This window comes from Pygocentrus nattereri, chromosome 17 (genome assembly GCF_015220715.1).
Source record: "Pygocentrus nattereri isolate fPygNat1 chromosome 17, fPygNat1.pri, whole genome shotgun sequence".
NCBI lineage: Eukaryota > Metazoa > Chordata > Actinopteri > Characiformes > Serrasalmidae > Pygocentrus > Pygocentrus nattereri.
In genome coordinates, this window is record NC_051227.1 from 33,263,429 (window position 1) to 33,319,872 (window position 56,444).

A 56,444-nucleotide genomic window follows, 5' to 3' on the forward strand; every position below is an offset into this window, starting at 1 on the left:
AAACATTCGATTTTGTACTGGCATTTCTGTCTAAACAAGGAGAGCATGTACCACAGCAATTTACCAAATCATATATCCAAACATGTTGGCCAATCTTTCCATGTTTTGTGTCTATAGAGTTTAAATAACAATAAGTGGTACACTGAAAAATATGGTTCTTCAAAGGTTCTATAGTATGTAGTATATAGAACCATGAACACACTTTCATGCTAGAAAAGTTCCTTACATGGTGAAATGGTTCTTCAGATTGATGAAGACTGCATTGTATAAGGTTTATAGAGCACCAAAAAGTGTTCTGCAGTTGTTACGATGTCTTTTTGGTGCTATATAGAGCCACCAAGAGTCTGAAGAACCATTTCACCAGGCAAAGAACCATTTTAACATGCAATGGATCTTTGATTGTGTTTCTACATAGAAAGAACCCTTGGAGAACTGTCTTTTTTAAAGTTTTTTTAGAGTTTTTCAGTCCATTAAAAAACCAAGAGACTCAGCTTTTGTCAGTGTTGGCAGAGAAGAAGCAAATCCTCAAACACAGACAGGCAGATAACAGCTTAATGTGGTTAGCGCAGAACGAGCCATGTATACCATGATGTCATGTAATGTTTTGCAATTGTGGTCAATGTAAACACGTATAAATGAAACTGAGGTTGACACTGAAGGTGACCGAAACCAGCCTGTCTCTTCCTCTCACTTCTGTTTGTGGAAAGAAAGTTTTGTAAGAAAAAAATAAAACACCCAAACAAACAGTGGATATTTGGGCAGTGTTTATATTATTTAGCGTACGTTATTGACAAAGGAGGCAGCCTATGTGATTCAAAATTGCAGATTCTCTAAGAATATCTAAGAATGGTTTGGTGGAAAATCTCATTTTCATAGTTTTCCTCCTTACCTAAAATGTAATGTGATACTCCATTAATTAGCATGGTATAAACTATCTACCTAAATCACAACTCACTCGCCTTGAGCCACACTGAGGTATCAAGTAAAACAAACTTATTTATGTTATTTATGTGCTTTCACCAAACACGTCTTGCACTTAATTTGGCCTGTCAGAAGATTAGCCCATCACTCAATAAGAGAACAGAAATGTTTTTATACTATATACAAATTATTATGTTCTTAAAATTGCATTTTAAAGTATTTTAGCCACAGAATAAAGTGTAATTTTCTAAAATAAACAGAATGCATTTGAAACCTACCTACTTTCTTTATTTGTTTACTCTGTTGTCTTTTTTGGCTGTCTGCCTGCTACAAACATTGCACTTTGGCACCCCACGACAAATAGTTTGGATGCTCCAGTCTTAGTTAAACAACTATGTTTACATTGAGTGGAAAACTGTGTAAATACGTTTTTGTGCTTTGTTTGTTTTTGCTGTGCATTATGCTCTTTGAATGGAGCATTCATTTTTATTATATCCTTCCTTGTTCAATGTTTTTATCATCTTTATTTTGTTTCTATTATGTAGTTCTTTCATGCTTGTCGTGGTTTTATTGGTTTCCTTCTTTGTAAAGCACATTGAGCCGCATAGTAAAGGGCCCACAATCTTACAGTATTCTATTTATAGTCCACTTTTGACTCTGATGACAGTCATGATGCATTTTTACATGATTGCTTTTTACAACCTCCCTTTATCTCTTTTATATGTATCTCTAATTAAACAGCCTTTTTTATTACTGTGCCTTCAGGGCTTCTATATGTAAATTACCTCTATTCTAATTGGCTGCCCTTTTGCTGTGTCTCATTGAAAACCAGTCTGGGCTGGAGCACAACTTATAACTTCATAATAAAAGGGTGGAGCTAAACTGCCATAGGCTGAATAGGCGGATATAAAAATAAATGCCCTGGTTTTCATGACATCACAAGAGCAGTGAGTTCATTGTGGGCTGTATTTACACTTTAGTTTCTATATATAGACTATATACACTGGGGAGCGAACATGAACCTTGAACCTGTGTTTACAGTGTATACGCACTGCGTACTCCATGATATGGGCCATTCAGTGTATGAAAGCTGCTGCTGAAATAAAGCTTATATCATTATTATTATTATTATTATTATCATTGTCATTAATTATTATTATTATTATTATTATTATTGAAACAGTTGTAAATGGAGATAAAGCCATCTACTGCTTTGTGTGCTGGAGCTCTGTGTTTTGCATGTAAATCATTTTCTCGGGCCTGTCTCTCACCACTACCCCATTACATTATGAGAAGAGGCAGCTGCTGCCGTAGGCCACTTCAGCCACCTCTGACAGGCACTGTTTAGCAGGCAATTACAGTGGCAGCAATGAAAACTAATTTGTGAAAGTAGAGTGAAGGAGGGGTAGTGCTGGAGATGGAGTTCTACTTTAGCAGATACAAGGCTGGGGGGGTGGGGGGGTGTTGTAAGATAATGGATGATGTCATTGTGTCAAACTAAACTTGAGCTTCACTCTCTCCGCACACACAGCCATGTGGACTCCTTCTGTTATGGTTACGAGTCTAGCCATCACACACACAAACCCTCAACCAGACAAACACACGCTGCCGGACCCATTCTCAGACCTCCTGAAAGTCTTTAGCTAATAAATGACTGAAAGTAAATTCATGTGATAGAGTGTCAGGATCAGATATTTGATCTGGATATTGGGCTTAAACAAATGCACAGCTAAGGATAATCACCTTTCACGGCCTGAATGACTCATAGCGAAGTCGTATTAAATACAATACGGCTTAGGCGACCGAATGCCGACACACTTAGATCATCACATTTGTGTACATGCATGTGTTTATCTTAGTAAAGCCTATTACTCAGCACTGGCCTCATTATCCTTCATCTCAAAGGCCACATAATATCTGTGCAAAGGTGAGCATACACCACAGTAGGGAAAGATAACATGTACCATAAAATTGCTTAAAGATTGCTAAAGGGTAATTCCACTGATTTTTCAACTTTTATACATAATTCAATGGCTGAGACGTAAACAAAGACACAGAGAAACTTCAATACAAATATAACTATTTCTTTACTATTTATTTATTATGCATTTATTAGCCTACCTGTCCAGGGTAATTCCTGCTTACTGCTCAGTGACTGCTGGGATAGGCTCCAGCTCCCCCCACGACCCAGATGGATAAGCGGCTTAGAAGAAGTGTGTGTGTGTGTGTGTGTGTGTGTGTGTATTCTAAACCTACAACTACGCAGTTTTTATATATAATGTTGATGGTATAAATAGTGGTAAATCTGAAAAAACATCTTTTGTTTGCCATACAGCACCCTGCTCTGACCTCCAGATCATAAAAAATACAAAAATCTAGATATTTTTTTTTTTTGTGTATATGTTTTGTGTATAGGTTAATAATATTCCTTATTTTTATTCCATATTTCACATACTACACTGCTCTAAATCCAATTAAACAAGACTATGTTCACTTCACAACCAAACTAAGTAATTAAATATGCACTTTATTCACAAATATGCACTATTTTCCATTTCTGCATAATTGTGACATTACAATGTAAACAAAGTCATTCAGAGTGTTAAGATGTGAAGTGCTCCACTCTAGACGAACTTACCCAGTCAGAATTATTCACAGTGATGGTGACAGGAATTAGATGTCTGAAGAGTTTAATGCCTCTATAAGCAAAGAAAGTCATTACATCAGAGAGTTATGAATAAACTAATGCCTGAGATATTGTCTTGATTTGATAGGTTTTGGCATAAAACATATTTTTTTCAAAATACACTCTTTGCAGAAAGGTGTTATGAGGCAAACTAATCCCCAAGGAAAACTTTTTTCCCCCAGATTTACCACTATTTTAATGTTATCAACTTTATATAAATAAACACAGAAGATGTGTAGTTTTAATGACCATTCTGGATATTAAATAAAATGATTATATTTATGTAGACCTGGTTCCTATTATCACCACTAGTAAGAAATCTGAATTGATAGGCTTTTCTACAATTTGCCATTTCACATCAAAACACCCTGAATGACTTTGTTTTCAACTTACTCAGAATTATGCAGGAATTGTGAAAAAGACAGGTAGAGCTCCTCTTTAACTGAACACAACACATTCTAGTTTGACTCTCTGCACTGCTGTGTTTAATCTTCACATCTGAGAATTTCTGTGTGTGCATTCTGCCTGTCCAATTGTCCCATTTACAGAGTTTCTGGCCTTGTTATTTATTTTTGTCAGATTTACTTTTTCTTCAAAAGTGACTATTTTTAGCCTCATTCCATGGAAAGTAGATGTAAGTAAATGTTGCTGTCATGCACTTCTATGTATTTCTATTCCTAAGACACAAAATTCAACATTAATCTAAACTATGACGTTCAATCCTTCCTAACACTTTTTAATTATTTATATGTAATATTAAGTCCATAAATCATAAGAGTCAGATCATTGTTAATCCACTGCAGCCAAGCAACCCTGCTGCATGTGCACATGAGGTTGCTGGCCCGGACATGTACCTGTTTTGGGGATTCCCCCTGCAGAAGTGCTTCCTCCGTCCCACACAGGGTCTGCAAAGCAGCTGTTGTTTCCGACCGACCAATTCAATTTAAATGCAACACACAACACCCACAATACAACACCCCCCAAAACACCCCCCCACCCCCGACAGACAAAGGCTTAAAGGGCAAAGGAGCATTAATTGGGGATTTCCACTTGCTCAATTAACAAAATTAATGTAAGAGATATTATTATCATATAATTATTAAGATTAAAGAGCTTTTTCAGCATTTTAGTAACTTAGCATAGCCCATGCAGTTGCCATCTTAGGCCAAATGCAAACTGATGGGATTTTATTTCACGTGCAAAGAATAAAAAGAGAAGTGAAAGATTAAATTAAAATTACTAGCAAGGAGTTCAAAAAAATTTTTTTTTCACATTTAACTCGACACATATATAGGCCTTCTGTAAAACCCAGTCACAGTCTGTTAGTCTAAAACCACCACAGAATAGATTCTCCTTACTCATTTGCCAGTTTTCAGGAATCTCAGCTCCAACAGGCCTGCATGTAAACCTAAAATGCTTCTGCTATTAAAGTTCGGTTAGCCTGCTGAAAGCTAAGTATTTGTTTCCACGGACCGCAAAGAAACCAGAAGTCTAAAATATAAATATATATAAAAATTGTGTGAGTGTTCCAACTATAACTGTACCCATTAATTAGACTGAAGAAACAATTAGATTTAGATTGATTCATGATTCTTGCTCCAAACTGCAAATTAACGCTTAAAGTGTTTGTGGCTCCACTGCTGTCGTTATTTTTTTCATCATCTAGTGATTCAGCCACAAATGCTGTTTTTTCTCAGAATATAAATGTGGTAACATTGGTCCTGAGTGTAATAACTGACTCTGTAGGCTGTTGGCATTTCAGCCATTTCAGACTGCTCAGACATTAAGTTCATTTAGCAACTTCGATTAATGTGTCAGAGTTTGTTTGCTCTGGAAGTACCGAGCCCCTAAAGTGCCTTTGCGAGAAAGAAATATTGTGTTCCCTTACAAAATGTTTGCATTCTTCCACAAAAGTCTTGCATTACCATTCAAAATTCACTGCATTTGCAAGGGAACACAAAATTATTACAATCGAATGTCATTGCTATGTTTATTAACCACAGCCCCTTGGAGGTTGTGTACTGTTCAAGATTTTCCTGGACTGCACAGATTTGGTCCAAAATTCAATTACTGGACACAAAGTGACCTGAAATATAAGAATTCTCATAGATCAGCATTTCCTATGAAGTTTAACCTGTGTCTGTTTTGTCTTTTCAAACAATGTCTATACAAAGAATTGGTTTATGTACTGTTGGTGATGGGTTCAGGCACTAGGCAGCACTGTGGTACAAGCACAGAGAAGATGAGGTTCTGTAGATGAACACCTGTCCACCACAGAGTGAGTCATGAAGATATCTATCCACTGAAGTTAGTAATGTGGGGAAAGGGGAGTCCCACAGCATAGAGCATGAAATTGGGCACCGAAATGCCCCCACCCCCTAAAGATGGTTCTTCAAGAGTTTTGTAAATGCAGTTGGTTTATTTAGAACCATAAATTCTATACAGAACAAATTGTATGCTTATATGATTCTTTGCATAGTGATATGGTTCTGGGGATTGAAGGTGAATGTCTTATATATAGTTCTATATAATAGAACCTTTTTGAAAAAACGCTTCTACATAGCACCAAAAGGGTTATGCTGCACTCTTAAAAAGGCGGCTCTTTAAGTGTTCTTTAAGAAATAAAATACTTCCATATAAAAACATAAACATTCAAAGAGCCATTTTCTTGATTACAGGGTTATTTGCATCATAAAAGGGTTCTTTGGATTGAGGGAGAGCGTGCTGTAGATGGTTCTATATAGACATACCTAGAAAACGGTTCTATACAGCACTGAAAAAAAATCTATTATGACAACACTCTCAAAAAAGCTGGTGCTCCAAGGGTTCTTTAATACAGAAGATGAACCGTGAATACGCAAAGAACCATTTGCATGATGGTTCTTTTCATTATGAAAGGGTTCCTCAGACTGAGAATGTGCTGTAGATATATAGAACCTTTTTGAAAATGTTATGATGCCAAGCTTGTAATAATAGAAGAACCCTTTTGGGTGTTACATAGAACTGTCTTTAGCACATTCATGCACATTTTCCATCCATCTGAGGAACCCTTTCATGATGCGAGGAACCCTTTAATGGGCTCTTTGAGTGTTCATGGTTCTATACAGAACCCTTTTCTTTATTAACAAACCCTTGAAGCTTACCATCACAACGATAGAAGAACCCTTTTTGGTGCCATATAGGACCCATTTCACAACAGTTCTATACAGAACCATCTACAGCTCCATCAATGTACAGCAGCCTTTCACCACATAATCATGCAATGGGTGTTTTTTGGTTCTTTTGAGTGTTCATGGTTCTATACAGAACCATTTCTTTACTAAAGAACGCTGGGAAAAATACCTTTAAAGGGTGTAAAACTCATGAGTCTAAGTACAACTCTTGCCTTTATTAAAGTGAAGAAGCCCTGAAGAACCATCCTTTTTTAGAGTGTATATGCGAGCACGGCTCTTAATCAGGTCGAAGAATCGAGCTGTGGGCTACTGGCCTGGAATAAACTGAAGCACAGCTTTGCAGAGCTGAAGCTCAAAAGAAGCGCCAAAAACGTGTGACTGTAAAGCGGCGACGCTCAAAGCGTTATGACATTTCAAGAAGAGGAAACATTTGTAGCAAGCAAACAAAAAAGAGGGAGGAAGACAAAGTAGTAGTAGTAGTAGTGGTAGTAGTAGTTGGTGATAATGAGCATGTCAGGACTTGTTGTGGGACTGATGGAGAGGGGCGTGGCCTCGCGGGCAGTGACGGTGGAGTGAAAGGTGCTCGTGTCATTACTGCTCCCACACCGACAACAACAACAAGAGAAGCCGCCAGTCCGCTCTTCTTTTTGGGCACAGCTCGGATTTTAACGACACTGACGTTAAACGCACGACATGCGCGGACTAACTCGGCAACAGATCCCGTGAAAGAAGCTGGAATAACATTGTTGTTCGTGTGGATCAAAACATGCGCGCTGAGTAAGCGGCACTACTTTCCGCAGAGAGTGTCCCGCTAGCAAGAACCGCGTCGGTAAAAGCTGAGCACCGGACTGATAACCGCCGAGTCCTAAACAGCTGTCTTTAACAGGTAAGAGCGAGGATGTTTTGTGAGCGGAAACACTGCCAGGCTTATTTTGGCGCTCAGGAACGGCGAATCGTTCTCGAGTTGGTCGACAACTTCAGGCTTGCTAACGGCGGGTTAGTGTGTCACCTCCTCGCTCCAGACTGCTAACGGTTAACGGTAAACCGCTGTCAGACCACCGGTTTCTATCTGTTGTGTGCTGTGTTAGCCACAGTTCTCCTTTCTTCTGATCTTGAAATTAAGCAGCTATTATATAGATGATGTACCGTTGGCATTTGTTGCGCTGACTGACTGTGTAGGCTGTTTATTTGGCTCGATTTTAGTCATTCTGCAACTTCTGTTAATGTCTCAGGATTAGTTTGAATGCTGCACCGAGGGAGGCCAGTTTGTTTAGTACAGCGCAGTGTAAGTCAGCCCGTCAGTTTCCAGCGAAGCTGAAGTCGGCTTCCTATTCCCCAGCTTTTTGTTCGAATTCCCGTTCCACCTTAAAGTGTGCAGCACTTACATTCTGGCGCCTGAGCGATATAGAGTGTAACTAGTGAGCTCCTGCGCCGTTTAAGGTGGAACGGGATAATTCGAACAAGAAGCTGACTTCAGCTTCGTCAGTTTCCAGCACGTTTCTCCACTCTTTCCTTTATGAACCCGGCGCTTGTGCGCTTGTCTCCGTTTAAAGTCTTCTCAGGCGCTACCTTTCCAGTGCTTCATAATTTCCATTTTAGGCAGTGCCGTTGAAGCCAAACGAGCCTGTTGATAAGATCTCAACAGCGATGTTGCAACGTGGAAATGTCATCCTCGCGCCTCCTCCAAATGTCGCTTCGCGACACTTATTACTATTTCTGCATGTTTCTTATTACAAGAGTCGAGTGGAATTGGTCATTTTGTCGACGTTGTGGGTGTGATTATCGCGACTATGTCGTTCAAATCTGTTGTTATTCCGTGTTTCTAACCGCCGCCGCCTGCACGGATTTGTTTACAAACAAGCCGCACGCGCCACAGTTCTGCCGCCTAGCGGCGGAGCAGCGAAGTGTGGGCTAATGGGTTTACTCAGAAAGAGGGAAGAACACGATTTTTACAAAAAAATAATCAATTCTTTTGTCTTTGTCAGTTAACACTTAATGCCGTGTGCATTTGCTTCACTTGTCTGTCTGTCTTTTTTTCACGAGAAAGGGTAGTTTTTACACTTTTTCTTTACTAGTATTCACAGCGCTGCTTCCTCAGATGGAAACCTGATTCTGTTTTGTTTTGATTTCTTAGACCTCTATCTATCATAGATCTTTTATCATAGCAAGTTTGAGTTAAATGTATATTTATACATGTGACATAAGCTGCACAGTGCTGGCTGCTACATACATTTTAAAATGTTCCACTCACTGCAGGTGGTGTTTGTTATGGCTCGGCCGCAGATGGACAGCAGGGTGGACAGTCAGAGTCCCACGGCACCGCAGAGCTGCAGGATGGAGGTGCTGCGTCGGGACGCCTGGCCCAGTGGAGGCACACATTCAGCCTCTCAGGCCCGCCACCGGCATCGGACCATGGCCACTCAGACCAGCCCTGTACTCCTGTCCCATGCCCGCACACAAGATGCTGCAAGCTTGCCCAACACCAACCAGCAAGACGGCCCACTTAGAGACAACACAGGTACGACAGTTTACTGAGCATGTGCTGGTTGCAGTGTTTCAACACAGTTTGGTTGTCAGGTGTGGGTAAAATCCAAAGAGTATGCTTTAGTTATTTTTATCTCATATGTGTCACAACAACAAGGAAACATATAGGAATATAAAGTAAAAAATTAATTAAATCATTTTTCCTTGTTACTCCAATCTAACAAATTGATGGTAACCCCTTAGCAAGCTCGAGTCCATTGTTAATATGTGTGCAAATTCATTCTGAATCCAGTGTCCAGGCCTGGATTTTGCAGTCACTGGTAGGTAAAGCCCTAGGCGGCCAATCAACTCCATCAGCAGTTCAATTAATTACCAGTGTTTACAAAATACAGGGCTGGAAACTGGATTCAAGGTCCAGATTTGAAGACCTCTGGACTATAGCATGTACACACTCAAACAACTCTGGAGATGGACTTTAGTGAGTTAAAATTTCTGGGCAACAATTTACGTATGACTGGTTAACAGTTGCAGAATTGGTTTGTGGAGTGTTTGTTGGGTTTGTTTCAAGGTCGAGGCTCCAGGAAATGCTCCCCCCTCTCGCTCTGTGGCCAAGTGTTAGAATACAGAATCAGAGGCATGTTGAGACTTGCCCTTAGCAAGTGGCTTCCCACTGAAATCGACCAGCTACATGGCCTCAGCCTGTCCCACTGCACCGAGCAGTGTCCTTACTGTTTTGGACCTGCAGTAACTGTCATCCGTATTTTTGCACCATTTCCCACATTGTTCCGTTTTTCGGTAGCCTTACTTGAACCCTCCTAGCGCTTCTCTGTTGGCATCTCCTTTTTAAAGGCTTCAGGCTCCAGGTCCCTCCCCAACCCCCTGCTGTCCACCCTATCCCCGCCCGCCCCTCATTCCTGTCTACCAATGGCTGGGACCCATCTCAGGCTGCACAGGCTTACAGTTACCCTGGCAACAAGCCAGAACACCACAGCTCTCTCTAGCTCTGTTAAGTCACCTGCTCTACGTATCAGCACATTCTCCTGGGCAGCAGAGCAATGCGTTTCCTGTGCCTGTGGAGCTATTTGTGAACTACGTTGAAGTCGTCTCATAAAACAAACTCAAGCTTTGTTTGTTTTATGTGGGCTGAGCACGGCAGCCATCACAGGCTTTTTCTTGGTTGGCACATCCAGTTTGTTGGCTGCTTTAAATTAGGCCAAGTATCTTTCTGCATAGTCACTGTATTATAATGTAATACTCGTAATTGTGGTGCATCTTTGGGTTTTTTTTTCTGTGTGATTCTTTTTCACCTTATTTTATTTTGCATTATTTGCTTAAGTTTGAAAACATTGATTAAAAGCATTAATACAATATTTAAGTTTTTTTTTAATTAAAGTTTTCTAACCAGTCAAACAGCCTGTGTTAAGCTATTGTTTTTAAAAGACACACTTTCCAATACAGGATCTTGCAAGCTACCAAAACAGCAACCAAACAACATCAGATGTTATTTACAGTAGGGCAGGCAGGAGATGCGTCCACGCAACAGATACCACCAGCCCACATATTCTAGACTTATTAAGAAGATTAAGAGATTACAGTCAAACTTTGAAGGAGAAAATACAAGGTTGATGGCTATGAGCCATGAGGTGCTCTTTAATTCTTAGAGACAGGGGCAGGGATTGGAGCAGGTTTGAGGGTTTACTTTCAGGCAGGAGCATGTGACTTTGTGGGTGGGGGATGGGCTGGTTTTCGAGTTGGCACGCAGCTGCTATTAGACAGTCAGCCTGTTCATCCCTATGAATTGGTCATTCACTTGGGTCAGTGGGTTGCCAAGCAGGGCCACAACCTTTCCATAGGTGATGTGATGTGGTAATAAGTTAATATTGAGAATTTAAAGGAATATACACATAATTCTAAAAATAGGCCAAAAAATGGGCTATTTGGAGTAATGCCATAAAATAGTTTTTAAACATAGGTTTAATTTAAGAACCAGTATGAACAACATTTTTGTAGTTTAAGGTTGTATAAAAGGTTTAAACATTCTGTTTCAATTAAAGATTGTATTCCCACCCTGTCCTAATGGCAAGGTGCTTCCGCTCTGTAAACTTGTAAGTTTGCCTAACCTTAATAAATCTCAACAAAGATGCCAGTATTCAGCCTTGGAATCAATATCATCTGATTGCATTTGTCAGGAATTCGATTGCCGCTAGACAGTCATGTCATGTCTTCTGTCTCAGGAACCGAACCGGAGCGGTCCTCATCTGCTGAGACACAGCAGCCTCTGCATGATCTCACAGCTGAAAGCCACAGTTCCTCAGCAGACTCCAGCCGCAGAGAATCCCCTGCCGAGGAGGAGCCCACGCCGGAGGAGCAAGCCATCCATAGAGTGGCCATCCAGCTGAGGACCATAGGGGATGACATGAATGCAGTTTACCTTCAGAGAAGGGTGAGGAGCCTATATGTGTGCTTAACAGTAGATGACCTGCACAGTATATGGTGATGGGTGTGACCAGGCGTGCGTGTCAGTGGCAGAGTGTGAAAACGTATGTGTGTGTGTAGCCTCCAGTGGTTTTTCTAGTAAATGGATCAATTCACCACGACTGGTGTTGTGACTGGAGTCAAGTTTCCAGTTGTGAACCCAATGGCCTTCTCTTTCAATCTTTCTCTGTCTGCCTCGATCTCGCTCTCTCTATATCTACCCCTTTTACTTCCTCTATTTCTGTCTCTCTCTCTCTGTCTTTCTCTTTCTTCCCTGTTTCTCTCCCGCTCTCTCTTCCCTTCCTTCCTCTTTCTGTCTCTGTCTCTATCACTTTTCCCCCCTTCCCTTCCTTCCTCTCTCGATCTCCCTGCTGTATCGCGTGAGGAGTCAGTCATTGGAGTAAACAGAGGCTAATCTCTCCTCCCCCACACACACACCCATCTCCCCCTCCTCTCGTCTCCTCAGACAAACACACATGATGTCATCACATTACTCCACCACTCACTTGGTGCACCAGCCTTCATGAGAAACACACATACGACTGCTACACAGTTACATTTTTGCGTTGTTTGCACAGGATAACACAAGCAAATACAGTACATCAAGAAAGTGATGCAATTTACTTTCTTATATTTATTCAATTTAAACATGTATGTAGTTTTCTCATGAATAAACATGTTAACATAATTTTTAGCAAAAATAAGTAAACTGAAAGGCAGGATTGTGTTGACATTTTATTCATGAGGGAAAGATGTACAGTACTGTGAAAAAGTCAAAACATTTTCTTTGGTTTATTTAATTTCCAGTCAAAATGGCCATCTAGGCCAAGTTATTCATTTTTAGCAGATATTTCCGAGTACATTACATTTAACCAGCCCACGTACATAAGGAAATGGATAGTCAAAGGACACTGGAGTTCAAAAACGTATTAAAAGATCTAAAGAGAATTAAAACTCCTATCAATGTGCAGGACCAAGTAGACCACCAAACTCACACCATCAAATAAACAGTACAGCTTTCATCTTTGATAGAGGGGAGAGAATCAGATCTTCAGATCTGAAGAAATCAGCAGTTCTTTCAGTCCATCCTTCCACTTTGAGAAGACAACTCAGCGCTATGGGTCTGAAAGGATTTGTAGCGGTCAAGAAACTGTTACTGAGTGAAGAAAATGGACCAAAAAAGAAAGCTTGAAAATTTTTCAGAACAATGGACTGACCACCTCAGAGTCCAGATCCCAAATCACTGAACATGTTTGGAATTCCTTGCATCATGAGAAGATAAAATGCAACCGACTAAACTTTAGAAGAATAGCAATATGTCCCTGCAGATTGGAAGATATAATAAAGGCAAAGGATGGTTGGGGGTCTCTGACTGTTGCATTGACTTTTGACTTCTCTACTGACTGAGGTACAGTTAACAAAGTGTCATAATCGCATAATTTCACAGCACAACGTTGTTTACCAGTTTCACTGAGACCCTTGCCCTCGTGCAAACACATACAGCCACCTGCACAAACACACACAATCTCACTCAGACACACACGTAAAGTCGTAAAATCAACTGTGTTGTGGGGCTTAGCCAGCTGTTTGTGGAGTCACCTGGAACAGGCACCGTGACATGTTTTGTAGCCCCACTGAACTCTGATACCGGTGCACTTTTACTGAGCAAGGGCGTTGTTTACTATGGAACCAGCAGAGAAATTACGGGGACTTCCTCAAGCAGTGTACATCAACAAAAGCTGTGTGCGTGCGTGCGCGTGTCTGTGTCTATAGGGGAGAGCGCTTCCACCACAGGCACATGAGATCAGCAGAGCACAGCTCACCACCCCCTCCCCTTTTCACTACTCAGTAACTTCTCTCTTGCTCTCTCGTTCAGAACAGTCTGTACTGTCTTCTCACTGATACTCTCTGGAGTCAAGGGTTATTTGCCTTATATAAAAAGGAAGTGTGAAAAGATAAAGAAATTGTTACATTAGCAACAACAAGTGATATTAACAGTATAGACCATAATATACACTGTAATCAAACTGCATTCTTATTTGTAATTATGCAGACATCATTGTACACGGACAGTACTAGATAAGGCTGTATATTACAGAACAGACAAGAACTATTATTTTGTAAATGTGCTAAAAAAGACAATAACAATTGTATATCAGACAATAAACAGTAGTGTGGCAGCAGGTAAAAGGTAGTTTAACATATTGGGGGAAAAAAATCAGCATAAAATTAAAATGTGTTGTAACTTTCTACACTTTATGTTTCACTTATTTTTATATTAAATTCAGCAAATAAACAGAAATTTTGTTGAAAATGTGGCTTCTAAACATTTGTGTCCATGGGTAGAAGAGATCTCTTATTATGATTTAAATTTGATTAGAGGTTATTATTGTATGAACACTCGTTTATGGGAAGACAGACGTGCATAACCTGTCTACACAAAATGTAAATTGAATGTAAATGTAACTGATTATGTAAATGCATTTAAATGTAATAGCAGAACAGCAATAAAAACTGAACACATCTGTGGTTAATGAGAACTAGTACCGTTCACTGATATGAAGTATTGTACTTTGAAAAAAGTAGTGCATTAAATTTATTTAATTAAAATGCGGTCATTTCAGTCTCATATTAGAAAATATGCGACATCAATACAATTTTGTCTTTTGGTTTAAATAATGTATAAAAGTAACTTCAATGCCCCTTTTAGTGTCCCATCTAGGTTACAAGATGAGTATGTGTTATTAATTGGTAATTAACAGTCAGCAGCCAGAGTGGACTCTGTAGTGACAACTTCAGCAGAGAGCTGATGTGCATCAGTTCACAGCCAGTGATGTGTTGTGCTGTGTTCACAGTTGTCTAAAACTTCTGCGTTCTCACATGACCCGTGCCGGCCAGTGCACTTTTCAGTCACAGTTTCGCCGCCTACACACTGACTGCAGACATGCTCTGCTTATTCAGTGTTAAGTGTTTTACGTCCCACTTTTGTTACTGTAGAAGTTATTCATCAGCTTTCTATTGCCCCCTTTCCACTTAGTCCAAACCCTGGTCTCTCTATCTGAGCCCCCTCATTGTTGAGTGGAGTTATATTTAGAGGATGACTCACAGCAGCTGTTTAATAGCACCTCACCAGACTGTCGTGCAGATGTTGTCTGTCTGGTTCTGCCTTACAAATGCATGCACATACTCTTCATTGCTTTCTGTCTTTTTTACTTTCTCCCTCTTTCTCATAACCCAGGGAAGATGCATCTTTAATTAGCAATGATCTTTTTGGCAGCCAGGTTTAAATTCTCATCAAGAACATGTTTTGTGTCTCGTTGTTTGTGATATTGTTTAAGGACTGCATTGGAATAGTTTTGAAGCTCTGTTTTAGCTACATAGCTGAATTAGTCAAATGAGATTTATTAGAAGTTGCTTTACTGATAATTAGATGTTCCTTGATCGAGTGATAAAGATCACTCTCGAGGCTTACAACCGCTCAGCAATCACACCGAGAACAGAGGATCACTCTGAGCTGCCAGCTGATGTTGTACTCTCAGTGGTCACGTTTTGAATATCACTAATAATGGCTGAGGTGTTTGAAACGCTGTGGTTAGGATGCAATATAAACTGTATTTTAATCGTGATCATAATCTCTGACTTACTCAATTATACAGAATTGTGGTATTATTGAACTTAGCTGTTAGCTAGTTGGCTAACATTAGATCATTTTATTGTCTCTTGGGCACTAAATTGTGTAGTGATGTTTTTTATTGACCTTAGCTAAAGTTGGCTAGTTGCTAAAGGTAGTAGTTAGAGATCATTGTTTATTGCTTCTGGTGCATTAAATCACATTATTTTGCATTTCATTCAGCTTAGCTAAAGTGAGCTAATTGGCTAACATTAGATCTTTTTATTGACTCTGGTTCTTGAAATCACATCACAGTAAAAAGCTTATGTTTCTGGCAAAATAAAGATGTTTTGGTTGTAAACTGTGATGGGATATAATTATCATTTAAAAGACGCTCTCATATTGTGACTAAAGACCAGTTAGATTCAGCGATTCTATACGTATGAAACAGTACAGGCTTCTAATGTACACTGTGAAGAAAATGCTATTTTAATGTGCGATTTAAAAACGAGAAAGTAATTTTGACAAAATAGTTATGATTATCTTTTTAGCCATTATCACACAGCCCTTCTCACTCTTCTATTCTTTCTGTGTGTTTCAGAACGAGGCTCCTCAGTGGCAGAACTGGAGAGGCCTGTATCGTGGTTTGGTGGCCTTCCTTGCTGACACCATCAGCACCCTCTACCAGCATGGAGTCAGATAAACGGGTATATTGGCCACTTTGGGGGCGCTGGCGCTCCCCAACACTTCCACTAATGAACTGCACTGGCTCGGGGACATTTCTGCAGGACCAGAATGCATTTTTTTTTTGTTTGTGTTGTTCTTCTTGTTGTACATTGATTTTTTTTTCCTGTCTCTTTTTTGGGAGTAGTTTCATGTAGCATGTGACTGAAGTGTGGGGGAAAGAAAAGACTGTGTGCCTCTCTGGATCTCTAAACTGTGAAGCACAATCACTTGGACTTTTTGGTGTTCGTACATTTGCTGACGTCAGCCTAAAGGCCTGGATACTCTGAGGAGTCGTGTCAGGTCAATCTGTTTTAGGTGTCTTTCAATGATGTGTCAAACGGAGAGTGTCTGATAGTCACCAGATCAGTTAAATAGCTCATGTCATTTGCAAGAATTCATTCTAGTTCTTATATATAAGGAAAACCTCATATCTAAAAAAAAAGCATTCCACGTTATTTTGGACTATTTCAATTGGTCTGTTCATCATGTGACAGTCACAAAGTGTAAAGGGCAGCTGCTACTTCCAAATGGTCTTTAATATAAAATGGAAAAAAGTTGAGTTAAAGAAAGTTACAAGGCTTTACTATGATGTGACAATATATTCCATATATAGAATCATATCTTTCTCATTGACAGACTCCCTACCAGTTGACCAGCATTAACTAATCTTGGCACATCCTTTTGTATATAAGACACCAGTTTTGTCTCATAGCCAAACCCAAAAAATCAGAGTATCCAGGTCTCTAGACAGCACTAATTGGATGGTTGGGTTGTGCTGTAGCTCCTCAGGCACTGAAATGCTGTATCTGTCATAGGACATGCTCTTAGCTGCCTTACAGAGCAATACTGCTGCACAATCAAGTCACCAATGGCACAGGAAGGCATACCCACACACCGCATAAGGGAAAAAAAGGGTTGTACTAAACGTGACTATCAAGAAGGGACAGGCATTTCAACCACGTCCCTGACACTGAACGCAGTGTGGCCAACGTGCCTTACATCACCCTTAAAAATGCTAGTTTCACAACAAGGGTGATGAGTAAACGGTGTGTGGGGGGTCTAGGGTCAGTGCCTTGGTGCTCCCACCTGTATCTACACTTTGGAACACAAAATTCTCCCCTCATTTCAAAGACTGGTCACCTCCAATGGAGGCACCCAGATTGAGGCCGGAAGCCTTGTGGTGAGGCCAGACCACAGGTTCTCCAAAAGGCTAGGTAGCAGTGTTAATATTTGTAACAATACACATGTAAATATTGTGGGAGGAAAAAAGAATTGGCTAAAGGCAAGAGATGGAAGGAACTGGCCATTCTCTTTCTGATGCATTGTATATTTTGACGATGAAACCTTAAAGTACTTAACAGTTCCTTGTTTTTGTTTGAACGCAGTACAAGTTTAATTGTTTTTCCTGAGCCTTTTGGACCAGTGCTGGGAAGTAAAGAACGTACTTAAGTCCAGTAGATATTTAACCATTCAAAAAAAAAACGTACCTAGATTTTGATACGTCCTTTTCTTGAGAATTTAAAACGTTTTGTTAGTGAACATTCCCCTTACAAATATATGATATATCTGTGCCTGAGAAACGAAGGTGAGAGGTGTAAGCTATTTATTTTGTATGTCCTATACTTGGTCCTTAGTGATATATAGGGGGTGATCTGAAATATTTGGTTTATAAAGCGATGTTAATGTTTAAAGTTATTTTCATGAATGGTGTTTTTTTTGTCTTTAAAACAAGGCTTGGGGGTTTTCAAATGATCAAGCAGATCGAATGAGCATGGAGATATAGTTTTCTTATCTGGGAACCCATACTGTATATTTCCGTATTATCACTGTTTCTATGTAATACAATCTGTAACCATCACCCTGAACAAAACCACAGAAGAGCAAACCATGTTGAATTGTTCTGCTGTAATTCAATTGATGGTCATTACTTTGCTGCGGAGAAGTTTATACTAATTAAAGAAACTGAGCCAGAGTTTTTGTACTTGAAAACAGACGTTTCAGACTTCAATATGCGGACATGCAACATTGTTTTGGGATGGTAATGTCTCTGGGGCCTTCTACTACATGACTTGTTGCCATAGCTCTTACATAGACATCAGGTGCATATCTAACATAGGTTTTGTTCAAAGAGCTTCCCTTACAAACCACTTTTTTACTGTCTGTGGGTAAACCATGTGAAAACCTTATTAGCACTCATCTTTTTTGTTGTCCTTTTTATCTGGGTACTGTATCTCCGAGCATACTCAGTACTAGAGGTCTCCTCGTGACTGCCTGTCTCATGACTTCCTGAATAAAAGCAGTGGAGGCCACTCTATGGCCATCCTGTGGCTTTTTGTGGATAAGTGTGTTCTCTGATGCACTCTCACTCTGAGGGAAAGGCCTTAAGTGTACTGTGAACATCACACTACGCTCAAGCTCACGTCAATCTTTTGTAGCCTTGTACATTTGCCGTTTGGACTTTTTTCTATGTGAATTTTCTATATGAATTTTGGTATGTTTTTCTTTGCCTTTTTAAAAATAAATACAAGAAATCTAACCAAAATTGAGTCATTTGCTTCATTTAACATGCATACTTTTCATGTTTTCTTGTTGAATTATATGTTGGTTTTGTTTTTTTTAAATGTAGGTTGCTTTTTAGTCAAGGGCAAGGTTTCATTTGCAAGAGGAGGAACACTGTCCTGTAGAAATTAGGCAATAGGAATATATGCCTTTTAGCCAAAACTCTCCATATATTCATAGTGCAAAATCCCACTGAGGCATGAACACTTTCTTTAAAATGTGATGAGTCTTTCTGGAATGTTCACGTGGAAAACATTACCTAATGTAGGCCTTTATACGTCAAACAAGCAAGACTGGCTGTACAATATAATCTTGAGGGGTTTTATGCACCCATTTCCTCATTCATGACCTGACTTCCAGTCTATCAGCTGCCAACCTGTTTTTGTTTATGCACCACAAAAGGTATCAAATGTAAACACATTGTCTTATGACAAAACCAGCATAGGCCATGTTGTCCTTACCTGGTTTTGACTAGAAAAGAACCAATCAGAGGATCCTTTTCCTTGAATTATGTCTGGTGAGTGTTATGATTGGTCATTGCTAAAGTTCCATTACTGACAGCTAGGGGAAATGCAGTAGAATGCTTGGCCAGGGGAGCATGGCTGTCTCATGGTGGGGGGTCCTTCAGGATTGCAAGATGAAGGTTTCTCCTTAATTAAAAAGGGGGTTTATCACTGTGTCTGTAATTAATCCTGCATTTTCTTAATCTGGGGAAAAGAGCAGTGGTCTTAATCAGTCATGGTCTCTTTGCAGGTCCTTGACTGTTGTTTTCCTTTTCACACATCCCTTCACTTTGTTCATTTGACCATTGTCACTGGCAATTGAGTAAAGCATGTCATATGCAGAGGTGGGCAGTAACTAATTACATTTAATCAGTCACATACACTGAGGTAACACCAAGTGATCTGTTCTTCACCACTTTCAGATAATACTTTTACTATAGATATAATCCTTTTATTTCTTGTACAAGTATTGGTCAGGAAGGAATCTTCTCTTTAACTCAGTTGCATTTTAGTCATTAACGTTTAATTACTTTTGTCATGTCGATGACCACATCAGTACTGGTTGTGAAGGACTGGTTCTGATTGGTCACATCTCATCTCTTACATTTGAGGTTTAGCATTTTATTTTAGACAAACAGTACATCGGAGAGAGAAAGAGAGAGCAATAGTTTAATTGCAGTTCATCTGGCAAGAACCGAGAAGGACTTTCTTTGGAAGGATTTCTTTGATCTGACATTATTGTAATATACTCAAGTTGTTTTTAGAAAGGTACTTTTACTTTCACTATAATTTTACATAAACAATACTTTTACTTGAGTATGGGTTTTGGCTACTCTACCCACCTCAGATCATGATAGTTTAAAAATATGTTTGTTCTTTCACAGAATGGGGGTTGGGGTTAGGGTAGCTTTCTGGCAGGCCAAATTAAAAGTCCTCATGGGCCTGCTTTCAGCAGCCCTGCTCCAGCCAAAATATCTCTAGGTGGAGTAAAACAGTTGACCCTGCAACATTAAACAGTTTGTTTTCCGCTGTCTGTGCTACCTCTGCCAGCATTTCCCTCAAGTGTCTCGACCTGAGAGAAACAGTTGTGTCTAGGGTCACACCCCCTTGGCACCTGTCTAGCCGGTCTAACAAGATTTCTAAAGCTGGGAAGAGTAAACGCTAGTCTGGTTGATAGTCTAACATCCTTACAGGCACTCAAAAACTAATTTCCGTCTACTAACGTACTCACTTTGCATATCTCTGACAGATTCTAGCAATTCAGATATCATAATGTCTTAAGCTTATTATTCAAAACAACGTAATAAAAGATGTACTCGTCTCATGTACACCAGCACATAACTTGCAGCGTTTGGAATTCCTGCAAGTCTGACTGGACAGGCGGGATCCACCAGCTGAACAAAAGCTTCCCAATCAAGACATTAATATTTTTCTTGGTTCCCTTATGAGTCACCATGCATGCTGGGCCAATCTACGTCATTGCATATACCTCAGGCAAGGTCATGAACGAGTTACCAACCAAGTCTTCTTCATACAAACAACCTGATGAAAATCCCTTAGGCTTTACGTTTTTTTCTCCCCATTGGCTTCCGTGACATGCCATCCACAATTCCCCCCCATGGAATAAACTATTTACGTACTAGTATGCAGGAGAGATAGCAGCTTCCTAAACTTTGCCCTAAACTTTGCCCTCTTCATTTCACATTTATTGCCAAAACAATTGTTTTTTTTTTTATCTTTTAATTACAAAATGTAAAAGCAAAAATGTTTCCATGCAACTTATTGACCATCTAGTCACAACTGTAGACAGAAACAAAGTGAGTGTCTGACGTGTACATGAACAAAAAACTGACAAGTTGCCCAAGCTTCCTTCTGGCAGCAAAGGATTGCTAACTGCTTCAAAAGTCCAAAAAAGCCAACATTTTTTGCTCCTTGTAGCAGTAAAAAGGACTCCGTTTCCCATGGTGCTTTGGAGGGGCTGAGTGCCTGCATCTCAAAAACCTGTCTCTTGGTCTTTATGGTTATTTGGCTCCAAAGTAATCCACCACCCCACTGCCCTTCAGACCATCAAAGAAGAAGAAGTTCCTGTGTGGGGCATCTCTCTGGGACAGCGCCTGTTTTTATTTAAATACACAACCAGACAAAGAGACGAGAACTCATTAGAATCAATGCGACACAGCTGTTATTTTTCAATAATCACTTGGCCCTTCAAACATTAGCCTATGTAATTGAACTCATTGGTGGTTTTCTTTGTTGTGGTGTTTTTCGGCTGATGGCTGAGGGACAGTGAGGAGCAGAGGGCCATGTGCGAGTTGCAGCATGTTTCATCATGCAATGAGATGGCGAGACAGCCTGGCTTCACTCCACCACCATGTGGGTCTAAGGCCTGCGCAGCCACCAGTGGAGCCACCACATACCCTCCACCAGCCTTCTGCACGTCCCAGTCTTTACGATGAGGTCACCCTTTATCAGGTGCCTAGACCTATGGTCAACGTCGCTGAGCTTACTCAATATTTCTACAGCCTTCTATGTAAACATGACCTACATCTATAGCTGCCACAGCCTCAAACATGACCAATGTACCCAAATACCTGGCCATGGTTTACTTACTAGGTGTGGTTCCACAGGCTATTTCGATACAAATGTACTTTGTGCCAAGATTTCTGAGAGTCGACACTGAATTTCATCAGTGACCGGAATTTTACCTCTTCAAGTCTGGCATTTAAAAAGTGTCGGCAGCTAAAACGCTTGGATATGCCCCAGATTCCAAGGAGGAAGGCAGCTGCCATATGGTTCAGACAGACCCTTATCAGAAAAGCCACTTCCACGGTTCATCAAAGTTCCACTGTATAGAGGAGAAGGATTTCATGGAAAATTGCAGCATGAAAGATGGGTTTGCTAATGGGGCATGCTGTTTGTTTTAATAAATATAGGCAATAAAAAGTGTTAACTCACAATGGTCCTTCTGCTTTCCAAACCTTTTTCAAATCAGTGTCTTGTTCATTCTACTGATATCCAAATGCCAAATCCCCATGTAAATGTTGCCATTAATGCATTCCAATTTAAAATATGAGGTTACCAATACATGTAAGACAGCAATCTGGAAAAAGAACATTAAAAACTTTATCATATAGTTAAAACATGAAAAACAAACCTTTCAAAGGGGAATTTCACTACTTATTACACAAAAAGTCAGAACTACAGTGGTGGAGGTTCAACTAGATGTCAGAAGCATTTAATGCATCTAAAAGCTATCTCACAGAAAACTACTACATGAAAAGGTTACTAATGCATTGCCTATTGCCCGAGACACTGTTACAAAAATAGTTTTGAGATAAAGTTTTGGATTAAAACAAAACAAATACATTTATGGCAGATCAGTTTGATTTACCACAATTTTACCATCATCATCTCAGACATGTGCAAGTTCACTGTTTGTTTTAAATAGTAAATTGAATGTCTACATTTGCACTGTAGACATTGTAGACTTGTAAATATAGGAGTCCTTCTGCTTGATTTCTCAACATTTAGCAATCAGTTGAATGTTAAGACACTTCTTATGTAGCAGAAAGGTATAGATTTAGCCTGAATACTGTGAGTGCTCGAATATTTCTAGAGCACTCAATTAACGTTTGTCCTTTACAACATGAAATTTCTGCCATCCCAAAGTGTTATAATGGAAATGGCTGTTGAATGTTTTTTTTTTTTTTGTAGTTGCTAAACAAGAAATCAATGGGGGAAAAAACGGTCTAATCAAATCTATAAAAAAATCAAAGCGATAAAAAAATATTGTGTTATACTAGTTAGTTTATAACTTTGTGTTTGAAAGCAACCTCCAAAAAGAGGCAGACACGAGCAGTAGTCTAAAACAAACATTAATAAATTACTAATTCAAAATGCCGCTGCATGTGGTCTCCAAAAACAGAGCCCATATTACGCCCATCCTAAAAGTCCCTTCATTGTAATCTTTTAATCTTATTTCAGTATAATTTTAATTTTTTTTGTTAATATGTTTTGTATTACATGCTTATTAATTCCTCTAATATTGTACTGTGGAATTTTTCATCTCATATTAGTATTATTTGCATTAGTATTTGTATTAATTGCATTATATGCTTATGAATTGCTTTACTATTGTTTTCCTTTTTTTTTTTGTTAGAATGTTAGACAGTTCGATAGCAAACCTAGAGCAACTGCTGGTGCATCACCTGTGTTTATTGCCACAACCCAGAAAACTCCCAGAGTTTGGGAAACACCAAGTTCAGTCGACAAGTCAGTGGACTAGTCCATTCCAGTCTATTACAATAATACAAAGTTCAACTGCTTAGGGCTCCCCTTGTTTTTTCCCCTATTAGCAATTTGGTATGGTGTATATAGATTTTTTTCTGTCATTTTTAATTTGATAGTGTTTGTACCTTTCTCTTGTTAAAACTAATTATTGGTTCTAGGACCCACCAAAAATAGGAAAACAGTCCCAGAAGGGCATTTCTGTTTAATAAACAATTAACAATGCATAAATACATTAATAAAATTATTGAATACATAAATTGAAGAACAATTAACAGATTGAATGTGAAAACTGTTGAAGAAAGCTACTGGGACTGTACCTTGACTATCTCCTGACCAAGTACTCCTCCCACCACAGCACACACTGGAGCCATCTCTGAAAAGCAGTAGCTGTAAAGACAAAACCTGCAGTGAGATTATGTTGGTGACATAGACACCCATGAGATGCTGCAGGACAGAGACTGTGTTAGGACCTGACAAAGCTGTCCGGCAGCAGCTCTGGATTTACTCCCATAGCCTCCAGAACATCATCACGGATCTGTAGGAGCAGGAGCGAGTCCTCAGCAAAGCTGCATGGGTCAGGATTGCGACCTTTATCTGTACGGAATTTAAGCAGCACTGTTGGAGGAGAAAGAGAAAAAGGAGCACATGTATAAGTACTGAGAGAACTGAAGTACAATGATTCACTTGATATTTGACAGATACTAAGTGAAGCTACATTGGGCAACATTACCAAGCACTGAAACTAACTTTCTGACCGCCCACTCAACCACACATACCATGAACTAGGGCACTCTTGAGTTTCCACCAGTCATAAAGACAGCCACAAACACCACGATACATTAAGGAAAAGTTATTTTGTGTTCTTACTTCACTATTTCTTCTAGGAAAACACTACTCTTTCCATATCACCAAGAGCAGTCTCAATGCAGAGTAACGGTACAGCTTTACACTGACATTTTGAGATAGCACTACCTCTCTGATCGTTTTATTCCCACCAGTCAATCAAAACGGATTGTTCCCATATATTACTAAAACAGAACTTCACTAATTGCAGTTTTATAGTTACAGACCCATCAACCAAACTAACTTAAGCCACATTATGTTAAAGTTAATATTCTTTTCCCCCTTGTGATGGGGTCAGTAAATACACCAAATTAGGTACAGAAATTAATGTTAAGGTCAAGCATAAGGCAGAACTGACATTTATACTCATTTCTTTACCTATAGTCACATTTTATTTAATCTCTGCTCATTACTACTTTAAATTTCAAGCTACAGCCACTACACATGGCAAGTGACTAATGACTACACCAAAATAAACACATGAAGTCATTACTGTTTTGAGGATACTGATCAGTTCTCAATTCCACCTTCCCCTTTATAAAGAGCATTTTTACAACATATACTGCGCCTTAATCTTTAAAAGCTACAACCTCCAAAGCTGACATGAAACTTCTAACTAGAGATCATGGCACCAATACTAATGTTGAAACCTTGAGTATCAGCCCATAATACATTTTTTTTTTTTTTTAAAACAAAGAAGCTGCTGGGGCCCTCAGAACAATGGACAGACCACACCAGAGCCCAGACCCCAACATCACTGAATGTGTTTGGGATTACTTGGGATTGTAAGCAACCAACTTCTAAGACTAAACTGTGGAAAAATAACCCGTCTTGCAGATTTCGTTGAAAAATTGGAAGCTAGCCTCCTGAAAAGAATTGGAAGTTGTAATAAAGTGTGTACACACTAAATACAAAGAAATATTGTATATTTAGCTGTTGAGGCATCTGTGTTATTTTTCTGCTTTTTCCCTTGCATATATAATTAAATGTATATATAAAATTAAAATGCCAGATATAGCAGTTTGAAAATCACACTCTTTCAAACTGCGATTTCGGTATAAAAACTATTAATCTTTCAGCCATACTTAATGGCTGTTTTGACTGGAAATTAAGCACAGTACTGTGCACAGACCTCTTCCATCCCACCCTTTTTCTCATTACTCAAGCCTAAAAGGGTTCCATTAAAAAGTATTATTAGCTACATTTCCTTCAGCTTTGAAAGTGTCACAATAAAAATTAAACCTAGGCAAATTAAGGGTCATATATTTAGAAACTCGGAACTTTCAGGCTCAACTGAAACATGATGAAAAAAATAAAATACTGTGTCGGCTTGAGGTTGAGGAAAGATTCAAATCAGTGACACAATATCTGTCTAGCTAAACCCATCAGTGGGGTGACATAACCTCAGAAAAATCAGTGAGGCGAGACAGAGGAAACAGCCCTTCCTCAAAAGCACCTCAGCCGTCACATGCCATTTATAAGTACTCTAATGTACCCGCTAACCTTTAAATGCTTCAACACACAAATAGGACGTGTTTTTGTTTCCATTGGTTCACTACTATATATGAAGGAGGGGCCGCTGGAGCATTTGAAACTGTTTTTATGGAGGCGGAGGCAGCGTGTTTTCGGTTTGAAAGTCACTGCACATGACTGGCCATGGACAGCCTGTGATGGAAAATGAGCTGTCCTCTATGAGGATGGCAGGTGAGCTCATGTAAAAAGACTTTAGAGCAGTCGCAGCTTGGCAGTGGAACAGAACTATAGACTAAGCAGTACTGCAACGATTTCTATAATTAGACAAGGAACTAATTTCACATGCAAAATACTGCATTTTAAAAAGGCTATTCTCAATCTGTTAGCAGGATCATCTGAACTACACACAACCAAAAAAAAGAGATGGCATATCAATATCGATCTCTATCAGCACTGGACCAACATGAGCAGACGATGCTGGATTTTATATTGGAGAGAGAGTGAATTTGGTTCAATCCTGAATTAGTACAAGCTCGCTGTGTGATATGACGTTAGCTGAGAATTCTAGATGCTCATATTTTGTGAAGGGTTTCAACTAAAAATATCTCATTTTAGAGCTAAGTAGTAATCAAGTGTTCAATACCAGATTGCATCAGCTGATAATTAAGGTCTCAATACTGGTACTGGGAAAAGTGTTGCACCATCTCTACACAAAAACGTGCAAATTGTGAAGGATGTTTCAGGATTCTGACTTGTGGACATATGGATTTTGGGTACCTTGCAGTAAAAAGTACTCTGGAGGGGTGCGTTTCAGACGGGCTTTGGAATCATCACTTGTCCAGTCTATCTCCAAAGCCTCTTTGAGAGAGCAGAAACTGGCCGTCTTCTCATAAAAGAGAACAGGGTTTAGCAGAGAATGATACAATTACAACCCATGTTAAACAATCAGAGATCATGAAAGACAAAAACTACACACACACACACCTTTTTCACCATGGTGGTCTCATTAAGATCAATTTTGGGCTTCTTCACTTCAGGACCATCATTAGCCTGCTCTGATGGTTTTACCACCTTTGCTTTCTCTCTGAGGAAAAGAAAAGGACATCAGTACCACCTCATATGATATTACTAATTAGAGAACAGCAAAAAGTCCCTTACTCCACATAATGATGCTCCTGGCCCAGGTCAGAGAACATGTATCCATGGTAACCAAAGATGTCCCCACAGAAGACTTTAATGTTTTTGGAGGCACAGAGCTGATCCACACGCACCATGAGGTCTCTAGAGCACCCTGTCAGACAAACCTAGGAATGATGAGAAAATACAGCAGGTTATAACAAGACCATAGCCTGCAAAACTTAACTTTCCAGCAGGTTACACTGAAATGTGAAACTAGCCTCCTCAGGAAATTTGGTACATTTAGAGATCTCTAAACCTCTTCATCCTTCATCAGCTTCAGCAATTGATGCTCGAGTTCACTCTTTTTCTGGATACATACAGCGGAGGAAATAATTATTTGATCCATCGCTAATTTTGTAAGTTTGCTCACTGACAAAGAAATGAACAGTCTACAACTTTTAATGGTAGGTTTATATTAACAGGGAGAGACAGAATATCGAAAAGAAAATCCAGAAAATCACTTTATAGGAAATATATAAATTGATTTGCATTACATTGAGTGAAATAAGTATTTGATCCCCTACCAGCCATTAAGAGTTATGGCTCCCACAGACCGGTTAGACACTCCTAATTTCAACTCGTCACCCGCATTAAAGACACCTATCTCAACTTGTCACCTGTATAAAACTCACCTGTCCACAGAATCAATCAATCAATCAATCAGACTCCAACCTCACCACCATGGGCAAGACCAAAGAGCTGTCTAAGGATGTCAGGGATAAGACTGTAGACCTGCACAAGGCTGGAATGGCCTACAAAACCATAAGCAAGAAGCTGGGTAAGAAGGAGACAATTGTTGGTGCAATTGTTCGAAAATGGAAGAAACACAAAATGACCACCAATTGACCTCGGTCTGGAGCTCCATGCAAGATCTCACCTGGTGGGGTCTCAATGATCATGAGGAAGGTGAGAAATCAGCCTACAACTATACGGGAGGAGCTTGTTAATGATCTCAAGGCAGCTGGGTCCACAGTCACCAAGGAAACCATTGGTAACACACTACGCCGTAATGGATTAAAATCCTGAAGTGCCCGCAAGGTCCACCTGCTCAATGTGTAGCATGTGCAGGCCCGTCTGACGTTTGCCAGTGAACACCTGAATGATTCAGAGAGTGCTTGGGAGAAGGTGCTGTGGTCAGATGAGACCAAAAATCGAGCTGTTTGGCATCAACTCAACTCGCCGTGTCTGGAGGAAGAGAAATGCTGACTATGACCCCAAGAACACCATCCCCACCGTCAAGCATGGAGGTTGAAACATTATGCTTTGGGGGTGTTTCTCTGCTAAGGGCACAGGACAACTCCACCGCATCAACGGGAGGATGGACGGGGCCATGTACCGTAAAATACTAAGTGAAAACCTCCTTCCCTCCGCCAGGACACTGAAAATGGGTCGTGGATGGGTCTTCCAGCATAACAATGACCCAAAACATACAGCCAAGGCAACAAAGGAGTGGCTCAAGAAGAAGCACATTAAGGTCATGGAGTGGCCTAGCCAGTCTCTAGACCTTAATCCCATAGAAAACCTGTGGAGTGATCTGAAGGTTCGAGTTGCCAAGGGACAGCCTCGAAACCTTAAGGATTTAGAGATGATCTGCAAAGATACGTGCGCAAACCTGGTCATCAACTACAAAAATGTCTGATCTCTGTGCAGCCAACAAGGGTTTTGCCAGCACGTACCAAGTCTTGTTTTGCTAGGGGATCAAATACTTATTCCACTCAATATAATGCAAATAAAATTAGATATTTTCTATAATGTGATTTTCTGGATTTCCTTTCGATATTCTATCTCTAACTGTTAAAATAAACCTACCATTAAAAGTCACAGACTGTTCATTTCTTTGTCAGTGAGCAAATTTACAATATCAGCGAGGGATCAAATAATTATTTCCTCCACTGTACTAGATAACATGTTTCAGATAGTCAAAAACAACTCTCCTTTTGATGCAGTACCCATATTTATAGCCTCTAGTAAAGCTAGTAGACCTCAGTGTCCTTCACAGTGCATCAATATTTTACTGAAAAGGGGCTTTTGCAATTATGCATATCTGACCACAGGGCTTGGTCCATCTTATCTAAGACACCACCCCTTACAGGCTCACATTCTGGATCAGTGATAAGACCGTCTTGGCACAGTGCGACCACTACTTTACTTACTTTTTGGATATTTACACATAAAGTGCCATGTTGAGGCACTGGGTGGCTACTGTGAGAGCACACTGCATCATCATTTATCTGCTCTGAGTGGAGGTTGTTTACAGCCAAACTATTGTTGTTTACTTCTCCAGCTAGAACATCAGCACAGGAGTCATTAACTGATAAGTGAAGTGCACTAAGGACACTGAAATTGCACGGATTCCAAAACATGGTTGGTTGTGTAATCAAAAACTCAGTATTGATAACCCTTTCTGAGGAGTAAATGAGCGAGGGTCTTTAAGGACCGACTGCCTCATCACTATCTGCCTCTGTAGACTAAACTCTGGACATATTTTCTCTATTAATGTTTTCTACCTTTTCTTACTGTATATGGCAAATAAAACAGCTATCAAGAAAAATCAAATTAAGCCATGCTAAAACAACCTTATTAACACAACCAGCATCTTTGGAAGACTTAAAAGGCCCCTGTCTATCTTTTGTTATCCCCCTAGGTTCCCCTAGGTGTGGTTTTACATCTTAAAACAGCCCTAATTAATTTCTACATGACAATTTTCCAAGCCCTCCGTATCTCTTAAATCTCAAAAATAAACTGTTCCTGTGCCTTTAAGACTGACAGATGTAAATGTTCAGAATGGCTGCCCTTTACTGTCCCTCGTTCAAAAAGTAGCTCAGGCTGAAACACTCAATTTGTTATGAATGGGTGAGGTAGATACATGTAAATGTGTTGTTTTTTTGTGACATCACAAAAACCGTGAATTCAAAATGGGCTGTTTTAGCAGCCTAATTTCTTAGTTTTCCAAGGCATATGTTTTGAAACGTTAACAAAGTATACAGATCACCTTCAAACTCTTAAGTCAAAAGAAATTAGGAGCTCTATGATATGAGCTCTTTAACAGTGCAAATAAGACAATTTCATGGATTAAAATGCCTTTGACATGTACTTGTCACTCACCACAACAAGGATTAGATAGGATTTTCCACAAACTGCCCACCCTAAAATGAAGAGCAAGAAGTGCCATTCTTTTTCTTTTCTAGTCAAAAAGCTAAGCTATTTAATATGCTGCATTCATAATGGACAAATTGCCCCTCGAGTAATAGCTGTCACTCACAGCCAGCGTAGTGGGGTATTGTGCTAACCACTCACTGAATGTGTGTGGAGGCATGCCAGCCTCTTTTCTTACCTACATATATTTCTGAAACATCATTAAAGGGAGATAAAAGAGCGAAACTGTCTCGGTTAGACCCCCTCCTAGCACTCCATCTCATCCCCGCCTTCTCAACTCTCACTGGTACTCCCACTGGGAGCTTTCTGACTGCTCGCAAATATAGATAGGCTGGGAGGCAGCTCGTCTGTGTTTTGAACATTCAGTGAGTGCTGACAGATTTGCTCATAAACAAAAACTGGCTCTATTCCAATTTCTGAGCAAAACAATGACAATACTCTTAGGGATCCTAAAAAGGGAGCTGTTTATTGTTCCCACTGATCAGTTTAACACTGATATTAAGAAATATTCGCTTTCCTCTATTAATTATTAAAGGCGCTGCACTTTCCTCTTATCATATATTACCATGTCAAACAACACACCATTAACTTTCCCATTTGTTTGAATTTCCAGTCAACTGCACATCTTGCAAATTGGAAATAATGGTGGGTGAAAGAACTGCCATTAGCAAAGGCTCGTTTAATGAGGACAACAATAACATGGCATGAATATGCCATCTAGTGGTCATGAAGAGAACAGTGACACACATTGCACCTAAAAGTGAAAACAAATATATTAATTGAGAATTTTTACTTTGCGCTATATCCAAAAAGAGCCCTGCACTTGTGTTACTACCAGGGGAAAAATAAGCTTCCTGAATGAGTCATTCTACTTTCCATTTTTAGTTAAAACTTTCTTCATTTTAAACAACTAAACGTCTTGTCAGAATCTATTTTGGTAACTTCACAGGTAAACCTCTGCCTACGGTCATTTTGCAGCTTATCATGACAAAGAACAGACTGTCATGCAAACTAATGAACCAGTGAGCACTGTTCTGGTGTGGTGTGGAGGGTAAGGCAATTTTTCAAAACAGCGTTGCAGCAAAAACAAACCTGTGGGAAACGAATGTGTTGGCAGACGTGCAAGGATGTTTTGTTTTAAGGCAGCTAAGTGCTTCAACTAAAGCTCCCAAATCATTTTTAAAGACATAATGACATGAAGACTACATTTTTTTTTAATTTAGTGACTAACTGGCTCCAAAAGGTACAGTCACTGGACACAGAGCATAAACAGATTGCAATCATGTGTTTCTCATAGGACCCTGCTGTGCAGACAGTTATTTGGATACACAACTGGCAAAATCCCGATCGTTGTGGGCATCTTAACACTCATTAAGAAACATTATTAGGGTGTCTGTGGTTAAAATTACATTACTGGAGATTTTAACAGCTCAAAACATCAACTATTTTATTTTGCCCACTTCCTAAACTTCCATTACAGAGCCTTAAAGTCTCAACCTTCATGCATAAGCCTCTTACCAAAGTGCAACTATACCACAAAACATGAAGACTCACAAAGACAGAAAGAACGACAGTGACTTTACAGAACTAGTAATTATTATATACTGACTCTGAATCAACAAACACCATTTCTATAGTACAGTGCAGTGCAGTTGAATATTACAACTAAACCTGGTTATTAATTTGTTGAATCAGGGTGTGTGAGCAGGAAAACCACTAAACTGTGCACAAAGCCAGCACTCCAGACCAGCGATAAACTACCACTGTAGACATTAAAAGTAATAAATTACTGAAGATTAAACAATGCAGAGGTTTTTCTGTGGGCTTTGATTTAAGTTGACATAAATTGATGAGCTACACAACTGCAGCTCTATCCAGCACTCACTGCATCAAACTGAAGAAAGAAGTCATCAGACTTGGTCTCTACTTGATCTGTATCGGCCTTCACTTCCACCATTGGGTTGAGGAACTGGGCCCGTTCTAGAGAAGCCTGAGCCTGATTTTGACCATCTGCATCCACTGGGATGAGGAACTGAGCTCTTCTGGACTCCTCGGTAACCTGAAACATTGAGCAACAAGGATATTGTGCTAATTTCTTGGGTGTATACAAAGACATCATTATAGCTGTGATTGCTATATCATACTCAATCACTAAATGACCAAAAGTTGATGCATACATACACACATACACACATATATATATGTATGTGTGTGTGTGTGTGTATTTATATTGTATATATATATATATATATATATATATATATATATATATATATATATATATATATATATATACACACATATACGTGTGTGTATATATATATATATATATATATATATATATATATATATATATACACACACACATACATACACATATACATTATATAAAATGACTTTGATGTTGAAACATTGCTGTAAGAACAATAGCATTAATTGTATTCAGCCAAAAGAGCATTGGTGAGGTCAGGTCCTGATGTTGGATGGTTAGATCTGGATCACAAACATCACTACAATTCATCTAAAAGCATTGGATGAAGCTCCATCACTTCAGAGAACACAGTTCTAAAGCTCCAAAGGCCAACATTAGGGGGCTTTAAACCCCTCTAGCCAATGCTTGGTATTGAGCATGGTGACTTTAAGGTCAAAATCAGCTGCTCTAGAGCACTCCATTCCACTGACAACGCTTTTCTACGGACATTATACATGATGTGTGAACATCTGTGTCAGCAAAGGATGCACTTTGAAGTAAGTGACTTTGCTAATTAGAAGGGCTGTCTGGACAGTTTTGGTCATACAGTGTTCTTTAGTACAGAATATCTCACCTGTTCATGATCCAGAAGAGTGAGCCCTTTCACTCCAGCCAGGATAAGGTTTTTTGCCACTTCAGCACCCAGACCTCTCAGTCCAACCAGAAGTACTCGAGACCCCCTGAGTCTGAGAAGGACAAACAGAATTTCAACGTAAAGTTGGACGATATGGCAAAATGTAATGAAACGATAATTTGGGAAGTTTTTTTAATGATACACAATGTGACACAATACTGATTTACTTATGACATCTGATAAGTTATAACAGAAAAAGAAGAGCCACATTTTACAAACTCTATCAAAAAGTATGAATCCAACTACGTGCATTTAATATTTCACACACAGTGCTGCACTGAATCCAATTAAACAGAACTAATTACGCTCTCTTTGATCAAACATGTGTGATTTATCATAACAATAAATACCATCATATTGCCCAGCTCTACTTGAACATTTATAAGCAATACTAAAAATCATATGTTACGTCAAAATGGAACCAATTATCATGTTATAATTATCATTTAAACACAATGCAAGTGAGTCAGCGTCTGAACTATGTGCAACATAAAGTCTTTCTTATGACTGTTAACCTATTTAAAATTTAATCCCCAGACTTTTTTTTCCAAAATGATTGAATAATAAAATTAAGATGTAAACAAAGTCGTTCAGCGTGGTTTTCTGCGCCATTCTAGAGAAACTTCATGCCAGAAATGTTCACAATAGTGGTGACAGGTTGCAGATGTCAAAAGCAGCTATCTGATGCCTCTAAAAGCTAAAATATATTTACAGAAAACGGTTGTGAATATACTGTACGATGCGTGAGACACTGTCCACAATGTTTGAGATACAATTTCATATAAATACACCTATAACAGAGATATACACACAGGGCACAGCAAGGTAAAACGAAAACTACGACCCCTGGTTCCGATCACCACCACTGTGAGGAGATCGGAGTCGGTAAGCTCTTCCACAGCGCATTAGTTCCCCCATTTTATATCGAACCACTTTTGTTTCCATCTTGACGGCTGAATTTTGAAAACTCGGTGAAAGTCCCCTTTACCGTCAAAAGCTTTAGGGGAAAAAAACTGGTTGCATAAATTACTGAAGCGTTCATTCTTAATGTGTACGCTGACCACTACAATCGGCAAATAATCGCGGGAGAGGTTTATTAGCGTGCCGATTTTGGTCCAGCCGTTATTTTAGCTGGTTAGCTACCGGAGCTAAGCACGGACCTCTTTTGTGCCTCCAGACCCCAGAGCCGAATCTGCCGGTCATACTGGGCCGCTTCCTCCTCGCTGATGACGTTGTCTTCTTTTTCAATCATATCGATCATTTCAGAGCACTCCGCGCAGGTCCGGACCACCACAGAACCGGTTCAGTACAAACCCGCTACCTTTCAGACGCGATGCTCCTCCATTCAACGGGAAAAGTCCCGCTTAGTCTCGTTCAAACGGGCGCACACTGATGACGCGACGGCCAAGCGTCTGTGGAGAAAAAAAAAACTCTTCATAAAAACTGTTTTAGCTGTAAATCTGCAGCGTTTAACATCGTATCATCATATCCGTTAGAACAAATCAGTGTTATTTATACTAATAAAAACGTGAAATTTACTATATGAATATAATCACTACTAGTAAAGCCTGAATCGTCGTGTGTAAACAACCCATACAATAGTAACGTTAGGCCTACAGTTACGGTGTTTACCGAAGTTTCATTTCGTTTTTCTACTCGTATTTTTTGTCTAACATATAGGTTCACAAAAAAGAAGAAAATGTGTTTTATTTATGTATTTAAAAGCACATATAAATATATTGTCTTTGAATAAACAAGCTGAACATATGATATCATTTGACAGATCAACGCAGGATCTTGCAGCTCAGCTATAACCGGCTCTGGATCAAGGAGTTTCTCTAGCGTGTCAGACAGGGACTGAACATTTTGAGTCACGTCAAACTGAACCAGCATCTTTGGATTCAAAGCTAAACTGGCCTGCAATATCTTTCACTACTCAACCAGTAACTGAAGTTACAAAAAGGTTCAAGATCAATTTTTCTGCGCTGATTTTTTCTCTGTAGGATCCTCTGTGAGGTCCTCTGTAAGGTCATTGGCCAACAGCTCATTTGCCAAAAGTCCTGTTTTTTCACTTAGACTTTGATACAAGTGATGTCTTTCTCATTTCTCAGTTCTCGAGTTACTTGCTTTTGCCATTTCCTTTGACTGTCTCATGTTTCACCATTTTCATTTCACACTGTTGTCTTCATAAAGACTTTCACTACTCGTTGCTTTGACACTAACTTTTCTCTGCTGTCAACCTAAACATTTATTCACTGCCTCCTTTTCAGTGACTAACACAGATTGCATGTTATTAATATTTGTCATCGTTGTACGAAGCAAAACAAGCATGTCTAAAATGGTAACTTTACAGCAGGAGAGGACAACTTTGGAGGAGAGGAAAATGTTCTTAACTTTTAATGTAAGTCAATGTAAAGAGATTTTATTTCAAGCACGTTTGGAGCATTTCTATTGGTCCACTCATCGTGAGATGAGCACAGTGTACACAGGGCCATTGCTGAGCTTAAATGATGAAGAAAGAAAAAAAAACTTACCATTTTGACTTGCTCATACACACACACACACATTATCTAAACTGCTCATCCTCCTGAGTCATCACAGGTGGTGCTGGAGCCTGTCCCACTGGTCACTGAGCAGAAGGCAGGAAATACACTGGACAGGTCACCAGTCCATCACAGGGCAGGCACACAGAGATATACAATCACACACAATCACACCTCGGGGCAATTTAGCTTCTCCCATAGAAAACCCGAGCGGACATGGGAGAGTTTTGTAAATGTTCAGATGTTCAAGTTCAAGAATGTTCAAGTTTTGACACAATCCAATTTAAATATATTCTAAATGGGGAATTTCATAGATCTCTTATTCAGTTTCTAACTACTTGTGTATGAGTAGCCAACATTTCAACTACTTTAAATTACTGGAAGCCAATGACATCTTTAATAGTAAACTCATGTAACACAGACAAGCCTCTGTATGTCTTCCACTTTGACTTCTCTTACCCAGTTTGCTGGAAATATCCTACGCTCTTAAAAAAGATGGTTCTACAAGGGTTCTTTAGCAAAGAGGCAGGTTCTAGTTGCAATCATGAGCTCTACTTGGCTTAAATGGTTCTTTGAATTGTCAAGGGGTTCTTCAGATTGATGGAGAATGTGTTTTTTTTAAATGGTTACATATTGCACAAAAAAACTCTTCTTTTATTGCTGCAAGATGGACATTATAGCGATAGATATAGCATAGCTATATAGAACCACTTTCAAAAAGCTCAGTACACAAACATATACAACACACTCTCTGTGAAGAAAAATTTCACCATGCAAAGAACCACTTGAGCATGGAAATGTTCTAAAGAGAACCCTGGAAGAACCATCTTTTTTAGAGTGTAGTAATCTCCATTTTAGCCTTCAAGGGCCCATAATACCAGGATAGGTCTATGCAAAGTTCGTATTAAATTATATTGGCAAAAGGTCAAAATGTACGGAGCCCTGCTGGTGACATCCTGTATTAATAAAAAATAATGTGTAGCCACGGCTTATTAACGCATAGGAACGAGATCCTAATGTGTGGCCACGACTTAGTAAGGCATGGGAATGAGATGATTAAGTCGTGGCCATGACTTAGTAAGGTGTGGAAAAGAGATCACGGCTTGCTAAGTCGTGACCACGCGTTAGGATCTCGTTCGCACGCTTTACTAAGGCGTGGCCACGACTTAATTATGTCGTTCCCGTGCCTTACTAAGTTGTGGCCAAGCATTATTTTTTATTTATACAGGGGCTGCGTAAAAATGAGAGCAACATCAAACTTTCGTCACGCGGTGCTTTTCTTCTCAGAAGTAACTAACGCAGTTAACGAATAACCTGTGCCCTCGGTATCCGCATCGTACCCCTTTACACAGAAGAGCTCCACTTAAAGACTCCGCCCTCGGCGCCTTCAGTTCGTGGGCTTTCGGCAATTTCCGTGCCAACGTCACTCAGTTAACTCCGCCTCTTCTCGTCGGAGAAGAAGCGTCGCCATTTTAAGTGAATGAGTTTCATTTCACCACGCAACTGTAAGGACGGAGAGAACTTCAGGAACGTTTCAGCATGTTTCTCTTTTAAACTGTTCATGGGAATTAACTGCTATGAACTGAAACTCTTCCTTAAACCAATCAAGCAGTAGATCAATGTGAAGTAACGCATAAGCCAGTTGAATCCTGAGTCGATTTTTTGCACTGAATGTAGTACGTTAGAGGAAATGGCTGTGGAAAGCATGACTGTCCATCCAAACTCCCCAACAGCCAACCACGAACACAACAGCCTTCTCACTGACGAAAGGTCGAGTAATATCATATTTCTCTCCAACTATTTATTTATCCTTTGCTTTTTTTAAACACAAAAAAGCATGGGCACTCTTTTGCTTTTTTTTTCTTTCAAAGGGATTAAAGTCGACTTTTTCTGGGAAACAAGTACAGAGGTAACGAGCGAACGCCATCTTGAAACGTTAACCTACAGAGCGCAGCCTGGAAGCTCATTTAGCCGAAAATCAGGGATACGGTCCGAAATCTCACCAGAGTTCAGAAAAGCAGTCACTGCTCGAAGCTCTTTCATCATCGAAGGATTTCAGTGGCCACTAGGCAAAGAACATGGCTCATGTAATTCAGTCTTTCCTCAGTACAAAACCAAAGGAGCAGAGCGAACAAGTCCGTTAGTCCTCGCCGGATAGTTTTTTTTTTTTTTTTAATTTTTATTATTTGCGTGTTTCTCTTATTTGCAAAATGCTGCTTGTGAGTTTCGTTACTCCTGCGCGACTGAAAAAAGGAGCACAAAACCGTAACGAGGCGCCGTTTTTGCTAAGTAAGCTAACTACGTATGCTAGCCCGAGTTAGCATGGTGCAGCTAAGGCCCTGTCGGTGTGAGCTAACGTTAGCTGATGACTTACCAAACACGAGACGTGACGGGGTCGTAACAGGCGATAGCTGTAGGTTAGCTATCTTAGCCACTTTCACGAGTGAACGACTACACTTAACCAAGCATCGATCTAATAAACGTGCTATCGGTTATACTGATTTTAGGCCTGCACGTTGGCTAGCTTGTTTATAATTAGGTCGCATGTTGCTTTGTTTTCTCGTGGAAGCTGGCCAACTTTAGCTAATGCTACAGTAACCAGTTAGCTCTTAATGTTCGAGCAAAGGAGCTGGAAAACTTACAAAGCTATTGCTGAATAACTTTTCACGAGTTAGTTGGCAAACGAGTTGTGCACATTATTATTATTATTATTATTATTTTTTTTAAATAAAGGCCTTAATGCGATGTCGGATTATAGCAGTTCGCAGATATGTTTGTGTTATCTAATACGATTATTACTAATCGTAGATATAGGTGTTATTATTATTATTATTACTATTATTATTACTATTAATACTTATTATTTACGTCAATGCTTAGCAGTTAACGTTACATTATACTGTTAGAAGTGTAACAGATTCCCTCTATAAATCACTCAATTCAAACTAGTGGTCATAGTCATGAAAGATGTAAACACCTACTGTTTCCCAGTACTGAAGTGATCAAAATTTATCTAGTTATGGTACTTTGGAAAAGATTATGTATTTGGAATACTTTAGAATAGTCTTTCATCCATCTATCTATCTGTGTATCTGTCTGTCTGTCTGTCTTTAAATTGAAATTTTAAAGACTGTTATGTTTTTACTCCTACTAGGTTAGACCGTTTTTAGTCTGGCTTTAGAAAGAGCATGTATTTTCACAAACACCCTTTTGGTTCAGCACTTTCCCAAAGTCTCAGAAGCATTCAAGGTCCTAAAAGTGAATTAAAACACCAGTTTCACAATTTCACTGATTCCCAAAACTAGTAAGTTCTTACACACAGTGCTGGACTTGTCACCCCTTTTGTAGCTAGGATAAATACCAGAAAAAAAAAAAACATTAATTTCTGCTGCTTTTGGGCAGTAATATCGAGTATGTTCATTTCATTCAGTTATGATATACCTCCTGATGCCCTGAATAGATTCCTCATAGCTTTTTTGGGAGCGTGACCTGATTCCTCAGCTCTCTTGTCACTTACTGTTCACAGCATGGTCAGATGAGGCCAGTTGTCTTCATATATCTTACAGTAATATTGTAATCACTCATTTGTATTGCATGTCAGTATATTCAAACTGTGTACAATGATTTTGGGGGGTCTGATTTTAGTATTTCTTTTTAGGTACTGGTCATCTTGTAAGTAATGAGTCATGACTGAAATTGAAGTTTAGGTCCTGAGAGACTTTTTGCATTAACTGTGAGGCAAACGGAACAAGGGGACATCCCAGCAGAACAAGTATTGTAATTATAGGGACAGCTGGATTTTTTGGATTTGCTTGTTTTGAAAGAGATTTGTAATTTTTAAATGCAGTTGTAGTATGTAGTTCAGTATTTTTATTCATCATATATAGATGTAACGTTTTGTGTTTTCACAGATTTTAAAAGTCTCAGGACTTTTTAGAAATGGGCTGAGCCTCCAAAGTTTAAAAGAATGCTAAAATTAGTGGTTGTGCACAGCTTGTAATTAAATGTTATGCTCTACTAAAGGAAACAGAGGTAGCTGGTTAGTGGGAGTGAATTATTTGGAACTAAATTACCTTGTTTGTATGGTCCATGCTGCCAAAGTAAGTGTTGATTTAGTTGTTTTCCATAGTATGGGTTTGTTATTAAGGGGTAGTTGTTAGCAAGTAATTGAGAAAACCATATTGGGTCAGCATTAATGTTTGACAGGGTTTCAGGGCCTACAAGACGGCACACTACTCAGCCTGTTTTTATGAACTGCGTCACTGGTAGCTGATCACAGAGTGCCTTATCAACTGTGAGTTAAACGTTAGGTGATTTGCAAAGTGGACATAATGTGGTTAAGCCATAGACCTACAGGGTTTCAGTGCTGAGACATGGCTATTTACTTTTGTATCTAATGACATAAACATTCCACATATGCCTCTGGCTTGTTCACACCAAATTGCTATTGATTAGGGAGGTTTAGTTGTTGAAGTAGAAGGGCTAAGCTGTATTAAATGTATTCTGTATGCATTTGTCCCATTGTATTTCATATTAGTACACTTGTATTAAGGGGTAATCCGTATATATCACATCTTCACCAAATATTGTTGGAATATGAGTGGCCTATATTGAATAATATGGGCCACTCGTTTAACACATCCACACTGCAGCATTGCATCACCCAGCGTATCAGTAGATAAGCAGGTCTTTTGGTTAAACCTATCGCATACCCTTTTGAATACACCCTGTTTTGGTCTGGTGCTAGCTTGTAAACTGAAAAGGCTTATCTTAAAGTTAATTTTTGTTTTTTTTTTTTGCTGTATTTTGTATTGAATGCAAGAATGTGTTAGTCATTTCTGAGGTCAGGAATGTTAAGCCTGCCCTTGTCAGTGCAACATTACATTGCCTTTTATTGTGCTCCCATTTGCTTTCCTTCTTCAAATTAGACACTGTAGAGTGGCCTCTTTGTGACTGCTCTTACACTGTGTCTGGGCCTTATTTTAAATTAATTGGCCTGACAGAAATGATGGTTAGGTAAGTAGTGTAATGCTTATGACTGTTTTCTTCAAGGCAGTTCCTGCTCTGTACAACATAATCACTGCTTAGCACTGCAAAGCCAGTACCCTGAAAACATCCAGTCAATCTAAAAGTCTGTAAATGACAGTTGTTAAATATCGCAAACCATTTGAGCATAACCGTATGTGAAATGTTTACTTGAAAATAAAGTTAAATAATTACCAGTATGCTTTTCTTCAAAATACATTTTCAGAGACTAGATCGTTTTTGTGTTTCCTACATCAGGGCTGCCCAATCTTATCTGAAAGGGGCTAGTGTGGCTGCATATTTTCATTCCAGCCAAGCAAGAGCACACCTGATCCACCCGTTGAAACCGAGGCCACTTGATTGAATACGTGGAAGGTGTGCTCTTGCTTGTTTAGGACGAGATATGATTGGGCACACTTGTCCTACATACAGCATTTCCACTCAGTGAAGACAATATTTCACTTATCCACTGCTCTTCTTGTTCTAGAAGCTTTAGGTTGATGTTGCAGTCTAGTGATTCCCCAGTTGTGTGTGTGTAACAGGCGAGAGGATGGAGAGTTGGAGGAGGGAGAGCTTGAGGATGATGGAGGAGAGGTGGAGGTGCCCAGTGCTGAGGGACTGGAGCATGAAGAGAAGCCCCGACGCAGCAAGGAGCGCCATGAAAGTGCCTCAGATGATGAGAAGGCCCATCGTCGCAAGAAGAAGAGAAAAAGGGAGAGAGAGCGAGAGAAGGAGAAAAGGCGGTCCAAAAAGAAGCGGAAATCGAAACACAAGGTAAGCGTGTGTTTGTCTGTGATACCTTTTGTTTGAAGGTATTTTTTAAAGAGTTTGTCAGGATCATCACAGATATAATCACTCATTTGTGCTGATCTGTGTTGTGTAGCGTCATGCCTCCTCCAGTGATGATCACTCAGACTACAGTGATGATTCTGACTATAGTCCCAGTGAGAAGCGAAAGTATCGGGAATACAGCCCTCAGTACCCACCCACAGTGAGTGGAATGCTTTATTTCTCCAATAATTTAATCTCACTAATTGTAATTTTGCCAATCTGCAGATGTGGATTAGCTGTATCTGCCTACCTGTTTGCCTCATGGATTATTTGTAATCTGTGTTCCAGTCTCATGGAGGCTACCCTCCTTCTCCCTCGGGACATGGAGGACCAATGGGAAAGAAAGGCAGCTACATGTCAAGCAGGGACAAACAGGGCTATGGTGGCTATGATGAGTATGATGATGAGAACTATGAGGGCGAGGAGGACGAGGACATGGGTGATGATGACTATGATGATTTCACCAAGGAGCTTAATCAGTACCGCAAGGCCAAAGAGGGTGGAGGTGGATTGGGCAACCAGCGTGGAAGAGGTACCTCTAGTGAAGAAATATACCCTGGAAAAACTCTGACAATTTGTTATACACATCTATCATTTTAATATAACATCATTTGCACAGGTGGTAAAGGCCGGATAAAGAATATGAGGGGCCGTGGCAGAGGAGGGATGAGGGGTCGTGGGGGCAGAGGAGGAAGCCGAGGAAGAGGAAGAGGCAAGATGGGAGAGAATGATGACGGGGATGGCATGTACGGAGATGATATGGAGGTAAATTCCAATGCACAAATTATTTAAGATTAATTAGTGTTTTTTGCTTAATTTTTGTTTGCAGACTCTGGTAATTGCTTCAACAAGTCTACACACTTACTGATATTTTTTGCAATTGCATCTCATAGTATGGTGACGACGACTATGATAACATGGGGGATGATGATTATGATGATTACTCAAAAGAACTGAACCAGTACAGGAAATCCAAGGACAGAGGGCGTGGTGAGTTTTTAAACATAGACGGTAGTTCACCTCGGCATAGTTAAACTGTTAAGAGACATCTGATGAGCGTATTTCTTTAATTGTGGGTTCTTTCCTCAGGTTGTAAAGGTTTGCGAGGTCGTGGGAGGGGTAAAGGGGGTCGAGGCATGAACCGGGGCAGAGGTAGGAATCGAGGGAGGGGCCGTGGAGGAGATCAAGGATACGATGAAGACAACGACGGAGATATGGACATGGGGGTAAGAAAAGTCTGCACATGGTTCTGTAAACCAGAGGTTTCTCACACAGAGCACAGCTTCAGTTCTTACTCAGCTAATCTAGCTATTAAACGTTCCTAGAATTGTTTGTATATCACAGATCGTGTTAATTAGAGCCGTAACCCCAGCCAGTTAAGACGTTCTTGCCCTTTATTCAGCTCAAGCACATTCAAGTCAGTTAGTTTTATACCTGTTATCTGATCTGCATGTTTTGAGAACTGGAATATAGTAAATGTGGGTGGTCTGGCCTGTAGATGGGGAGCCACTGGCTAGGCCATGAATTTTTCATAGTATTGCTGGTGGAAACAGAGTCCATAGCCTTTTTGCTTAAGAGCATCCTGTGTCCTGTAGGATGGAGGAGGTGGTCCAAGGAAGCATGACCAGGACAAGCAGGGGAAGGAGGGGAAGGAATGGAAGGCCAAGACCATCTGCAAATACTACATTGAGGGTCGTTGTACCTGGGTAAGAACAGAAGCACTTGGCAAGCAGGATATTTTAGCATTCTTTTATCAGTCTTTACTTGTTAAATGTTGAAATATTTAAGCAGTTGCTAGTATGTAGCATAGTCACATGTACTAGATCAATGTAAATATGTTTACTCTCTAGTGGTAAAGATAACTACTGTGCATATTCTTTTTTTTTTTTTTATGTTGCTGACAGGGGGAGCACTGCAACTTCAGTCATGACATTGAGTTGCCTAAGAAGAAAGAGCTCTGCAAGTTCTACATCACTGGCTACTGTGCTCGGGCTGAAAATTGTCCCTACATGCATGATATCCTTTACAGTTTGTTTAATCACGTGACCTAATCAATCAAACTTGGAAGCTCAAACTCTTTTTTGTTCTTGTGATATGTAAGTTTCTCTTGTGGTTCTGGTCTCACTTTAAAGACTGTAGCAGGAAAGTAGTAAGCTTAGATCTGCAGGTTCTTCCTTGACTCTAAGTAACGCGACTTCCCATGTAAGCTGTTTCACACTACAGGCAATTGTGTGAATGGAGATGACTGTATGTTCTCTCACGAACCTCTGACAGAGGACACACAAGAACTCTTGGACAAGGTGAGCCTCTTTAAGATACACAACCTGTGTTATTTCCTGCTCCTGCATTGCTCAGTCTGAAAGATTTACTATTATTACAGATGCTGGCTGAGGATGCTGAGGCTGGTGCTGAGGATGAGAAGGAAGTGGAGGAGCTAAAAAAGCAAGGCATCAATCCCCTTCCTAAACCCCCTCCTGGTGTCGGCCTCCTCCCTACACCCCCAAGGCCTGGCCCGACTGATTCTTCTGCTCCAGGAGACTTTGGGATGCCTGGGCCAATACAAGGCAATGTGCCTCCTAATGGTCCTCCATGCCCTGGACCTGGCTCTGGGCCTGTAGCTGGGCCATGCCCTGGTCCCCCTCCTCCTTGTCCAGATGGAGCATCTTTCCCAGGATCACCAACCTCCGGTGTTCCACCTCAACCACCCATGGGTCCACCACCTCCTTGTGGTGGTAATGCGGGGAAGAAAATCCCGTCCTTGTTTGAAATTGTGGTGAAACCCACTGGACAGCTGGCGCAGAAACTGGGTGTCAGGTTTGTTGTCTTTCTTGTTATAGCTGCTCTTGAGGTGTTGATTTCATTCCCAGAATCTACGAAAAGATAATTTCTATCTATTGACAAGTTCATAAATCACCCACCGCTGAAAATGTGTTTACAGAGGCCCAAATCCTGGCACTGCTGCAGCTGGCACTGCAGGACCTCAGGGCCCCCCTGCAGGACCTCCACCTCGTTTCCCTGGTCCACCACCGCCGGGACATGTGGGTCCAAATGGTCCACATGAAATGCCACCCATGGGCCCACCAAACATGAGCCAAGGTCCCCCCATGATGCAGAACTTTGCTCCAGGAGAAGGGCCTCCAAACCAGGCTATGATGCCCCCTGGGGGTCGCAGTTTTTATGACAATTTCTACCAGCAGCAGCAAAGCATGGGAATAGAAGGAGAAGAAGAGGGTGAGCTAATGTGTTTTTTGCTAGAAATTAAGACTAGTTGTCATAGACCAGAGAAATACATCATAACCGAGTCTAAAAATGTTTTTAAAAATTAATATAAATTGATAAATTCAGTTGATTCATCATACTATTTATAATTTTAGAGTACACAGTGTTTACTCTGCCACCTGCTGCAGGTGATGGCTACCAGGGAGCAGCTGGTGGAGGCTTCAGTGACCAGTCCCCAGGGAATCAGAGCTCTGGGAACATGGAGGGAGCAGCCAATGGAGGGGCATCTAATCAGTCCACATTGACGGTTCCAGACTTCCTGCCTCCAGCACAGCGTGTGCTTTTCATGAGGATCCAACAGAAGCAGCAGGAAGAGGAGGAGAGGGCCAGGAGACTAGCTGAAGGAGGGATTGAAAGAGACAATGAAGGTATAGGAACACACACTCAGCCATAGCGAATTATCCATAAGTGATAAAATAAGGGATTATCCAAATGTGATAAAACTGCTTTGAGCGTCACATCATCAATATAGCATAAGTATCAAAAGGATCCAAGCAGTGTTCTTCCCTGAAATTACACAATTGCCATATGAATGTGACTGATAGAAGTTGTAAGAAAACGTGCTAAAGAACAGATTGTGCAGTAGTTTGTAAAAATCCCTTTTAAACACTTGGTTGATATGTCAGTACTTTTAAAAAATGGAAATACTGTCATGTTTTATGGTAGATTCTTAAGAGATAACAATACTTAATAATTAAGGTATAAAAGCCTTGGTAAATGTTAATGTACAGTTGTATGCTTCTTGGTGCAGGCATACTGAAGCTTTTACATGTTACTGATTCACAGTGTCATTCATTCCCATTACTACCATATTATTGGAATAATACTATTACTCATATTTTTGTAATTATTTATTTGATAACTTAAGGATGTTTAGCATGTATTATATTGTATTACAGGAGGTCCTTGGGTTACATCAGTCCCGAGTTACGATGTTTCGTGGTTACGACACATCTCCCATATACTATATAAAGCCTTGTTTCGACTTAAGTGGTTTTGCGTCGTAAACGTCGTAAACGCAAACTTCGTGTGCGGGAACTAGTTGGTGTGCACGGCGGAAGAATACGCGGCTGTGGACCGAGGAAGACGGCGTCACCCCAGTCGTGTTGTACGCTCCCAAGCGTAAGGCAGACTTTTCTGATGGCAGTGCATCGAAGAAGAGGAAAGCCATCACCATGGAAGTGAAATTAGATATCGTTAAGCGATCCGATAAGGGGGAAACAGCAACAAACATTGGCCGGTCGCTTGGACTTAGTCGTTCGACTGTCGCTACGAATATAAAAGATAAAGATCGCATCCTACTGTTTTTTTATTACTGTTTCATTTCATTACTAAACGTATTTTATATTTCCTTAATGTGTTTTTTGATAATTATGCAGGGTACTGTGTTAGGATAGGTGTTAGGATAGGATAAGTGCTTACAGTATTTACGTACAGTATGTATGAATGTTCCGACTTACACCGAAAATCTGTTTATGACGCGACCTAGGAACGGATCAACATCGTAACCCGAGGACCCCCTGTATATATAATTACTGATTTACTGTGATAAGATATTTCAAACAATAATCACAAGCACATACTTGAACATCTAATACATGTAGTAGGTTGTGTGTTCAGCCTTGAAAACTCATTGTATCTATCCGTGGTGAGGAACTACATTCTTTTTTGAGTTTACATCTGAACCCTTTACACAGGAAAAATGTTGACGATAAAGGTTTTGCAAGTTTGTCTGAAAATGAAAAGCTAAACTTGCACTACGTAAAGGCAAAATGCTAGGACAGCTATACAGAGAGATACTGTCATATAAGCTCATCTGTGATGTGTCAAAAGGAAGCAGGCCAATCATATTAGTTGTCAAGGTGGGACGTGATGCTACCTAGGAACTCTTTAAGACTGTAAACGTCCTCTGGTCTTGAATTAGCTGTCTCATTAAAGTCACTTTAGCTTCTCACTAGGTGGCACTATTGGTCATCCACAAAAATGTGAATGGAATGATGTAAGGGAGACTTCTGTGTGAAAGGACAAACAACAAGGTGTCAGGTAGTTCTTGAAAACCACAGCACTGAGCAATTTACTGTTTTTATTGTGGCTTTAACATGCTGAACACATGGCAAAAAAAATTCAAATTTTTGTAAAGCGGGTAAGTTCTAGAATGCATGTCCTGTGGCCCAACTGGACTAGAAACTGACAGATGTAATGTAGATGGAGGGACTAATTTCTGTTTATCTTGTGCTAATGCTGTTGGCTCTTTTTATTCCAGGAGATTCAGCCAATTGGTATTCTAGTGAAGATGAAGACGGAGGTGGAAGTGTCACATCGATTTTAAAAACCTTACGACAGCAAAGCCAAGCCCAGGGTCCCCCAAAGCCTGAGGGGGCTCCCACTGACCCCCGGTTGCAGAAAGCCCATGCTGTGCAGGCCTCCAGCCGACCAGCAGATCCCAGGCTCGCACGTGACCCACGCTTATGCCGCAACACTGACTCCTCCCAAACCCCAGAGCACAATCCCTCCTCCTCTCCATCTTCCTCCGCACCTGCAGACCCCCGCCTCGCCCGCCAGGCCGTCACTAAATCGGAACCTCCGCTTGTGTATAAACCCCCACCACTGGTCCCTGCTGCTACTGAGGAGGAGGAGGGAGAGAGAGTCCTAAGGGACAAGCCTGTCCCTATCCCTCTGGATCCTTTAATGGGTATGGCTCTGCGGGACCCCCGCTCCCAGCTTCAGCAGTTTAGCCACATCAAGAAAGATCTAGTACTGAATAAGCCTTCTTTCGCTAAGGCAGTGTTGTGGAGTCCTGAGGACCTCATCCCGATCCCCATCCCTAAGCAGGACTTCCTCCCATTGCCCCCTGGCATCCCACCGGTCTCTGCCATGGACCATCGTCTGTCCCGTGCCCAGCAACAGCTCCACACAGCTCCACCTGCTTCCCTGCCTAGTTCCGTGCCCCCTGCTGAGCAGCCTGGTCAGTCTTCATCTTCCCTCCCAGACTTTAAGCTGCTCTCTCGTATCCTTAAGACTGTAAATGCCACCTCTTCTGGCCCTTCTCAAGTCGTGCCGCCCATGGCCCCTGTATCAGTTCCTGCCGAGAAGCCAGTAGACCCTCGTATGGCACGCAAGGCTGTCACTGACCCCCGCCTCCAGCCACAAAAATCTGCCCTGAAGCAGCCCTCGGAACCTCCAGTCCCACAGGTCTCTGGATCATCTGGCCCTTCTGCTCCAACTTCGCCAACTCCCACAATAGCACCCTATGACCCGCGCCTGTTGTCAGCAGGAGGTGCAGGCAGAGGAGTTGGATCAGGCAATTCAGGTGCTGGCAGCAGCGTCCTGAGCAGCATCAGTCTGTATGATCCACGGACACAGAGTTCAGACAAATCCGAGAGTTCAGAAGCTGCCTCCCCTGCCCCCGAATCCAAACCCAGTGACAGTGCAGCTGCTTCAGCCAAACCAAAGGCCAAGGAGCCTCTGTTTGTCCGCAAGTCTGCTCTGGACCAGCCAGAACCAGAGAAAAATAGCGGGGAGCCAACCACTGACCGTTACAATAGCTATAACCGACCGCGGCCCAAACCTTCACCCTCCCCCAGTGCGGGAGCCACAGGTGGAGCCCCTGCAGCTGGAGGGCCCACCCAAACTGGACAAGGTCCCACTGGAGCTGCAGAGCAGCCAGCAGGTGTCCACAACCTGCCTGTGTCCACGCTCTTCAGCATGGTGAAGCAGGCAAGTAAGCCCAGCGGCTCTGGCAGCCCTTTTGGAGGTAACAGCCCCGCACAGCCAGACACTGCGGAGCAGGACAATGCCTCTCTTAAAGATGTTTTTAAAGGCTTTGACCCCACAGCCTCACCTTTCTGTCAGTGAACTCATACACACAGCTCCAACACTGGGGCAGCGTGGACCTGTGGAGCATTTGGCTTTGGTGATGCCCTGTGCGCAAGGAGAGCACCCCCTGCCATGTCACACATTTTGCCACAGTATTGACAAGAGAAATTTCTATGAACCAGGGTTTCGGTTGGGAGGTCATATGTCAAGCTTATATGATTAGGAAAGAAGAAAAATATAAATATATGTCTATTTTAAAACCAAATCTGAAAACATTTAAGATGTATTCATTTTAAATCCTTCTCAAAGTGGAAGAATAAATTTGGGCTTTTGAAAGGAGACATATTTTCATTAGCATGCAGGTTACGGTCTATAGGCTCTGATTTAGTTCATTAATGACCCGAGCACCCTCCCATTGAAAAACTGCCTGTCTAGTCTGTCAGCCCCTGCGCTCTGACAAACCCCAAATGGCGTGGCCTGAAGAATCTTATCTTTGAGCAGAGGGCGCAGGCAGGTCAGGATCCCTTTCTCCTCATACTGTCAGTTTTGCACCAGGACAAATTGATGTGAATATTTACTGCCACTCCCTTGCTTTAAGTGGACAGTGTCAGCAGCCTTGTGTTCCTGCTTCTCGTCCCTTGTCAGTGATTTAAATTCTTTTAGCTCTGTTTTAGCTATCCCCCTATCTGCACCCAGTTTAGTCTAGTTTAGGCCCTCGTTTTGTTTCTCTCTCTAGTTTTTTTTTTTATGTCTGTTTATGGGCACCTTTCTTATGGTTGGGGCTCTCAGCCTCCCACGCCGAGTAACAAAACTGCATAACTGAAACCTACATCTGTTAAGTGTTTGTCATGTGAAATTGTTTTAATTTATTTTTTTATACTTATGAGAAATCTGCTCTTTTTTTCTTTGTCACATGGCAGTAGAATCGAATCATTATATATACATATGTGTACAGTATATAAATATATATATTTTCCCATTGCGTTGTAAATGGATTTGAGATGTGTGACAGCGAAAAGGGCACAGAAGGCTGTGTAATGCTTTTGTCTCTCAGCAAAAGAACACATTTGTTTCCATCTTGCCCTGAAACGTGATTTTCATGAGGACTGCATAAGAGAATCAGCTTTTTCTTTTGTTTGTGTTTTGTTTGGGTTTATCCTGGCAAAAGACTGCTTTGTATATTGAAAAGTGTCCATATTCAACAAGAGGTAACATTTTGTAACCATTCAGTGTAGGTAAGGTTGTGAAGTATTTAATAAAGGCAATACCAGATTGAACGTGATGCGGGTCTGAAAGATGGCCAAGTGTTTTCACTAAGTAGGGACTCGTCATTGCTACCGTTCATACGATTTCAGTTATTGTCTCTAAACCTCATGAGTCATTTCCCCTTTTCCCAGCCATGTACACACCCTCCTCCATCATGAATAAGTCATCACTCCATTCATGCCCGTCACAAAAATCCCAGCAGTAGTCTGCATTTAAACCAAGGACAATTAATGATTGATTTCATTTGTAAATGAAAATTCCCCAACAAATCACTTGAGGTGAAAGGCATTGAAATCGATGGATGTGTAGTCAGAAGGAGAATGCTTTTGGTTTCAGTGAAATGGATCTGCCAAATGTTTAATGCTTAGAGCCTTAATTACGTCATTGGTTTCAATTTCCACGCAAGCAAACTGACTAAGTGGCCACTCGCAGCAAACACAAGTAATGAGAAAAGATTTTTCACTTGTTTTTAATGTGGTGCATTGTAAACAGTCATAAATTCAGTGTTTTCCCCCACCCAATACCACGTTGTAAATTTTGACACCACCAGGTTTTTATGAGACAGCAATAACTCTTTAGTAGGGCCAGCTGGCCTGGAATAAAATATCAGCTAAATTTGGTTTATGAATCTATAAAGCAGTGTTGTGGCTATTTTAGTTTTCCTTTGTTTAAACCTCCAGCACTGTAATTGTCTAGCATGCAAAGCTGCTCTTGAAATTAGTCCGTGTCTGCTGGTCAGTCTTGCCTCTTTGTTACTGATTTAAAGACACTTAGAGCAGAGCCTTTGCGAGAATTCAACGTTGTTTATTTTTACCTGTAATCCTCTTAAGGCAACATTATATGGAGGGAAGGCTCGAGTATATATAGCATTGTTGATCTTCTTACAGTTGAAATGGGTCATTCAGAGGTGTCTCTTCTTACGCTGGTAGTACTTGGGAATCAGCCTGCCTTTTGCTTCTTTTTTTCCACTGCAGTAGAGGGACAACCTTCTTTAGCTAGATGAGTTAGTTCTGTAGGCTGTAATTGTGTAGCAGAGCCACAAAGCAACTAGCTTAACAGACAAATAGAATTTTGATAGATTTGTATTTTGTTGATATTTTTGTATTTTCCTGAGGATTCTCAAGTATTAATATTAGTTGTGTATATGTGAGGAATCTGTTTAGCTCAGTTACATTTAGTATAAATCCATTATTTATACATGAATACATAGTAATTCCTTTTTGAGTTTAATTTTGTAATTTAATGTCCTATCTTGTTGGTGACTGCATCAATCCTGCTTTATAACTGGTCCTATCTCTCGCTTTGGAACTTAATCATTTTACTTTAGACGAAGAGTTCATACAAAAGAACAGAGTCTGACCGTCTTCGGTTTCTGTGCTGATGGGTGCTGGATGTATTAAGATTTCATGTAGTCTAGGATCTCAGATTGATGTTACATCTACAGGAAAAAAACTTTAACTCGTCATTATTTCACCAAATGACCTACACTTTTGGTGGAGAATGGATATTGTTCTCAGCTAATTAACTAAATTGCCCATGTAAATATATTATTGCGGAGAGTTTTTGAGAAGTCTGAATATAATGCACAAACATTGTATAAATACCTGCTTTGTCTGTCTACAGGCTTTGATTTAAAACCGGTGTGTTGCCTTTCTTTTTGTTGTAAGCTATAGCTGTGTGGTCTTTAGCTTTACTCTGCTAGAATAGCTGTTGAAGCTCTATCCGTTACTAGCAGATAACAGGTAGTTTGTTACCTGAAACTCTGAATGAACATAGAATCAAACTTAAAATAGTTTTGAAATATGAAACATTTTAAGTATTTTATTGCTGTCAGCTAATTCAGCAGGTACTGCTGTGGTTTATGTGCAAGTTCTTTTGAAGCTGCCTCTTCACTTGGCCCTCCATTAATAAACCTCCCTTGAAGTAATAAAGTAATGAGGTAAAGATGGCATCAGTGATTCTCCTGAGGTGAAACGATGAGGTGAAAAGCCAAGTTGATGATGGCATGTATAAACGATATTGAAACAGGTGGTATCTGTAGTCGTTTGGTGATTTTTTTTTTTTTTTTTTTTTTTTTTTTTTAATGCACCGTTGACACCGTTATTGTTGATGTTTTGGAAATCTGTTTATAGAAGGTGCAAGAAGTGTAGACACACATTAGATGCTCATATTCATGCGAAACAATTTGGTCACATGACCACAAAATTCAGTATGCACCCTTTGTTCATTTTTACATCACCCTTCTAGTGGAACCTCCTCAGGTCCACTGCTGCCGCATGATTTTGCCCACAAAAAAAAGAAGAATCAAACAAGTCAAACCATTTTTCATCATTGCTTGTGGGATCATTGTGAGGTTTGATCCACTACATCTGAAATTATGAACTCCACTCTTACAGGGCCAGAATCATGCACAATTAATTTTCATGCTCAAACACACCTAAATTCAGCAGGTACTGGTTAAGGTGGTGTAGAGCTGATTACCAGACTATTGGTGCCCACAGTTCTCCATCCCTGCACTACATATACATCCTGCAGCCAAAATTAAACCACATATATATAGTTTTGGTGCACCATCTGGCACAATGCCAAATCAAAACTGTCATGGTTGCCCCTGTAGGACTGGTTTAGATGCAAACAATTTCTAAAGAATAAAGGCTCATCCACAAGGTAATTGGATCTGAGGCTAGGTATTATATGTGCCTCCAAAACCAGACTCTGCTGCATCTTGCCAAATGTCTTTAACTGTCCTGTTTGCAATTCCCATGCGATCTGAGCTTTGAGCCTCCCTTGGACCTCCTCATCCCGTTTCCTGCCCCACCCCCTCCTTCTTTTAGGAATTCCACCCCATGCACATTTTTGTTCCTGGGAAGACCACTTTCTGCAGCAGGCAGTGGAACAGAGACTCCGTGTCTGTTCAGGAGACTTGAAAACAAAACCGTTGCTTCCTTTGGTGGAAAAAACCTCACTCACGGAGCAAGGCCTCCCTTTCCACTCGCAAACCATTCTCCTTTCCTTTTTTGGACACAAGATGACATGAATAAATAGAACAAAACAGATGAAAATGGTTTGTTATGTAATTTAATGCTATGGTTGAAAGAGGATAAAAATAGTACGGAAAGAAGTTTTTCCAAAAGCTCAGCGTTTAAAGCTTGATTTTCTAGATTTCACTTTCCTGTCTCTTTTTAAATGGCAGAATGTTTGATATTAAGGTTTTCACTAAATCAAGAAGGCTTGTCTGTTTATAAGCATTTGCTGCAAATACTAATATGTGCTAAACTGTGAGTAGTGTAGTCTACATAGTTTTCTGTACAGAAAAGCCTCTCAGCAGCACATTGCCTGCTTTATAATGTGGCAAGAGAGCTGTTCAGAGATATTTTAAACGGAGTCCCCTCTTTTCCCACAATATAGTATCTCTAGATAAACTCGCCTTCCCCTTGGCCTTCTGGGATCTATTTGCTTTAAATGGACCATGAGCTGTGTTTGTTTCTTTTCCCGCTGAGCTGTGGCTTTTCCCAGGTCCTCTTTCATTGCCTTACTACTGTGAGCCTTCACCCACACCTTCAGGGACCAAGTTCCCTGTTACACCGATATTTAACACACTCATGTGATCTGTCAGGGTACTGGACTTAAAATATAATCATATTAATGCTCCCTCCTCATTGTGTTGCTCTATTTTCGTGTGTTTTGCATTGTGCTCATATCCTGTGCCCTACACTCTGTTTCTGCTTGTACACGGCAAGGGCAAAACTGGCACAGAGAGGAAACGTGCAGGACGCCTTGCAGGACAAATATCGGAAAAATTCCCAGAAACAAACTATTTCTGAATCAGTCTACAGTCCGTTTAGGGATCCTGGGCCTATTTGTCAAGGGCTGACACTTTTAAAATATCCTTCCACCTACAAATTTATCATGCACACAGCCTCTGCATCATCAGTGATGTTATGATTATGAATTATTTAAAACTTATTGACATATCCATGCTCTGCCACAAATCTGCACACTTTTTCATGGCAGCAGTTGCCAAGTTGGACAAGCTTTGCCGAACATCAGCAGAAATCCTGTTCAGGCTATCAAGAAATTGTCATTTTTGTTTAGAATCGTTACATAAAGTTCCTAGTTTACTCTGGATTATGTTGTAGCTGAGTGAAACTATGCACACTGGAAACAATGACGAATTTGCCTCCATGCTAACATTATCTCAATTATATGACAAAGAATACATTGGAACTATCATAGCAGTGGGATTGTTCCCATACATGGGAAAAAAACATTTGAAATGAATAACACAATTTTTGTTCTACCCTGCTGGAAAAACAGGGTTTATGGTGGTCTATTACTGGGTTTAGCTGGTCACCCATCATGATCTTACTGGTTGACCTGCATACCAGCATCCAAAACACAACAAATACTGTTTTTGCTGGTGATTGTTTATGTCCATGTTTGTCCATCAGAATACTTCTCACCCAAAAGACTGTGATTTAACTGTTTGAGGTCGGAAAATAATAGACACTTGTAAAATAGCACTGGCTTGCCTGCTTTGTATGTGTATTAAAGCCTCTTAAAAAGTTTACATTTGGATTACAGCTCTGTCTGCTCAGTGCTTAATTTACTTTAAAAGAGGATGAAAGCTGTGGCAATTCGCTATTGATGTAGTGCTGAGAAATGACACAAAGACATACAGATTGATAAGAAATCTTGCACAGAGCAGCTGAATGTTACACTTATTCAAGTATCCCCTGTATTTATTGACATCATACATAAATAGCATGTCATACAGAAACAGAAACTCAATAGTCTGTTCAAAACACTTAAAGCAAACTATGACTTATTGTTCTGTGAGCGTCAGCATGTTGAAATGACACCAGGGATGAGCAACTTGGGAAAGTCAGAGCTCTTGAGAAACTCAGAATCTATGAATGGGAATTAGCTTGGGTGCAGGATATTCAAATGGATTTTTCCAACTTGGAGGTCAAACTTCACAGCTATTTCACAAAAATAATTACACAATTATTTAACAGGTTGCAGAGATCATCTGAAGAAAGTCACAGATAGGTGAAGCTGAATAAACGTTCTATATCTTATATATTGGAGAAATCGTCATGGTGGAGCAAATATGATTAAACATAATAAAGCATATTGTCTCAAACTACAATGCATGAGTAGTCAGTTCCCTTTCACACAAGTGACTAGAGGAAAGCGAAAGGATGCTATGCTTCAGCAGGGAATCATGACTGTGTAATCGCTGTGGGTGTTAATGGCGAGCCAAAAAACTAATTTACAGCCTTGATTTTCCACCTCTGGCCAGTGTGGCATCCTTCAGGCATGCAGCGTCTCAACCTTGTGTGTGAAGCTCCATAAAAACAGAACCCCAGGCCTAATGTGAACCACATGCTCACATCCCACAGATTCCCAGAATTCTTCCTGATGAGGTCACTCTCTTTCTGCATGGTCAGTTGTCCTCCTTAGTTTCTTCAGTTGAGTGGTCTGTGCCTGAAGCATGTCCACACAGGCAAATATACAATGGCTTTTTTGTGGGATTTACGGTATGGCATTATTTTACAGGGAGGGGCGTTAGCTGACCAGTGAAGGGTCTCATGCAATGAGCTGTTATGTTGCGTCAGAGCCGACCAGCAGCTGAACCCACTCTGAGACCCCTGACTTTTAGATCTGACCTGCAGATTCTATCCGAGCAGGAAATGGGGACCCTCAGAAGGCCTACAACTTTAGTCACTGTTAAAAAAACTACTGGGAGAGAGTCTTACTTTGTCTTGAATACTATGAAGACTATTTTGTTTATTGGCTGTAATGTTATACTGTGTTGAGTCTTGAATGGTTTAGCAATAGCAGTAGTGTAACGACCGGCAGTGGGGGGCACTGAGGCCCATAGTGGAGCCCTTTTTTGGACCCCATATATCACCACTTGTGCAATTTTGTGCTCATGACTCATGATTAGTTACAACACCTTAGAGGGGATTTTTCAAAATTTCTACATAATTAAATCATTCAGAGGTAAAGTCTGTGATTCAGAGTGGTGTAATGCTCCATTTCAGATAGAGTGAGGATTATTCATACTGGTCATAATGGGAATCAGACGACTGAAGTGTGTAATGCCTCTAAAAGTAACTAAGTGATATTAAATATTAAAGCTGGTGTCAAGTAACATTCTCATAAGCAAAGTGCTGATTTGAATATTCAAGGTAATTTAACTTATTAAATGATCTTTACACCCAGTAGCCTGGATTCAGGCATGTTCTGTAACTTGTTGATGCTGTTTATGCTCATTTTGCGCCTGCAGTTAATCCCCTGGCAAAACTTCTGCAAGAGCTGTGAAACAAATGTTTCTAATTTAGAAAAAGCTCAATTGCTTCGGGACTGAAACGGCCTGTCAGTGGCTGTGTGTGCTGCGGCGCTAAAGCACACATGTCTGCGCTTTCTTGTCTTTGTAATTTCTTGTAATTTACCACAAGATGTTTTTTTATTGTCCCAAGTGGGAATAACAATATCCATGTCTTTGGCTGACACAGATTTCTTTGTTACATAAATAAACCTTTTTGTCTGTATTTGATGTTAAAGGTCTAGCTGAATGTCTATAGTGTGTTATAGGCCTGTGGTAAAAAGCATCACTTTGAGACATATATCCAGTGGAAAGACCTACAGCAGAGTACGGTGGTCTGCCAAATGAGAATTACAACAATGCTGAACAAGGGAAAAACAAACAAGC

General features: G+C 40.3%; 3 protein-coding genes across 7 annotated transcripts; 2 read left to right on the forward strand and 1 right to left on the reverse strand.

Annotated features, from left to right (window-relative positions):
- The first annotated feature begins 7,334 nt into the window (after positions 1–7,334).
- On the forward strand, positions 7,335–18,402 carry bbc3 (BCL2 binding component 3). Its single transcript, XM_037546772.1, has 4 exons — positions 7,335–7,666; positions 9,037–9,298; positions 11,499–11,707; positions 15,951–18,402. Exons 2-4 carry the CDS (start codon positions 9,049–9,051, stop codon positions 16,050–16,052), a joined length of 561 nt encoding a protein of 186 aa, XP_037402669.1. The 5' UTR covers positions 7,335–7,666; positions 9,037–9,048; the 3' UTR covers positions 16,053–18,402.
- A 1,236-nt stretch (positions 18,403–19,638) lies between these two features.
- Positions 19,639–38,046, reverse strand: sae1 (SUMO1 activating enzyme subunit 1). Of its 5 annotated transcripts, none has more exons than XM_017694835.2 (10): positions 37,881–38,046; positions 34,124–34,375; positions 32,904–33,015; positions 31,964–32,137; positions 26,902–27,047; positions 26,728–26,827; positions 26,521–26,626; positions 23,898–24,042; positions 23,745–23,814; positions 19,639–21,251 (listed from the first exon to the last, which is right to left on the reverse strand). In XM_017694835.2, the coding sequence occupies exons 2-10, from the start codon at positions 34,222–34,224 to the stop codon at positions 21,159–21,161; spliced, it is 1,047 nt and encodes a 348-aa protein (XP_017550324.1). In that variant the 5' UTR covers positions 34,225–34,375; positions 37,881–38,046; the 3' UTR covers positions 19,639–21,158. The 5 variants fall into 5 exon arrangements, with proteins under 5 accessions (XP_017550324.1, XP_017550322.1, XP_017550325.1 ...); XM_017694833.2 differs by having other exon boundaries at positions 34,124–35,592; XM_017694836.2 differs by having other exon boundaries at positions 37,510–38,046.
- zc3h4 (zinc finger CCCH-type containing 4) lies at positions 36,983–49,739 on the forward strand. The gene is made up of 14 exons (XM_017694831.2): positions 36,983–37,276; positions 41,074–41,305; positions 41,415–41,522; positions 41,651–41,894; positions 41,982–42,127; positions 42,256–42,352; positions 42,452–42,588; positions 42,958–43,068; positions 43,267–43,378; positions 43,553–43,662; positions 43,743–44,176; positions 44,301–44,593; positions 44,770–45,009; positions 46,905–49,739. Exons 1-14 carry the CDS (start codon positions 37,197–37,199, stop codon positions 48,494–48,496), a joined length of 3,936 nt encoding a protein of 1,311 aa, XP_017550320.1. The 5' UTR covers positions 36,983–37,196; the 3' UTR covers positions 48,497–49,739.
- Positions 49,740–56,444: the final 6,705 nt, after the last annotated feature.

Bases quoted from the DNA above. Each gene is read 5' to 3' on its own strand.
- bbc3 (XM_037546772.1), top strand. From the start codon at position 9,049: ATGGCTCGGCCGCAGATGGACAGCAGGGTGGACAGTCAGAGTCCCACG. The intron at 9,299-11,498 runs GTACGACAGTTT...CTTCTGTCTCAG, and splicing joins CCCACTTAGAGACAACACAG to GAACCGAACCGGAGCGGTCC. The intron at 11,708-15,950 runs GTGAGGAGCCTA...TGTGTGTTTCAG, and splicing joins CAGTTTACCTTCAGAGAAGG to AACGAGGCTCCTCAGTGGCA.
- sae1 (XM_017694835.2), bottom strand. From the start codon at position 34,224: ATGATCGATATGATTGAAAAAGAAGACAACGTCATCAGCGAGGAGGAA. The intron at 27,048-31,963 runs GTGAGTGCTGGA...CATCATTCCTAG, and splicing joins TCTTTCTTCAGTTTGATGCA to GTTTGTCTGACAGGGTGCTC. The intron at 26,627-26,727 runs GTGTGTGTGTGT...TTTTATGAGAAG, and splicing joins AGACCACCATGGTGAAAAAG to ACGGCCAGTTTCTGCTCTCT.
- zc3h4 (XM_017694831.2), top strand. From the start codon at position 37,197: ATGGCTGTGGAAAGCATGACTGTCCATCCAAACTCCCCAACAGCCAAC. The intron at 41,306-41,414 runs GTAAGCGTGTGT...TGTGTTGTGTAG, and splicing joins AGCGGAAATCGAAACACAAG to CGTCATGCCTCCTCCAGTGA. The intron at 43,663-43,742 runs GTGAGCCTCTTT...CTATTATTACAG, and splicing joins CACAAGAACTCTTGGACAAG to ATGCTGGCTGAGGATGCTGA.